The sequence below is a fragment of the Eulemur rufifrons genome, chromosome 8 (assembly GCF_041146395.1).
Source record: "Eulemur rufifrons isolate Redbay chromosome 8, OSU_ERuf_1, whole genome shotgun sequence".
NCBI classification, from domain to species: Eukaryota; Metazoa; Chordata; class Mammalia; order Primates; family Lemuridae; genus Eulemur; species Eulemur rufifrons.
Window position 1 is genome coordinate 7923968 of NC_090990.1, and position 72089 is coordinate 7996056.

The following is a 72089-nucleotide window of genomic DNA, read 5'->3' on the forward strand; positions in this document are numbered from 1 at the left end:
GTCTTGAGAGGCTCCAAGTAGGAGAGAAAATGCCAGTCATTTCTTCTCTGGCTTCAGGACACAGGTCGGATCCACCACTGACGTCAGAGAGGAATTTGCTCCCCTCCCTGACTCTGGTCTAGGATTTCACAGCTCGCCCATGTCAGGAAGGTTGTGCCACGTAACGGGACACGCAGAGCATGGCCGGCGTGGCGAGGGAGCTGCCTTGCCTGGGCCTGCATGCTGGTGTTGAGCACAGATTTTAAAAGAAAATAAAATGGCCCAGCTCTCTTGTCCATTAGAGGAAAAAGAAGCTGGGATAATAAAAAACAAACAAAACCCACGAACTAAGCAGCAAACTCAAACATCACCCGCCCTTCCTCCTCCTGTGTTACTGACGCTGGTGCTAACTGGTCTCCGGGTGGACGGTGGGCGTTTGTTCTGGGGGTGGCCATCAGCAGCCTGGGATAAAAACCTCCCGAGTGACCCACAGGCAGGTAACGCTGTGAATGCCACTGCGAGTGAGCAGGCCCTACTCGAGACGATGAAGTGGCTGTTGATTGCACTCAGAGAGGACTACTGTTCCATGGAAGGTTCTCTGGTCACTGTTTAGCTGAGGGCACAGGCCCCCACCCCGTCAGCCCTGCCCACCCCCTCCTCCCAAGTCCTGTCTCCTTCCTTCCACTCACCGGCACCAGGCGCCAACAGGGCGGCCAGCTCTGGGCTTAGAGTCGGGACACAGCCATAGGCAGGTGGACAAGAACAAGAGGAGCCAGACAGCAAACAAGGAGAGAACTAAAGGAGGAGGTCACGTCAGGCAGGGGTGGCGTTGTGAGGAGGATAAAATGATTTCGTGACTGAAGGAGACCGGTGTGGCTCCGTTGGACAGGTAGCCAGGGATGGCCTTTCTGAGGACGGTGACATTTGAGCCAAGAAGACCTGGCTGATTGAAGGGGCCAGACCCGAAAAGAATAGAGTGTTCCGGGTAAAAGTGGGACCCACTGCATGTTCACAGGACCCAGGACAAAATTAAAATGATTAAAATTAGGGTCCTCGTTCAAAAATCATTAAAAATTTCCAGATGGCTTAGCAGGGTGTGGCGTTGTGCATCAGTAGTCCCAGCTACTTGGGAGGCTGAGGCAGGAGGCTCGCTCGAGCCCAGGAGTTGAGGTTGCAGTCACCTATGACGACACCACTGCACTCCGGCCTGGGGGACAGAGTGAGACCCTGTCTCAAAAACAAAACAAAACAAAACAAAAAAGAATTTCCAAATGGCAACTGCACAGTATTGAAGTGAACACAGGTCTTTCTAAGCTCAGGGTCACATGCCCAGGAAGAGAGCCCTGATGGAAGAAATAGTAAGTGTAAGGGCTGTGGATGGGCTTGGAAAGTTCCAGAATTAGAAAGAAGGCCAGTGTGCCCGGAGGGCAGAGGGCAGGAAGGGTGTGTAGGAGAGACAGATGAGGCAGAGTGTGGTAGCCCTAAGAGGGTGAGGGTGGGATGGGAACCAGGAATGGGGGGAGGGGCATCGCACAAATGCTGGACTTGATCAGATTCACATTTTTATTGTTTTTTTTTAAAGACAGGGTCTTGCTATGTTGTCCAGGCTGGTCTTGAACTCCTGGCCTCAAGAGAACCACCTGCCTCAGCCCCCCAAAGTGCTGGGATTACAGGTGTGAGCCACTGTGCCCGGACTCTGATCTGATTAATATGTTTAAAGCTCCGACGAGCTGCGGGGTGAGGCTGCCCTATGGGGTCTGAGCAGAAGCAGGGAGCCGGGTTGGAAGGCCGAGGGGACGGTGGCTCTGGCACAGAGGTGGTGGCGAAGGTGCACAGGCGCCAACTGCCTGCGGCTCCTGACAGCTGCTCAGTGTCTCCACGCCCGCCTGCCCTCTGTCTGAAATTTCCACCTGCCTGGCGTCTTGGGGACCTTCACCTGCACCCTCAGACTCACCCTTCAACCCCACCTGGAAAGCCGACCCCAGGCGCCCCCCGCAGGCGCCCACGCCCAGCTGCCGCGGGGCGCTTCGCACTCCCGTGTCCCACACAGGGCCCCGCGCACGGTGGGATGTGCTCGGTGCGAGCGAGCGAATTTATTAATTCCTGTAAGAAGAAACAGGGCCCTGTTCCAACCAGGCAGATCCGCGCCTAGACCTTGACCTGAAAAAGGAGGATTCTATTTCCACCCAGCGCGTTTCCCTCTCAATAGACGTTAAAAAAAAAAAAAAAAAAAGTCAATAAAAGGAAAGAGAAGAAGCAGGCGTTCGAGGCTGTGGCACTCAAATTGCAGCCTCCGACTATTGTTTACGCTATATTTGTCCTGTCTCCAGGCATCCTTCTGCGCCACAGGAAGGAAAATGCCAACGGTCCTTCCCGGGCCCGGCGCCCCTGGCAGAACGTCACCCTGCTGCCTTCGTGTGGCCAGGATGGGCACTGCATGCGCCCAAAGCGGTCATTGCCAAAGACAAGGAAGAACAGGCTGGTTTTGAAGGTGAATCATTTAGCCAGGAGACGTCCACGCCGAGGACCTCTTGGGCCGGTGGCCTCCAGTAACCCGGGTTGTTATTCGTGCTGGGTCGGCTCATGGTCCCGGGATTGCCAAACTGCACAGTACCGGATGACAGCTCCCCAGACCGGGGACGTGCAGCCCTGGCCAAGGAGGACGGGAACACTGAGCCCTTACAAGTCTCTCCACCGGCCCCTCACAGGGCTGTTTTACTTACCTGGGTGCTGCAGAGATGAGGCCTAAGAAAAACCCAGACCCAGCGTATAATTTGGAGCTAAGTACATGATGGATGCCCAGAGATTTAAAATTAGCCGAGTAAACTCAATCCTGGGGCATTCTGCTTGCTTTCCAGCGCCTGAGTGTCTGTGAGGGAGGCATCACTTGGGAAGGACTCTCGATAAAATAATCAGGCTCTATCCTCCCTGGAAATTAAAAAAAAAAAAAAAAAAAAGGACTCCTACAAAGGGGGCTAGATGTCCTAAATGTCCCCCAACCAAATCAGCGAGGAGAGCTGGCTGGCTGTGTACATTCATGCCCATGTGTGGGATTATTTTGTGGTTTGCACAAATTAAAGTGAGATTCGGGATGATTTCCAAAAGGCAAATATGTATTTGCTCTTTTATAAGCAGATCCCACTTAGGTTTCAACACCGAGGTCCTCCACTCTCCTCCACCCAGTGGGAGGGTGATGGGTGTGTGGGGTGGGGCAATTGGGAGGCGTGTCCCCCAGCCCCTCTTGAGAGCTTACAACAGGAGATGGCATGAATTCTTGTTACCAGCTCACACGTGAGGGAACACTTACCCTTTCATTCTTTTACATGAATTATTTCATTTAATCTTTATGGCAATGTCACGAGTTAGATATTATTATCACCACTTACTAAATGAAAAGCTGGAGCTTAGCGTGGTTAAATGACTTGCCCATCACCACGCAGGAGGAAGTAATTGGCAGAGCCAGAACTCAAACTCAGGTTCACCTGGTGGCGAACACCCTGCACTATTCCCTCTCCAAGTAAAGTGGAGTCTACCAGGTTCACACCTCTGATCTCATCCTCTGTTGAAATTATAGGAACCGATCACTCCCTTTTAGTGTGCAGAAACAACTGAGCAATACACTGTCTTGTTATCTGTTGCTGAGTAACAAATTATCCCAAAGTTTAGGAGCTTCGAGCAATAAAGATCGTTGCCTCACAGTTCTGAGGGTCAGGAATCTGGGAGTGGATTGGCTGGGTGATTGTAGGGCAGGATCTCTTATGAGGTTGCGGGTAAGAGATCAGCCGGGGCTGCAGCCAGCTCAAAGCTCAGCCGAGGATGGAGGATTTGCTTCTAGACCCACTCACTTGGCTGCTGGTCGAAAGCCTCGTTCCTTGCCACGTGGGCTTCTCCCTAAAGCTGCTCATGTTATGGATGCTGGCTTCCCTAGAACAAGTGACCAGAGAGAGAGAGAGAGGGAGGGAAAGAGGGATAGAGAGAGAGAGAAAGAACCCAAAAGTGATGTACTGTTATTTTTGCCCTATGCTAATGATCACATACAATGTGGCGCTATATAAGAGCAAGAACACCAGGACACCAGGGCTACTGGGCAGCATCCTGGAGGCCGTCTACCAGAGAGACAGAGAAGTTGGAAAGATGGAGAAAAAATGATGGCTTTAAAACTGCAAAAGCAGCATCAAGGGATGTGGCATAAGATGGTGTGGCCACAGGGGCTTCTTAATACTTCATCCCTAAGATAGACACACTTAGCCACCTGGTCACAGGTGGGGCTGGGGCACCACAGCCTCCCCTGCAGGAGCACAGCCAACCACGTGGGTTCAGCGTAAGGAGCACAGGAGAATGCACACTGAGGACAAGACATTCTGCAAAGAGAAGAGGCTGAGCTGGGCTGGCTCAGCAATGTCTCCCAGCTGCCCACGCCAAGTTATTCCTCCTCTCCCAAGAGTCTGGGGATGCTCCTCTTGCAGACCTGCCCCATATGAACACACAGCCAGGGAATGGATTTCTCTCTACACCATCCCTGGTCCAATCTGCTCTCCATTCCACCGTTGCCTGCTACCTCCGATGGATGTTTTATGGACCCTGTGTGCAAGAGCTGTTTCTCATTGATGTTGGTGTCCCCAGAACCTGTCGTGGTGCGTGACATGTGCCATCGTCATCATCATGATCATCATCCTCCTCCATCATTGAGTGCCTAGCATGTGCCAAGCAGTGTACTAATTCCTTCACGGGAATGATCTCATTCAGTCACTGCAGCCCCCCGAGGCAGGTACTATTACTATCCCCATTTAATGGATTTAATGATGCCTTAGAGAAGTCCACGTGCCCATGGTCACACCGTTAGCAGGTGGCAGAGGTGGAATTTGAAGCCAGCTAGTCTGACTCCGTAGCCTTGCTCTTAAACTCCATGCCAGAGAGGCTGTTCAGTAAATATTTGTTGAAATAGACTATTTCAAAAATAACCATTGACTTAAAAAAGGAAAGAAAATATAAATAAGTAAAATTGCTGGACCATAGCAAGTTCTGGAGAGAACCTAATCCCCACAGTGCTTTTTCCAGGTCTCAGGAATAAACTAAAAGTTGAAAAACGGAACAACATCTTGCAAATAAGTAATTAGTTTCCCAAAGGCAGAAGCAGGGTCCTGGAGGCCACTTTGTTTTTGAGCTCAGAGCTGCTCCTCACCCCTGGTCACTTTTGTAGATGCCTCCCCATGATGAAAACAACGGCCGGGTTGTTCGTGAGACCTTAGCGAGCAGGAGCAGTAAGATCCTTGCTCCCCTAAATGCCCACTAGAGGCTCAGCGCAGTGCTCAGCCCTGACGACCTGTTGGCTCTGAGCACCAGGCAATGGGGATGGGTTTATACTGCCCTTTCCAGGAGACAGAATTCCAGAGCTTGTTTGTTTATGAGACAAACAGATGAAAGACCAGGAGGCAAGCTGCTTGGAGTATTAATGCCGCCACTCAAATTATTGGCTTGTCTGGAGGCAACATCCCATTTGCCGTTGTCCTCTGGTGCCTGGACAACCTCTCCTGACACTGCCCCCAACCCCGGCTGCGTCCGTCTGGTTGTGCCAATTCATTGTAATGTCCCCACACAATCTTTTGGACTATTTCTTTGCAGATAATTATGTTATCTAGGAATACTAACATTTTTGTTTTTTCTTCTCTAACCCTTAACCTCTTGTTTCTTTTTCTTATCTTAATGCCCTGGTTAGTATCTCCAGTACCATGTGAAACAGAAACAGGGATGGTGGACCTCCTCGTCTGGTTCTTGGTTTCAGAGGAAGAAATACTTCTAATGTTTCTTCATTTAAGATGATGCTTGTTGTAGGCAATTCTCTTCTCTTCCTAATCTGCTGAGAGTTTTTAATAATGAATAGGTATTAACTTTTTCAGATGATTTTCTGGTACCTATTAGGATGATCATATGATTCTCTCCTTTAATTTGTTAAGGTTGGACAAATTGTATTTATAAATTTTGATCTGTCTTACTCTTCCTGTAGATTGTTAGATTGAGTTTGGTAATGTTTGTTTACAATTTTTTCATCAACATTTCTGAGTGAAATTGGCTTATAACCTTCCTTTCTAGCATTATTCCTGTTTGGATTTAATATCAAAATTTTATTAGCCTCATAAGATAAACTGGGAGTGTGTCCTCTAATAATATGTTTTTCAAAAGTTTGTTAGGACTCACCTGTAAATGTCTTTGGGCTTGGTGTATTCTCTTTTAGTCAATTTTTAACTATTAATTCAAACTTCAGTTTCATGGAGACAGTGGCGAAAGAGGCTGTGGTTCTTAAGTATGGTGTGGCTGGTCTGGCTTTGTCCCTGGGCATCCTGCCTGCCTTTGGGCATCGGCCTCTGTTCTTGCTGAACTGACTGGCAATGTCATTGGTCCTGCCTGCCCCTAAGCCACGCGCTGACATCTGCTGTTGCTGCTGCTTCTCAGCTCTGCCATTTGCTCTGCTCACTAGGAAACCTGTCTTGAGGTCTCCCTGCCCCGAACCCAAGCTTCTGTCAGGACCACTTGTCCCCTTAGCAGCTGCTTCCCCCAGGGGGCATGAGGGACGTCTTGCTAGGGGGAGTCAGTTGTCCCATTTCAGGATCACTCATCTGGCCACCTCCCTCCACGGTGCCACACTACTCTCTCCTTGCATGTTGGATGTTTCTGGAAGAAGATCCCAGCCTATATATTCTTGGGATGTGCCCTCAACCTATAATATATCTCTGTTTTCTTTGCATGCTCCACCCTAAGGGACACACAGAGCATCTATTCTCCCTATTGCCTCCCTTCTGAACATCTTCTCAACTCTTCCTTCTCCAGAAACATTCACCACGTCCTCCCAGGGAGACAGCAGCTATACCCCACATGTCACATCCCGGGTCCTCTCCAACCACAGCGAAGAGGAAAGCTCTGTGACCCACGTTGGCCAGGCGTGGCTGTCGTCATTGTGAAGGGGGTGCTTCCAGCATGTAGATATTCACAATAAAGCTTGATTTTCAAGGTATTTTATTGCCAAGAGTTTCAGGAGCCTATTTTGAACAACAAAAGCTGGATACGAACTGCTTTCTCTGGGCAATCCACATCCTCCAAACCCATCCTCCCCAACGCAAATGCATGCTTTTGGCGTTAGTGGTTCTCAAGGTTGGGGTGGGGTGGTGGTATTTTGCCCTCCAGGGGACATTTGGCAAGTTTTAAATTTCTGTTTTGTTGTCACAAAGAGGGTAGGTGGGTATGTGCTTCTGGCATCTAGTGGATTGAGGCCAGGAGCGCTCTTAAACATTCTATAATGCACGGGGCAGGGCCGCATGAAAAGGAATTGCTCAGCCCAAAATATCAATAATGCCAAGGTTGGGAAACCCTCCTGTGGCTGACAAGGGGAAAGATCACATATTAAGTCAGGTACACATATGTCCCAGTGTGCTTGAGACAGTCCTGCTGCACGCCTGTAATCCCAGTACTCATGTTTGTGGCTGCCGCCCACTTGCTACGGCCCTGTCTGCATTTTCTCTGCTGATAAACCCTCTATTTCACCATCTTGCCCGCCTCAGGGCCTTTGCACTTGCTGTTCCTTCTGCCTAGAATGCTCTTCTTCCTCATCTTTGCATTCACCATTCAGCTGTTAGCTGCAAGTCACCCCCTCACCTCTTCAAAGAAGCACCCTATTTCAAAGAGTCCCCCTCCTCCAGTCACCCTTCACCCAGCTCACCCTGGGTCTGAGCCCAGGAGTTTGATTTTTTTGTTTGTTTTGAGACAGAGTCTCACTCTGTTGCCAGGGTTAGAGTGCCGTGGCGTCAGCCTAGCTCACAGCAACCTCAAACTCCTGAGCTCAAGGGATCCTCCTGCCTCAGCCTCCCAAGTAGCTAGGACCACAGGCATGTGCCAACACACCTGTATAATTTTTTGTTCTTATTTTTAGTTGCCCGGTTAATTTTTTTCTATTAATATTTCTAGTAGTGACGGGGGTCTTGCTCTTGCTCAGGCTGGTCTCGAACTCTTGACCTCAAGCGATCCTCCTGCCTCAGCCTCGCAGAGTGCTAGGATTATAGGCGTGGGCCACCCCGCCTGGCCGAGCCCAGGAGTTTGAGGTTGCAGTAAGCTATGATGACACCACTGCACTTTGGACCTTGTCTCAAAAAAAAACAAAACACCAAAAAAAATATTTAAAATTCCTCATCATAACTTTAGTTGCAAAAGATATAACTCCCAGTATAGTGTAAATGTTGACATTTAAAAATAAATGCTTGCATCACTTTTTAAAATGTATATAGTATCATCTGAAAATCAGCAATTTGTTGCTCACCCATTTAAAAAATTACATATTTTTGAGATGAAAAATCTTACGTTTATCATGCTATCATATGTGTCTGCAACAAAAATATATATAAAAATTGAAATGAACAGTTTTTAATTGTCTAAGTTAAATTTTTTCTGGATTGAACTATTATCATCATTATTATTACTACACAATTAATACACATTGATACAAATATTAACATTACTAATTTTAATAATTAAACTAATTATATGTTAATACTAATAATACTTAAATAATACTAAATAGTAATAGCAATGATACTAAAAATACTAATGATATTTACATTACTATTAATAATGAAGCAAAAATAATGAAAGTAAGATTTTACTAGAAATGTAACACTTAATGAGATGACTGTCTCTCCCAGTTAGCTCATATACCCATGAATGACTATGACCCATTGCTAGAATAAGATAGGAGTCAACATTAACTTATTCTAATCTGTAAATTTATACAGCTGTAATTGTGAGGAAATATGTTCATATAAATAAGCATATTGAACTAGGCATGGGAGCTCATGCCTGTAATCCCAGCTACTCAGAGGGCTGAGGTGGGAGGATTGCTTGAGCCCAGTAGTTTGAGCCCAGCCTGGCAACATGGTGAGACCCCACCTCAAAAAATATATATATATTTGTTTATATATATATATATATATATATATGAAGTTGGAATATTGGAATGGAAAGAATTATCTCACTTCCTTGAACTCCTGAATTTATCAAAGGTAAGTTATTTACCAAAGATAAATTATGTATCAAAAATAACATGGTGATAAATCACTAAATGATAATTTAATAATGAAAATTGGATTAGATATTCTTTCAATTTTATTGGGGAAAAAACTGGAAACCATTTAGTTTGCAAAAAGATATGTCACTTATTCACAGAAGAAATTAAATTGGAACAGAACCTAAAAAAAAATTTTTTTAAAAAGATATGTCACTGAGTGATCTGAGCCATTTTCAGTTTCTGGAAAGCACAGCAAAAGGTACAGTAGTCTTCTCTTATCCACGGGGGATATATTCTGAGACCCCCAGTGGATGCCTGAAACATGGAGCAGTACCAAACCCACACAGCCAGCCCTCCGTGTCTGTGGGCTCTGCATCCACAGATTCAACCAACTGCGAATCAAAAGTATTTTTTAAAATATATAAAAAGTAACAAGATAACAATAATGCAAATAAAAAACACAGTGTAACAATTATGTACATAAAATTTACATTGCATGAGGTATTATGAGTAAGCTAGAAATGATTTAAAGTATACAGGAAGATGTGCATAGATTAAATATAAATATTACACCACTTTATATCAGGAACTTGAGCATTCTCAGATTTCAGCATCTGTAGGGGTTCCTGGAACAAATTCCCCATGGGAACAGAGGGACAACTGTATGTACTATGTTTTTTCATACCCATGATAAAGATAACTTATAAATTAGGCACAGTAAGAGATGAACAACAATAACTAATAACGAAATAGCATAATTATAGCAATATACCAGCACCACTGTTCTGGCACCTTGGGGCCATAATGAAGTAAAATAAGGGAGACTTGAACACAAGCACTGCGATGCCAGGACAGTCAATCTGATCGCCAAGATGGCTACTAAGTGACTAATTAGCAGGGAGCGTGGACAGGGGATACGCTGGACACAGGGATGATCCACGTCCCTGTGGGACAGATCGGGACATTGGGAGATTTCATCTCGCTACTCAGAATTGCTCTCAGTTTAAAACTTATGAATTATTTCTGGAATTTTCCATTTAATATTTTTGTACTGTGGTTGACAGCAAGTAACTGAAACCACAGAAAGCAAAACTGTGGATCGGGGGGACTACTGTATTACCAACACTTACTAGATGACTAGTAACTTATCTGTAATTCTTTCACTTAGAAGTACTTCATTTAATTGGATGTACTCAAAAAATGGTTGGGAAAATAAAACCATTCTTCAGTTCAAGAGACCTTTGCCAATTCATTTAAATAGATTGATTTTATATTATCACATGCTTTACATTTATTTTCACAAAACCCTATAGAGTTGCAAATTTTGCTCATTGGATTAACGACAAATCTCTCCCATGACACTTAGCTGCCACAGCCAGTCCTCTTTATCAAATCAATCTTTCTCTCTGTCAATAGTCTAACTTGATTTTCAACTCAAAATAACATGTTTTTGTACACCTTCTTGAGAATTCTGATTCTGTTTCTGGATTCTAATTCCGATGTGGACAGACGGACAAGGCAGGGAGCTGTCTGAAACAAGGTGCTGCAGCCTCCACGGTTTGTTGTCACCCTGTCCTTGTGTTGGTCCTTCAGGGCTGTCCCTCAGCAGTATTGCATTTAAGTCAGGAGCCAGGGAATGGGAGAGGCCAAGTCCCAAAACTGAAATTGTCACCCCTCTCAGTATCTGAATTTAGAATAACCCGATCTGAGTCAAAACACCCCAGTTCTAAAGCTGCATTTCACGCTTAGCAGAAATACACTAACACGAGACAGAAAGCTCTGGTGTTGCCTTGTGGTACTTTGCTTACGGAAGGCTGCGCATAGCTAATATTTCAGATTGTCACTTATGTGCACGTGCCCTTAGAGGGTTTTCACATCCCTTAGGCCAGCGGTCCCCAACCTTTTCGGCACCAGAGACCGGTTTCACAGAAGACAATTTTTCTAAGGATCGGGGGCGGGTAGGGGTGGGAGGAGCATGGTTTCAGGATGATTCAAACACATTACATTTCTTACATTTGCAGCTGCTCCCCAGCGCTAGCATCACCACCTCGCTCCACCTCACATCATCCAGCATTAGGTTCTCATAAGGAGCCACGACCTAGATCCCTGCATGCACAGTTTACCGTAGGGCTCGCGCTCCTGTGAGAATCTAACACCGCTGCTGGTCTGACACACTAGGGAAAAAAACGTTTCCTGGGGCCACGGTGTTTTATTACAAAAATAAAATAAAAACTTCAAAAACAAAACGATCCTTTCTAATGTAATGAAAAATTCGTTATTTTTTATTGTTTTCTGTCATATGCAACACAGACAGTGCTGGAATCAATTTTTACACTGCACGCCAACTGAGCTGTAGGTGACTCACGACATACGTATTGAATTTGTTTTGGAGAATTGAGTCTTCACAGGCTTCACGAGGCCCCGGGCTGAAAACTAGCGAGACTTACATACAACTCACACGGCAGTTCATGTGCTAAACAGGCTGCTCCAACTCGAGGACTCCCACCGTCCCCAACATTCCCCCGTCTGAAGGCAGCTGCGAGGTGGGGGCTCTGCAGATTGGACTGCTCACATAAAAGCTGTTTTCTTCCAGCTTTATTAACTTTTAAGCCTTTTCCTGTTTTCCTGTCATGGCCAAACCCACCTCTTGGCAGACACTGAAGTCTGAATATTTGAATTAGATTCCTGAACAGTGATTAAAGCAGATTTGGGACCTCAAAAAAAAGATCCCAAAATACCAACCAGATCCAGACTGTTCCAAAGGGACCTCGCCCATTGGAGGGAGGCGGGGTGGGGGCTCCCTGAGGGGCCTGGTGGCCCTGTCTCTGGGGCGGGAGCTCCAGGCTGGGACCGCACTGGTTTTGTGGCGGTGGCGGCTTGCTGTCATTATCCTCAGCACATGAGCAGGAGCACGCTCAGGCCTGCAGCACGGCCAGGCCTCCTGGGGAGGTGTTCTCCGGGACAGCAGACACCGCACCCCCACCGTCTTCACAAGCCCAGTTTCCATGCAGGGAAACTGAGGGAGAGACAGGCCGGGACTGAAGTCCTCAAGGCCACCTCCCTTCCCAAGAGCAGCAAGGTAAACAGAAGTCTGCCTCCTGCCCTCCCAGACTGTCCCTGCTTGACTTCCCAGCCTCCCACACTGAAACACACTCGTTCAGATCATTTTGCAAGCAGAGTGCTGAGTCTTCATCACCAAGGGCTCGCTGAACACACCAGTGAAAGGGGCTTTCTGTGTGTATTGGTCTGAACTGTAAAAACACATCAACCTCCCCAATGCTTGTCTGTCTGTTAAAACTCAGTACTCATCAAAAGATAAAAATAAAAAAAATAAAAACCCAACCTGATTCTCTGCTCCATGTAAGTAACCAGTGACCCTTTTTACTCCAATCATCAAAGATACCTGAATTCCAATTGACGGATGGATTCAGCCAACTTTTCCTTTTCCTTTTGGTTGGGGTGGAAGAGTAGTATGTAAAAACACAACATATTTTTCTTGTTGTTTTTTTTTTTTTAACTACCAGTGGCCTGAGTTCTTTCCGAATTTCCTTGGTGCAGTGTGGACCCAGCATCAGATGTGGAGTATGTAAAGTGGGGCGTCTCACCTTCCCTGCGAAGCTCACGTTCACCCCCTTGGCCGGGTCAGCGCCCTTGGTTCCCCGGAGCCTGTGGCACTGGCTGTGTACACACGACCACATCCAGCAGCGAGGCCCCAGGGTTCCCTAGGACCACAAGGAGCACAGAAGCCTGTTGATTCAGAGCTGAATGTTTTCCTTATTGCTTCAAGCAAGCGCCTGATGCTTTTAATAGACCAGTGAGAAACTGAACATCACACCTTGTTCCTTGTCCTAAGACAGCCACAGGGCCCCACCTCGGCCACGGAAGATATAGGTGGCGAGGAAGACTCGTCCTTTCCCTACCAAGCGGGTGGGTACGGAGCTGTCCCCCAAGGGATTGACTACAGGTTGTGTCTGTCAGATAAGACGGAGGGAGGGTGACCAGCTCAAGCCAAACTCAGGAGATGTGGCAGCCAGCAGATCCTGCTGGAACAAACTAAAGTATGAAACGGGTAAAATCTGCTTTTGCAGCCCAGGGCTTTCGACTTTGCACTCACTCCTTCTTGGCAGTATCTAAGAAGAGTAGCTTTCATAGCTTATCTAAACTCTCCCCTGGGAAAGGGAGAGAAACCCGCCCACATCAAAGTCTGCACGACGGATTGTGCTCCATGTGCCGCCCTTCCCAGGTGTGCAGGTGTGTGTCCCAGGTGAGACTACAGGGCTCAGGTCTCAACTAAGGGATGCATCTCCATGGGACGTCAGCCATCAGCCTGTTTGCAGGCAGAGGGACGTGTACCGACATTTGGAGAGGTGCCAGCAGGGCTCTCACAGCATCCCAGAACCTCGGAAGTCACTTGTTTGCTTTGCCTTTGCCTGGTCAGGCTGGCAGGTTGCCTATCACGTGCCACTGACTTCACCTCCGAGTCTCAAGCCGGGCTGGGGTTCCTCCGCGCTGAGACCTCCCAGCGGGCCGGAGAAAATCACGAGCTTTTCTTTCACAAATATTTATGGAGCGGTGCCAGAGGCTGAGGCTTCGAATATATATTTGAACATGAATATGGACCTATACGAACGTATCAATAAGCTAAGCTCCTGGATTTGGGGAGTGAAGGAGCTCAGGAAATTTCACCCCAAAATATGACTCCTTGGTATAAGTATTTTGAATTAATGGCCCTTAGAGATCATCAGCATGCCCTTGGAAGGGGCTTTCGCTCTGTCTGCATAACCAGACAGACTACCAAAAGAACAGCTGACTTCCCTTCCCCTCCCTGTTATCTCAATATATTGCAGGAAAGAAGCTGGAGAACGCAACCTTCATTCTGCCCCAATTCATTTTAAACATAATACCTGTCTCTCAGGTTAATTTACAAGTTGATCTGTTTCCCCCATCCATTCATCCTCCCTAGTAACCGTTTATTGCCTCTAAACAGAATGACCTATATTCCTCATCTCCCCTCCGCTCTAAAAGGAGAGTATATAAATTTCTGGACCCCACTGGGATATTGCGTAATCACTCTGTGATTCTCCCCATGCACATGGCAAATAAACCCCTTTTTCTTATTAATTCCCCTTAATTGTGACTTGATCTTTCAACACACTTTCAGGGGAAAGGGGAAGTTTCCCCGTACCCCCACAGGAGCTCATGATATTGTCAACCTGAAATAATCAAAAGGGACAGAATACAGTTTTAAAGGGTCTACTCAAGGCCACCCATGGTGGCTCACACCTATAATCCTACCACTTTGGGAGGCTGAGGCAGGAGGATCCCTTGAGCCCAGGAGTTCGAGGCTGCAGTGAGCTATGATGACGTCACTGCACTCCGGCCTGAGCAACAGAAGCAGAGCAAGATTCTGTCTCTTAGAAAAAGAAAATAATAATAATTTATTCTAGTGAAAAGCTGGAAATGGCCATTCCAGGACTCGCACACTCCAGAGAAATAGGGTCAGTGCTCTGAAGTTAAAAGTCAAGTTCTTTGTTGTATAGGAAGAAAACAAAGAAATTTAACAGGATAACATTTTCTACACAAGGCTGGTTTAAGAGTTAGAACAAATTATTCCAGTTTGTGTTCTTTTCCTTATGGCTTTTCTTTATAGCTGGTTTTCATTTCCTTTCCAACTTAAAGAATATATTTAACATTCCATCTTAGACAACGTGACAGTCATGAGTCTGAGTGTGAGAAAGGTAAGAGGGAGGTTAATCTGTAACGAAGTTCAACAGTGGAGAGGGAAGGGGGCTTCCTTGGTGGGGTTCAGCCATTTACAACATTTTACAAAACAATGCAGGTGACAAAGAAGGCTGATCCAATAATCAGAGAAACAAAGGTCACAGCTGCCTAGGCCTGTCCCTGTGACTTGGGTCCTGTAATCAAATTCCTTTAAGGTTCAAAATAATTTAGAGTTCCAACAGAGTAGACTTTTAAATACTTATTTTCACAATACCATCAGAGGGCTCAGGGAGCCGCCAGAGCTGGGAACGCCCTGGGCGCCATCCTTTAACTACAGCAGTGGGGGTTAGGCAGCCCGACTGCTGGGAGGAGATGCAGCTGGGGGACAGGGCAGGGGTCTTCAAATAGCAGGTGCACACAGATTTCCCCAGGACAATGCCAGCCAGGATGGCTTCAAGGGAATCAATTTCCAAAGCCTTAAGGTTCCTAAGTTTTCTTCTGAAGCTGCAGGGAAAACACCACGCCTTCCTAATAACCCATTCCCCATTTACAAAAGAAAGGCAGATCTTTATCCATCCCAAACCTTATTATGCAGCATTTCCATAGTAACAAAACAACAACAAAACCCTCTTTAGTCCCGGGTTGCCAAGGTGAAACAGTGTCTTTCCCTGTTTGCATATATATTGTGAAGGGCGGAGCTTGGCTTTTGGGGTGGGGGGATTGTCTGAACTCAAACACCTTAACCACAGGATCAGAGATAATACTCACCAGCATTGGGAGCTGACATCACCTGCGTCCTCGGGTGGTGCATGGAGAAGGACACAGCATCACTTCTGCAGTCGTCCAGCCAAAAATGCAGGCCTGAATCTAATCGTGAGGAGACATCAAACCCCAACTGGAGAACATTCTACAAAATAACTCGCCTGCAGTCTTCAAAAAGCATTAAGCTCAAGAAAGACAGAGAAAGGTTGAAGCAGTGTTCTCACATCTTCTGGAGACACGACCACCAAATGCAATGTGTAGTTCTGGATTCGATCTTGAAAAAAGAATCTATAAAGGAAATTATTGGGACAACCGTCAAAATGTGAATATGGACTGTGGACTAGATAATAGTATTGTTTTAATATTAAATATTCTGACTTTAGTAATCTTGCAGGACAGGGATCGAGCAGGACTCTCAGGAATGAAGCCTAAGGTTTGGGCTAGCAGAGGACCATCTGATGCCAGGTTCCCATATACTACTGGTCCAGCTGGGTTTTCTAAGGTCAAAAGAAAACAATTCTGGTGGAACCATGTTGAGAACTTCTGCCCTAGAGGCTGGGGTTGGCTGAGCATTCTGGTGGGCACAGGTGGGCACAGGTAGGCACTGGGAGCCAAGATTCACCACCCCGCACAACCTGCCCCCAATGCATGTAGCCCTTTGTGAGATACACCACGACCTGCCCCCAAGGCACGTGGCTCCTCCTTCTAAACGCCATGGTCTCCCTTAGTCGGAGAGACAGATTTGAGGCAGCGTCTCCTGACAAGAAGTCTGTAGAATTAAAAATTCCTAGACCTAGACTGAAACCCCATTGCGTTTTCAACAACACAACACAATCATAGCAATCACAGTAGTGTCCCTAGGTACCCATGGGGGGATCCAGGACTCCCCTCAGAGACCAAAAGTTGAGGATGTTCAAGTTCCGGATATAAAAATGGTGTAATATTTGCATATAACCTACAAATATCCTCCCGTATAACTTAAATAATCTCTAGATTATTTTAAATACCTAATATAAATAGTTATTATGCTGTATTTTTATTTGTATTGTTTTTTATTGTTGTACTGTCACTTTTGTTGTTTTTTTCCTGAATATTTTTGATCCTCAGTTGGTTGAATCCACAGATATGGAATCCATGGATACGGAGGGCACACTGTACTCCTTCCTAGGCATAGAACCCTCCAAAGTAGGAATAACACTCCCATTTTACTTTTTTTATTTTAAAATTTTAACATAGAGACAGGGTCTCACTGTGTTGTCCAGGCTAGTGCAGTGGTGTCATCATAGCTCACTGCAGCCTCGAACTCCTGGGCTCAAGCGATCCTCCTGCCTCAGCCTGCCAAGCACTAAATATTAATAGCTAGGACTACAGGCGTGCACCAGTGTGCCAGGCTAAAGCATTTTAAAGAAGGAGGAACTGAGGCTGGTGTTGCCTGATGCCATCACGGAGCTGGATTTTGATTCTTTTTTTTTTTTTTTTTTTTTTTGAGACAGAGTCTCACTTTGTTGTCCAGGCTAGAGTGAGTGCCATGGCGTCAGCCTAGCTCACAGCAACCTCAAACTCCTGAGCTCAAGGGATCCTCCTGTCTCAGCCTCCCAAGTAGTTGGGACTACAGGCATGCACCACCATGCCCGGCTAATTTTTTTTTCTATATATATTTTTTAGCTGTCCATATAATTTCTCTCTATTTTTAGTAGAGATGGGGTCTCGCTCTTGCTCAGGCTGGTCTCGAACTCCTGAGCTCAAACTATCCGCCCACCTCGGCCTCCCAGAGTGCTAGGATTACAGGCGTGAGCCACCGCGCCCGGCCTGGATTTTGATTCTTAACACGGAGGCTCTTCCCAGCAAACCGAGTTGCTGTGAGTTCCTTCAGTTCCAGCAATGCCCCCCACCCAGAGCCTCATCTCGTTCTTGCCAAATATTTTGGTTCCAGCTCAAACCTCTGAATGCATGACTTATTCCTGGGTCACAGAGCTGCCTTTGCTTTCAGAGATTCGGTTGGGGTATCTCAGCTCTGGAACACTGTGTGGAGAAGCATCTTCCCAACGGTGTCTTTCCAGGCAGCCAGACAAGCTGAGCCGGCTGCTCTCTGGACCACGCAAAGGCCTCGGAGAACACAGGGAGCTCGTGCAGATCCTGACGTTCCACCCCATGTTCCATCTCCAGCATCCCTCAGGGCGAAGGGTCCCAACTGGCTGCTCTGGCTCTGCCCCTTGTCAGCCCCTTCCTCAGCCTGGTCCCCAACATTTGGGGGCCTCCTGCTCCCTAAAAGCAATTTACAGACGTCTCCTACCAAATCCTTAGGCAATGCACTAGAACAGGCTCAAGTCCTGCTCCGCAACAGAGACAGGTGAATTGTGTGGTAGCCTCTAAACCCCTGGTTCTCAATGTGGGGCTCAGGGACTATTAGCTTCAGCACCACCTGGGAACCTGTTAGAAATGCATGTTCTTGGGCCCCACTCCTTACCTATTGGATCAGAACTTTGGGTGTGGGGCCCAGCAATGGCATAACCAGCCCTCTAGGTGAATCTACTTTAACCCTATCTTGTTTCCTAGATCAAAGGTTGTGTCAAGGATTAAAAGAGACAGTCTACATTCCTGGCAGAAGGTAAAGGCAGTAGGTGGTGGCTACTGTGACTGTCATCTTACTGGTAATGCTTCATCATCATGCTCGGTCACGGCTGTGGAGCACAAGCTGTTTCACAAGAATGGAGGCACGTTATTCTCCTTCTTTCCTTTGTCCCCTCAGCTGGGCCAGGGCTCAGGCTTCCAAATCCCAGTGCTTCACTGCAGCCTCTTTAGCCAGCCCTGAGTCACTGGCCAAGACCAGCATTCCTTCTCCACCTGCTGGCTGGATCCGTTGTCCTGGGAGGACATCACCCCCCCCACCCAGGCCCAGCCCCTCTCCCCAGTTTTCCAGACCAACAGCACCCAGAACCTGTCCACAGACTTCTCCCCTCCCCACCCACTCCAGGGCCCCCAGCAGAATCCAACCCACTATCACCTCCCCCTCTTCCATCCTCTACCAGAAGGTCAGGCGACCAGCCTTCTAGACTCTACCAGACACATCCTTGGTGGGGGAAGGAGGGGGCGTTAGAGGTCGAATCTCCTGGAATCAAAACCCAGCCTAGGCATCTCTCTAAATTAGCTGCAGGTACTGTAAAGACGGCCTTGCTAAAATAACAGGAAAATATATAATCTTGCAATTTTCTAATAACCCAACCTCCCCTACCTAGGCTTCATTTTGTTTCAATTTCAAAATGAAAATGGTCCATTTTCATTTATTTATTTATTTATTTTGGTCACCTTGGAGTGGATTTGCCTCTATTCTCCACCTAACAGGCTGGAAAGACAATGTATGTGCAATTCAGTCTGCCAATAAACACTGACACTGGAGTAATGATAATACAATGTATCTTCAAGACGGGGAAGTCAGTTCAAGAAAGAATATTTTTTATCACCAGTTTTCTCTTTACATTTCCAACCCCTTCCTTGGCTCTCCCAGCCTCTGCCTCTTTTTAGTTTGAGCACTCAGCTCTCATCTTGTAGCCCCAGGACAATACCTGGGAGAGCTTTAGAAACGCAGAGTCTCCACCCACCCTAACGAAGCCGCACCTGCACAATCACCAGCCCCCAAGTGATTCACGCTGAGAAGCTACAGAGAAGGGCAAAGTTTTCTAAATGTCTCTGTAGACAAGTTCTCCTGGGATGCTGGTTTAAAATAGGAATCCCCGAAGGGTCTCATTTAATAAGTTCGGGGTGGAACCCAGGAATCTGAGCTTTTAAAACAATCTCCTCATTCTTACGAAAAGTAAATTTGTAATCAGGGTCGTTGATAAGTATCTGAAAACAATCCATTTTGACCCCAGTGTGGGGCTTTGGGGCAGCCTTAGTTTGAAGATCTGAAGGTTCTTTTGTTGAATGGAATTTGTGGCATCTGGGAGTGGAGCAGAGACCACCTCCCAAACTCCTGTTCTGAAAAAAAAAAAAAACTTTTTTACATTCCAACAATTCAGGGGAAAATAAAGTAAAAATTGTGAGTTCTGTTGTTGCTGATACCTGGTACCTGAGATCAAGGCAAGATTGCTTAAACTAGTAAAGTGGGGATTATGTGGCCAAATTCCAGGATTAAAGGGGATGAGCCTGAGCTGGAAGTGGACATAGGTTGGTGACCAGGTGGGTCACCACCTGTGCGGGGCCTAATCCCCCTGCGCACGTCGGTGGGCCCTAGCCTCGCAGCGCTGCATCCTAGGGGGTCCAGACAGGCAGAAGGAGCTGAACCTGTTTTTCCCCCCAAACTGCCAAAGCCACCGAGTCTGCCAAGCTCCCCACCAGCCAACTCTCGGGCAGCCCCCCAGAGCCCGCCCCCTCCGGTCCCCTGCACAAGGGCGCAATTGACCAGCGCGAGCCGCCTCCGGCCCACCCAGAGGACGGCCAACTTTTTTTTTTTTTTTTTTTTTTTAAGCCATCAAATTCAATATTTACAAGAACAATCCCATGCTTGGTTCTAAAACTCCTGGCCACACAGGGAACAGTTTACTTCTGACTTCAGCCCATGACAAGAAAAACGTAGGCTTGTGCCTTACTCTTTAACAAACAGAATAATAAATATATTAATAGCTTAAAAAGAAAAAAAAAAAGCCGCTTATTGCAGGTGGTCCCCTTCCCTCCCGTTGTCGAACGGAATAAAAGCCCATTTTGCCGGGGCCGGGCCCGCCGTCCCGGCGGCCCTGCAGCTGCGGCCCTGTAACTTTAAACCTGGCCTGAGATCATCGCTTTGGTGCCGGCCAAACAGAGCCCGAGGGCGGTCCTAGCGCGCCGGGACTGAGACCACCTTACTGCGACCCGCTCCCCGCCCTCGCCGGGAGAGATAAATGCTGACTCGGCCGGGAGTGCTCCGCTGCGAAGTTCGCCCCGCCGCTGCCCCGCGCCGAGCACGGCCGGGCACCCCCCGCGCCCCGCTCCGCCGCGCACCCCGGCCCCCGCCGCCGCGCTGCCCCCGGCCGGCCTGTGGCCGCGGAGCTGCTTCATCTGCCCCCAGCTCAGAAGCCAGCCGCTCGGCCCCCGAGAGAGCAAGTCGGCCGGAAAGATGTGGAAGGTGCCAGTTCTGCTCTTCGTTTTGGGAAGCGCATCGCTGTGGGTCCCGGCAGGAGGAGGTAAGACCCGGGGCAAGTGGCTTCCTGCAGTGGCGGGTGGGGACGAGCGAGCAGGGACTTGTGGAATGCCCGGGCCTGGCATCTGAGGTTGTGCAGGAGAGCGCGGGGAGCTGGGGCTGTGCGCGCGCGAGTGGCTCAGCGCCGGGAGGCGGAGAGGCAGCGGGTTAGCCGGTGCCGGGAGGACCCCGGAGTCCACCGGCGCCGAGGTGGGCAGCAGAGGGCCTCCCGCGGGGTCCGCTCACGAGCGATCCAATGCCCACGCCTCGGGAGAAACTGTCCCAGTAGAATCTGGAGGGACATTCTGGGCGGCAGGACCCGGGAGGAGGGTTCCCTCTGCCCCAGCGGCCCTGGTCTCTCCTGGGACTGCCCGGTCTTACGCTCTGTGCGCCAGCGTGTTGGTCACGCTCGGGACCCCATCGCTGGGCTGGAAGAGACCTCCCTTATCCTCTTTAGAGAGGATAGTGCGCGCGTGGAAAGAATCTAAGTGGGGCCTTCTGAGAAGTGTGACTGAGTAGTGTTCTGAGCATTGAGGTTGAAGTGGGTTTGGAGCCATGTGTTGAACTTGGGCAACAATGTCAGTAGCTGAATTAGTGTTGGTGACTCCTTGGACTTTAAATGTCCTGATCTGATGATGGAGGGGGGAGACACCGCCTGCCCCGTGTCCACATCTTCCCCTCCCTTTGTCCTTTAATTTCCCTTTCTCCTGCCTTGCCTCATTCTGCCCAGCTGCTGTGTTGGTGGCCTCCATGAACATCTCTCAACATTTTGTTTCTTTTCTTGGATCTTTATTTTTCTGTTTCCCCAATAGAATATAAACTCCATATGATTGAGCATGTGGATTGGGGAAAAAAGTAGAATACAAGCTCCAGAAGACACAGCTACGTCTAGCCTTGATCCCTGGGGCCAGAACTATGTCTGGCACGTAGTAGTTGCTCACTAAATGTTAGTGGAAGGAATTATAAACTAGTGATCTTTGGGGCTGGAGGTTGCAAAGCTGTGCTCTGAAAGGTAAACTCTTAAATTTTCCAAATTGAGGATCAAGGTAGGCGTAGGCCCAGGGGTATCCTTCTTGGAAAGGGAGTAGTTTGCAGGAGGGTTGGACCTAACCTGGGCTTCTACAATTCCATGCAGACAGAAATACCCAGCCTTAGGGAAATTATATGGAGTGTACTGCTTTGTGCTGGGCTGTCTGCTCTGAAGAGACTGAGCAACTCTCTTTACAGGAGCCATGGGCTATTCGTGGCAGTCCTATCTTTGGAACTTCTCTTTCCACCGGAATATATACAGTTCTGTATTTCGGTTACATTTCCTTTTTGGCGAGACAGTGTGCACATCGCACCATTCTGTGCTCACCAGTGCAAAGGGAGGGAGGGAGGTCCCTGACCTGAGCCTCGTCCCAGCCCTGCTGGGACAGCGGCTCCGGCTCTGCAACGTCCTCGTTTTTCACCCAGGGAAGTGTTAGCTGTAATTATCTTAAGCCAGCTCCTGAATGTCACAGGTACTCCTACAAGGTGGTAGTAAACTTCCTCTGAAAATACCGCCTTTGGCTAAAGAAAGAAGCCCTGCTCGGGCTGTGTGGGGGGCTGGCTGAGTGTGGACACTGAGTGCCCGGCTGCTGGCAAGGAGCAGAGGCCCAGCAGGGCCTTTGTCTGAGATTAACGCGTGAGGGGACTTGAATATGGATGAATAACTTCATTGAGCTGAGCTATTGTTGGCTCTGGTTGGGGAGCTGGGCTGGGGGGTAATTATGGTGATGAATGTTATTATCCTTCTCTTAGGATCCTATGCCCTACTGGGTTTCCCTCCTTTGGGGTTATAATCCGGTTCAGTTTTATAATCTGGTCCCATGTGTCATTTCCTTGGATGTTAGTGGATTCAAAGGAGGTCTGTTGTCCACACATCTGGCATTTTCCTCAATTGTCAGGCCGCACCCTCACTCTGAACTTTCATCTAAAATGAGGCCTCTCCAGCAGACAGTTTATTTTGTGAAATTCGGCAAGCCACTGCTTGCTGCTAACTCACATGTGCTTTTCCGGGACCTATCCACCCAGGATTAATCATGCGGCAAACAAATTTCCCTGTGATTTCCCCGAAACTCTTGCCAGCTTTGGAGGCCTTGAAATCTTAATGAATCGCTAGGAGTTTTTGTTGCATTTGAGGCATTTAATGAAATGGGGTCTGTTAGAGGCTTCGTGAGGGAGGCATCTCTGTGCATTACACTGGTGCGTAAGTTCCAAAATGCATTCAGTATAGCAAAGCACATTTTAAAAAATGTGCCCAGGCATGAGAAAACTTAAGTCTAGGTATGGCCAACAAGACTAAACAACTCCCCTCTCTGTTATTTTGTAAAATAGAATTACAAAGACCCCAAACCTTGGCATGACAGTGAGTAGTCCAGCCAAAAAGGAAGAACACCACCCCGCTCCGGTTCCCATCCCCAACCATGTGCTGGGAATGTCCCCAGCTATCTCTTTTAATTGTCACAACTCTTATAAATTATACACTATTATCTCAGAAGATGCCAGAACTGGGGTTTAAAACTGGGTCTAACGTCAAATCTCAAGCTCTTTTTACTACAATCCTCTGCTATATAAAAAAACAAAAAACCAAAAAACCAAAAAAAAAAAAAAAAAAACCCAGAGGTTTAACTGTAAATTAATGGTTAACCTCACTTTAAGTTCCTTAGAGGAGAAAACAAAAATTTTCTAAAGGTACAAAAATTCCTTTAACTACTCCCCATAATATTTCCATAAGAATGAAATTATCTCAGTACATTAAAATAGGATTCATTGGCTGGGTGGCTCATGCCTGTAATCCCAGCACTTTGGGAGGCCGAGGTGGGAGGATCATTTGAGGTCAGGAGGCTGGGACGAGCCTGAGCAACATGGTAAGACCTTGTCTCTTTAAAAAAATAAAAATAAAATAAATAAATAAAAGTTAGCTGGGCGTGGTGGTGTGCACCTGTAGTCCCAGCTCAGGAGGCTGAGGCAGGAAGATCGCTTGAGCCCAGGAGTTTGAGGTTGCTGTGAGCTAGGCTGATGCCACCGCACTCTAGCCTGGGCAACAAAGTGAGACTCTGTCTGTAAAGGATTCATTAATTCATTCTACAAATAGTTATTAAGCACCTCCTGAGTGCTCGGCCTGTTGCGGGATGCAGGGTTTGAACTACGTGCACTTCTGAGAGAGGCGCCACACATTTTAAAGCATCTCTGTGGGCCTCGCCAGCAAAGCCGTGAACCTGCACTTCAAATTCCATTGGCTTATCTGAATATTTGTCATAGTTCTGGCTTCTGAGAGCAGGCACGCCAGGTTATAGCTTGTGGAAATGTGGGGGAGGACAAGGAGGGAGAGAGAACTCAAATACCCGGCGTTATTACCCTTGTGAAACTCATTTGATGGATCTGATGAGGTCCTGTAGGCTGTCCAAGGAGGCCATGCCATTCCTGCCACCCGGAAACCTCTCAAGGAAATACCCCGTGCGAGTGTTCTGTTGGGAGACAATCAAATAACTGAGTGCTGGGGGGGCTTCTAAGCCAAGTCAGCTGTTACTGCGACTTGTCTTAGGATTCTCATGTGGCGGGCAAGCGATAAAGCTCCTTTCGATTGTGGTTTTGAGTCCTTTCTCTATTGGTTTCTTAAAAATTTGGGGGAAAGGAAAATGATCAGGCATTTTATCCAAGGGATAAGAGATAGAGCCAGGTTAGAGAACAACTGGAATTCTGCCAAATTCATCCAAGGCAGGAAAACAAGGTGGCTGTTTCCTTCCCACGTGTCTAAACCAGCCTGTTGGCGGCCGGCCAGGTGAGGGCAAGTTCCCTGGAGCCTCGGAGGTAGGTAGGCTCACGCTCCTTCCTGTCTGGCCCAGTGTCTTTGCTTTGAGAATTGCTCAGAGGGGATGGATTTGTCCTTTGAGGTGAACCAAGCTAAGTCCAGGGGGAGACCTGCAAACTTGGCTAAATCTTTCATGTCATTTTTTGAGAAGCTGAAAACTAACATTGTTAGGGCAACGCTAAATTTAATGCAGAAAAAAAAAAAAAAAAAAACTACCAAAGGGAGAGTCACTTTTCCAGAGGAAGATGTGCTCTTGACCTCTGCCCAGAGGGACAGAGCTGCAAAGTGCCCCAAGCCGCAGAGTGTGACCAACACTGAGCCACTGGGTAATAATCTCCATTAACGTTTGTAGCATGCCGGGGAGTGAGTGCCAGTTATGTAGAGTGTAAATGGGAAGCAGGGAAGGGTCATGATGGAAGATTTGTAAACATGTTATTGATGAGAACAGGATGTTTCCCACAATTCGTCAGAGTGTCTCCATCCAGGAGAATAAAACACAACTCATGTAAGAGAAGCCTAGAATCTAGAAAGGGAGAGGAAAGGCACGAGGATTTGTTGATGTTAAACCTGCCCTGCCCAAGGAATTCACGGATTTAACAAGTATCTATGGAGTAGCTGCTGTGAGAGTCAGGCAGTGGGGAATGAGGCAAATGTCATCCCTGCTAGTAGCAAAGAAGTCATATCTGGGGGCCACGGGTATTCTGATTTCAATGCAGGTGGTTCTGGGATGAATCAGAGATCTCTGTTCTGTCACAGTCTGGAAATGTATTCCACCCAACAGACCCGCCCTTTGCTTTTGTCCTAAATAGACCAAACAACATCTTGGGTATTTAGGTCCTGAGAAGAGTTTGTCTTGGATAGCAAATATGTGCACAGGTACTGATAAACTATTTTCTGTTCTAAACTGTTTGATTTCCTGTCCTCTTGTGAGCTTGGCTAATGTGAAACAGTTTTATCTGAGCCAAATTGCTCCATGAGATTAAATATGAATCTGTGAAGGCTAACGGATCTAGTGTTAATAGCAGTAACGAGGCCAGGCACGGTGGTGGCTCACACCTGTAATCTCAGCACTTTAGGAGGTTGAGGTGGGAGGATTGCTTGAGGCCAGGAGTTCAAGACCAACCTGGCAACATGGCAAGAGCCTGTCACTACAGAAAATAGAAAAATTAGCTGGGCATAGTGGTGTGTGCCTGTAGTCCCAGCCACTTGGGAGGCTGAGGCAGGAGGATCGCTTGAGTCCAGGGATTCAAGGCTGCAGTGCACTATGATGGCACCACTGCACTCCAGCCTGGGTGACAGAGTGAGACCCTGTCTCTAAAAATAATTTTTCTAAAAAGCAGTAATGATATAGTAACAGCTAACATACCCTGAGCGCTGAGCAACCACTTACCAGCCCTGTTTCATTCAATCCTCACAAGCAGCCTACAAGGTAGGAACTACTCATATGTTCTAGATGAATTAAGAGGCACAGTGAGGTTCAGTAACTTACACACAGACCGAGCTAGTAAGTGGCAATGGTGGGACTTGAACCCAGGCAGCTCAACCCCGGGGCCCAGGCCCCTAACCCCTCAGATGATTGTGTGTGTGCCGAATGCCGGGAGTACGGAATTGAAGGACGCTGACCCTGCTCCCTGAAGCATTTACAAAGCACACATGTTGTTAAGTTAGAGAGGATGCATAGGTGTGATCACAGCTCACAGAGACGGGTAAAACAGACAGGTGCGTGTTGCATTTGTAGAAAGAACATACGGGGCGGCATAAAATGGCGTGTCCGAGCAGCACGTGCCACTGTCTGTTGCTAGGAGCTTGGGGATGAGAGATTCTTGTGGCTGAGAGGAGCTGGGAAAAGCCTTGTGGGGAAGATGGGACTTGATCTTGGCTGTGAAAATGGTGGGGTTGGTTGGACAAGGTGGCAGGGAAGGGCAGTCCAGGCAGAAGAAACCACTTGCTTGAGCAAATGCACGGAATCAGACCAGGCGGGGTTTTACGTGGGAAGAGGTGTGGCCCCCAAGGGCTGGGAAGAGCAGTGAGGGCTGCTGGAGTTGGGGGGCTGGGGGAGTTGGGCAGTGGCAAGAAATTGGGGAGATGAGTGAGTCCGTGTTGAGTGGGAGAAGTGGGCCTTTGTCTATAGGTAGAAGGCAATCAGAATGGAAGTGGGAGTCATGAATAGTGGTTGTCAGAAAAAATGATGAGGGAGCCACGTGATTGTGGGACCAGTCTAGGGGTGGGGCGGAGTCAGGAGGTAAAGAGACCAAGTGTGGTGTCAACAGATGGGGGAATGAGACCCAGATTTTGGGGAATAAGAGCCAACAAGACTTGCAGCTCAGTATTTTCTGACTTCTTATTGTTCACCTCTTATAACACTCAGCACTATGTTAAATTTTTTATTGATATATAGTCACATATCATAAAATTAAACACCCCCACCTTTTTTTGAGACAGGGTCTTACTCTGTTGCCTGGGCTGGGCTCACCATAGCTCACTGTGACCTCAAACTCCTGGGCTCAGGCGATCCTCCCACTTCAGCCTCCCGATAGCTGGGACTAAAGGTGCTCGCCCCCACACCTGGCTAATTTTTCTGTTTTTAATGGAGACTGGGTCTCACTCTTGCTCAGGCTGGTCTTGAACTCGACCTCAAGCGATCCTTCTGCCTCGGCCTCCCGGAATTCTAGGATTATAGGCATGAGCCACCTAGTTAGGCCACTTTGGCCATTTTTAAGTTGGGTTGACTTTTTTATTGTCGATTGAAAGAACTCCTTTTATATTCTAGATATTAGACCCCTATCAAATATATGATTTGCAGACATTGCTCCCATTCTGTGGTTTGGGTTGTCTTTTTAATTTCCTGATAATGTCCATCGAAGCACAAACTTCAAAAATTTTGAAGTTCAGTTTATCTATTCTTTTTCTTTTGTTGCTCCTATATTTTTAACAATGACATTTAGGTCTTTGATTCATTTAGAGTTAATTTCCGTATGTGCTGTGACTTAGGGGTCCAATTCTGTTCTTTTGCATGTGGATCTCCAGTTGTCCCAGCACCTGTTGAAAAGATGATTCTTTCCCCACTGAATTATCTTGGCACCTTTGTCAAAAATCAATTGCCTGTAAATGTATAGATTTATTTCTAGATTCTCAGTTATATTCCAGTGATCTATGTCTGTCTTTATGCCAGCATAAGTCTTGATTACTGTAGGTTTGTAGTAAGTTTTGAATCAGAAAGTATGAGTCCTTCTACTTTATTCTTTGTCAAGATTGCTTTGGCTATTCTCACCACTGTATTTTAATTATTTGGTTTTTTCATTTATTTTGAGACAGAGTCTCGCTCTGTTTCCTGGGCTACAGTGCTGTGGTGTCAGCCTAGCTCACAGCAATCTCAAACTCCTGGGCCCAAGCGATCCTCCTGCCTCAGCCTCCCGAGTGGCTGGGATTACAGGCGTGTACCACTATGCCTGGCTAATTTTTCCTATTTTTGATAGAGGCTAATTTTTTCTATTTTTGGTAGAGACGGGGCGGGGGGGGAGTCTCACTCTTGCTGAGGCTGGTCTTGAACTCCTGACCTCACGTGATCCTCCCGCCTCGGCCTCCCAGAGTGCTAGGATTACAGGTATGAGCCACCTTGCCTGGCCTGTATTTTAATTATTTGTATCCATGTCTTGCCCCGTAGAGAAGAAAGCACTTAAAAGAGCACATGTTAGGTACATAGTAAACATTTGGCAGGAAAAGGAGCAGGGTAGACAGAGTGACCCGAGCCTTTTGGTGGAATGACAAGAAAGCAGGCGGTAGAAATATAAAAATCAGGTAGGAAGGATGAGAGGTTAGGAACCCACACCCTGGCAAGAAGCAGTAGGATTTATGCACCGTTTTAGATACAGTGAGTTTGCGGTAATAGGCAGACACCTAATTTACTGTATCTGATGCATACCTGGGGAGAGCCGACTAAAGTGGCATCAGAGGTAAGCCCCGCGGATGCAGCTTGCTGCCTAAATTTCCCACACATCAGAGCAAAGAGAACAATGTCAGGGAAGGTCAGAACAGATCCTCCTATCCTATAACAACTATTTAAAAAATCTACCAAGGCACACTAAGAGCTCCCTAACCCGCCGTAGGATCAAGGCCAAGGGAGGCTGGTGGGAACAGCCACGCTGCACATTCCTGCAGGCCTCGTCCTCCTGGGCGCACAGCTGGGCTGTCTGAGCCGCATCGGTGGACGCCGAGGGCACATCCAAAGAGGCCTCTCTCTTCGCTCTTGCAAAATCAGGGCCTGCTCAGCTGACGGCTCCGAGTGAATCAGAAGCTCAGGTTTCCGTTCAGTTTCCGAGCAGATGGCAAGTGCTTCCCAAACACTCACCACCGCGGTGGGAGGCTCTGCTCTGGGGCAGCGCTGCCAGAGCAGGTTGTCCTCGGCTTGGCGGCTCAAGCACTAAGGGGTCCTCCTTACGAGGCAAACTTGCGTATGCAACTCCAGCCCCGCTGAGTTCTGGCGAAGTTATTACAGAGGTGTGATTCCAGTCTACAAAACTGTGAACTCATTTCCTCTTTGACTGAAAACTTTCCGCTCTTAGTCAAGAGAGAAACGTCTCCAGGTTGGGTAATCTTGGTTGAGGCTGTAATCCACAGCCTCCGGTTTGAAGACTACGGAGTTCTGAGCCCTGCCTGTGCTTGGGGGCAAGTGGGCAAGTTGATTCACTCCCATGAGCCCTGAAAATGTGAATATCGCTCCTCCTTGCAGCAGCAGAACTGAGCGAGTGGCCGGGAAGCTACAGCGGGGTGGGATGTTGCCCTCCAGGGGCTTACAGAAGCCGGCAGGGAGAAAGCAGTAAATGCCAACGTGTTATCAAATCCTACTCTAGTTTAGAGATTGCTTCTCTTGGCACCTGGGGAGAGCTCTGAAGGAAGGGGTTTTACCTGGGCCGTGAAGGGTAGTGTTTAAATGGGCAGTGACGGAGTTGAAGGATGAACCCGCAGGTGTCCTGGGCTGCCAGCCTCCGTCTCCTGCAGAGGCCACCATCAGGCCGAGCAGCTCGACCAACTCCAGCCTTTTCTTTGGAGAGTAGGGAAGACCATGAGGGGAGGGGGGCAAGAGTGACCGGTACCCGTGAAGGCTGCGAGACACCATGAGTGGTTAGGAGCGTGGCTTGGGAGTCTGATAGATCCTGACGTCTAGTCCCTGTGTTGCAGTTTACTCGGCCTCTCAGCCTCCCTATCCTCAGCTAAAAAGCCTGCAAGGCTTTTGTAAAGATCAAGAGAGTGTGTGTGACACCACATTATGCACATTTTCCATAAATTCAATAAAGAGTAACATTATTAAAATACCTCTTGGGCAGTCAGGGAGATTAAATGCATGACTCTGTGAAAGGTACACAGGAGGTCTCAGTTCCTTTCCCCCTTTAAAGGGGAGAGAGGATGGATCTGGAGGGGTGACCGGGTGTTGTGTCTTAGGGGTCTTATGTCCTGCCCCTTCTTCCTGCCAAATGACTTAATGTGGCTCCTTGCTATTGAAATGAAAATCGAGTCCCTAACTGTCATTGGCCCCTCTTCTTTCTTTATTGCCCAGGTCAGTTGCAGAAACCTTAAATGCTGCCTTCAACTTTGGGAGGTGACCGAGGGTGGGGGGTGGGAAGGGGTGTCCTACCTAAAGCCCAAAGAAAACTTTGGGGCATTTTGCAAACTGCCTCCCCGCTTTGAAGTCAGGGGATCTACTCCAAGTCTTAATGTGTAGGATTTCTCCTGATCTCTTCAGAGGAGCCAATGACACGTGTCTGATCTCCTCAGCTTTGATACCTTTCTCCTACATTTTATGGAAGAGGCGCATGTCCCACAGGCCGACAGCGTGTGGTCAAGTCTCATCTCATCGCTGGCCTTGGCCTGCAGGGGTTGACAGGACCTGCCACAGTGCGCAGACACGCCGCCCTCAGGAACCATCAAATGGCGGGGCAGGCAGCCAAGTTCATCCCCGCAGGTGAAGTGTTCTGTCTTTAGCCATGCTGTCTCTTTCATTAGGGGAGGGTATGCAGTAACTCTGGGTTGAAGCCCAGTGGATGATGGCAGGAGTATTATAATCCAAGGGTAATTTAAAAGAAATCTCCTACCTGGCCATAAATGTACTTGCGCAGTCAACAAACATTCGCTGAACGTCTGTTACCATGGTGCCAGTGACTGGGAATAGGGGCAGTCCAGGTTTAGGTAGCACTATGCGTGCCTGGAGAAAGTTCAGTGAGTCTGCATTTCTGTGGGGTACCGAGTAATGGGCAGGCCAAAGCCTTCTAGGAGTTGCCTAGAGTCATTAAGCGTCGTCTAGATTTTCCAGGGCCGAACTTTTGATCCAGTAAGCAATTTACTAGGATCCCCGGAAGGGGTGTGGAGGGAACCCATTTGCCACATCAGTGATCGTGTTGACCACACCCAGTCACCCAGTGTCTGCGGGTGGCGGGTGGCGGGTGGTGGGGGGGGGGTGGCCACACAGCCCTGGGTTAGGGAATGGCTTTCTGTGTGCAGAGCAGCCTTGGAACTTCAAAGGTTCGTGGCTGCATCAATATTCCAAAGAAAGGGTTTGACACTAGGTCAGGAGATGGGCCAGCCCATAGGACTTGAGGGGTAACTCTAAAGATGTGGTCAGTAGAAGTTCTAACACCTTCCTCCTGGTCGCCAAACCCACTTCATGGTAGCCAAGGGAAGCACCAGACAGCTACGTTTGGGACACTTTTGAACTGAACTGAAGGACTGTGTAGGGATTGGAGAGCCTCAGTGACCACAGTGGGTGGTCGGCAGAGTGCTAGAAAATGCTGGAGGCTGGCACCTTCCTACGGTCTCGAGTGTGTTGATTTTCATGCTTCTGGGCACAGACTGGAGACATGATAGAAAAACACTGTGCAAAAGCCTGTGTCTGAGCAAAGGAGCAGAAGTCGGTGTTTTTGTTTTCCAAGTAGACATTCCTTGGAAGCATTACTTTATCTCAAATGTAACTGGGAGGGAGGGTGCTAGAATTAATTGTTTATTAGTTGTCCTACAGTTTGTCCTCTAGGGGAGACCGAGAAATCCCTAGTATGTCATTTTAAAAGAAGAAAAAGAACATTCTACCTCTCGACGATCCTGAGAGTCATTCCAAGGCCTTTTAGTCACCCATCTACAAAGGCATGTTTGTGCTTTTAGCCGCTGATGCTGACGCACAGTCCGAGATACTGGAAAACACCAGGCGGCGTGAAAGACCGCCTTCATCTGTTGACCAACACCGCAGGTTTTCTTTGAAAATCCTGAGGGTAACTCAGCTTGTGGCTTGTTTATTTTTGAAATCATTTTTACCGTTTCAAGATAAAATGCTGTTGAAACTGCTTCTCCAGCCCTCAGACTGGGAAGCTGCAGTTCAGCAGAAGCAGGAGTGGGAGGAACTTCTCTCTCACATCGAGGTGAAACCAGGCGGAAGCTCTTTGCCTAAACTTTACAGAGAGGACTCTTACAAATGTGCTAATAAAACAAGAGGAAATTGTCATCCGTAAAGGACTCAGCATCACTCGGGGGCATCCTGCGTTATTTGGTAGATCCATTTCTACCCTAAATGTTCGTCAACAGAGCTGTGAACGACGGTAAAGTGACTTCTCTGGGGTTTCACATTATTTCTGACGGTCAGTGGGTAATAATGACTTCAAATGCTTCCCAGCCGTTACTTGTTGCAGTTCTTGCCCTCCCCACCATCACTGCCCTGGTGCACGCACCACCCACTTTCACCTGGACGACAAGGAGTGGAAGCATCTGCTTGCTGATTCACTGCATTCACTCACCTGAGTCCAAAGTGACTCAAGAGTCCAAAGTGACTCACTTAGACTCAAGTGAGGTCACCCCCTACTCACCAGCATCTCTTGGCGTCCTTCCACAGTCCAGATGAAGTCACATTCTACGGGGCTGGTCCCCCGCACCTTCCCATTCTCATCTCTTACTGTGCTCACCCACTGCTCTCCAGCCACACTGTGTACCCTTCCGAGCCTGCAGTGCCCCATGGGCATTCTGGGCTTCAGCGTCAGTGAGCACCAGCTCTTCCCCTGCTGGAGTCCACCCATTCATTCAACAGCTACTTACCAGCAATGTGCCAGGTATTTTAGGCAATGGGGACATTGAGATAAAACAGCCTTATGGAGCTTATGTTCTAGTGGGACAGACTGTTAGTGAATAGATGCCCGGTGAGGAGTAAGTACTCAGGGGTGTGTGTGTGTGTGTGTGTGGAAGGCGGAGGGGTACTCATTTTAATGGCTGGTCCAAGAAAGTGCCCTTGGAGCAGAGGTGTGTAGGGGGCGAGGGGACACTGATCTGTGTCTTCCTTGTTTGCTTATTGTGAGTCCACCCCACCTCAACAGCACTCAAGTCCGTGAGAGTAGAGACCTTGCCCTGTTTACTCCTCTGTCTCCAGTGCCCAGAATGGGACCCAGCACACAGTAGGTGCTTAGTAAATGTTTATGGAAGGAATGTAAGTGCTAGGAGCTGGGGGATATAGAGGTAAATTCAAAAGGCTCCAGTCTTCACTGATGGAGCTGCCTTAACTCGCACAGCCGGGAGCAGAGATGTAAAAGAAGTACATCCTTTTAAAGCAAATCACACCCTTCTTCTAATCTGCCACTTTTTTTTTTTTTTTCAATTTGAGACAGGGTCTCGCTCTGTTGCCAGGGCTAGAGTGCAGTGGCATCATCACAGCTTGCTGCAACCTCAAACTCCTGGGCTCAAGTGATCCTCCTGCCTCAGCCTCCTGAGTAGCTGGGACTACAGGTGTGCACCACCACACCCAGCTAATTCTTAAATTTTCTGTAGAAATGGGGTCTCGCTATGTTGCTCAAGCTGGTCTTGTCTTGAACTCCTGGCCTCAAGTGATCCTCCTGCCTTGGCCTCCCAAAGTGCTGGGATTACAGGTGTGAGCCATCGCACCCAGCCCTTATCTGTCACTTCTGAAAGCTTAGATTCTCCCAGGTTTTTCCTAGTAGGGGACACATTTGAGGAAGTCAAGATTGTGTTCACTGAATAAAACTGGAAGATTCTAACAGGATGGGATTGCGTAAGAGGCAGTAAGATGCTGAGGAGGCATTTGCTTCTGACACCCAGGAATACAATTTACGGGAGGATGAGGATGGGGTAGGAGGTCAGACCCCAGGGCGGGAGGCAGCAGGCGTTTTAGCCCAGAGCTGCCAGGAAAGCATATCACGGAGGAGCGAAGCTGCTTTTTGTGTGGAGGAGCACAGAACGCACAGAACACCTGGCTGCGTATCCACTCGTGAATCAGGCGAACTTGGTGGATTGTTTAACTTCTGACTTTGTTAAACAGTTATTCTGACCCTTGTTTAAATGGTAAGGAAGATTTTATTCAAGACTACTCTAATGAGGGGTATCGAAGTAGGGAAGAGATCAGGTTCAACTCTGGCTACAGGACAAGTAGGGATTTATAGCCAACAGACAGAAGGAGGGGTGTCCTTGGATAGAAAATTAGTAGGAGGAGACATCAAGGGCAGGGGATTGTTGCTAGACTGGCCTGACAAGATTCTTGCCAAAGGTGGGCCGAGGGCCTAGACATCAAAGGTGGGGGCGAAGAACTTGCTCAGATCCCCAGGGTGGGGGCATCCTCTGTAAACTGGTGTAGCAGGGTCTTGCTGCAACTGGACAGTGTGGAGATGGGCACAGGAGTCTGAGGCTGGGAATTCGGAAGAGAGTTCAGAGAGCCTGATAAAAGTTTGGTCAAGGAGAGAGTCTTTGTCAACCTCAGTTTCCTTGTCAAGTGGGGACAACGGTGCCACACAATCCATCCACAGGGCTGTCGTGAAATAAAGACACCATGTAAACCCTGCATTGCTGAACAGACTGTGAGCCAGGGCATCACTGTGACGTTGTGCCTTCCGTGTTGGGTAGAACTTACGACACTACATGAGAGCCGGAACTCAGACAGACCCCACGTGCACCTATTTGAGTGGCCTGCTTTTTGCTTTTTTTTTCTTTTTTTTTGAGACAGAGTCTCACTCTGTCGCCTGGGCTAGAGTGCAGTGGTGTCAGCCTAGCTCACTGCAGCCTCAAACCCCTGAGCTCAATTGATCCTCCCGCCTCGCCCCCCAGAGTGCTGGGATTACAGGCCTGAGCCACCGTGCCCGTGCCCGGCAGAGTAGCCCACTGTTCCTCCCCGCTCTCTGCACCCAGTTTTATTCTAGCTCCATCCTTGGCACTGATGTAACTCAGCAGCAGTCGGCGGATATGAGGAGAAAGAGGGAGTTGATAGTGAAGAAAGCCGATTTGGAAAGAGGTGCCGGAGAGTCTGCAGACGGGGCCGTGTGTAGAGGGGCCATATGTCGGCCACGTCCAGGCCACTGAGGCTGGACCTTCTGTTGGAGAGTTTCTGTAACTCGGACACGGTACTTGCAAGAAGAGATTTGTCTCAGTGAGAGCAAGTTTTGAAGCAGTGGGGAAAAGAGGATTTATTGGGACAACTGGCTAATCTGTTGGGGGGAAATCAAATTATATTCCTATTTTGCATAGTAGTTTCAAATAAACATAAGGCAAACAAATATTAAATGTAAGAACAAAACCATACGGAAAAGATAGGTGAATATTTGTATGTGATCTTGAGGAAGGGTTTGGGAGTGTGAGGCTAAAAGGGAGAAAAGAAGCTTAATAAGTTTGATTACTGACAGCTTGCCATTTGCGAAAGACATGCAGAGGCCATCTAGTGCAAAGAATGTATCCTAAGGTATAAGGAATGCTTACAAGGTGGGATATCATAAGAGAAAAACAGTCACAAAAGAAGACATTCCAAATGGCCAACAAATAGATGGAACAAGTCACCACCACAAATCAAAGAAACGTAAATAAAACCAAAAGATTGAAAACACTTATTCAAAAGAATTTTATCAAGAATTTGGAACTCATTGAATCTTAAATTCAGCTTAGTTAAAAAAAAGTTTAGGAGTATTACAATACGATTACAGTAAAATCCCAATTTAATGTTGTGTCTAAATTCTAGAACTTTTTTTAATGCCATTCCATAATGTGAGCAATCTAGAATAATATTTTAGAGCTATATTAGACTTTAATGCAAAGATAAAAATTATTCATAATGAACAACTTTATATAAATAAGCATTACTTAAGTCCTTATTCTCAAAATTAAGAACCTTCAGGTAAAATTGGGTGGTATAAACTTTGGCCTAGGTTTTTAAAGAATAATAACGAATTCCAAAGTAAGTGGATGGGTTGCCACCACGTTTGGAAACTTCCATTGGTTCTGACTCGAATGCGGCCGAGGCCGGGTGTGGCAGGAAAGGTGTTCACGTGAGTGTGAGAGCCCGCGGCACCTGAACCCACCCTGTGTGCCAGGCCGTGGATATTGCTTTGTAATTGTGGATTCATTGTTCTGCACTCCTATAAACAGCCGGGTGTGTGCACATGTGTACCCTGCGTATGTGTGCGTGTGCGTTTGTGTGCCAGCGTGTCCACATGCCTCAGGAAAAAAGGATTGGAGAGTGAAGGCATCAGTACATTTGAATTTCAGGAGTGAAAGGGAAAGGACAGGAAAAGGATGTCAAATGCTGGCTGGAAACCCGGCAGCTGGCCTGGTAGGAACTCCTCGCCCAGGGAAGCCTTCAGCCGAGATCATAAGAGGGACAATTGAGGATCTCTTGTTAAAGATCAACTTTCCCATGGGGCCAAAAGAATGCCAGGGCAGTGAGACAAAAGACACACATCTTAATCCTGACTGTCATTCATAAAACACCCTTTGTCTATTTAGTACTTGGCTCTGTGGGCCAAGGGCAGGAAAGAACATTAAGGAATTTTTATCAAGTTACGCTTTCAATGAACCGAGCTTTCTATGAAAGAATTCGAACCAACTTCATTCAGTACTTGTTGTTTTTTGTCTGTTTTTTTAAGGAAGGGTTAAGTTTGAGATGCCATATGTAGTAAGTGATTCTGCTGAACAGCTCCAGAAACCATTTTTTAAAATTGATTTGTTAACTGCGTTCAAACAAGGGGAGGAAGAAAAGAAAATGGGTTGCTTGGTTTTCCCCTTGAGCTCAATAAACACATTAAACATGTGGGCGCACCACAGTGGGACCTTCTTGTGGGAGCCAATCACCGGCCCCCCCATCCCACCCCAGCAAAAGGCCACAAGGGGAGCCGTGCCATTTGCATGCACTAAGGTAGTCAGTTATTGCCAACCGGTAAAAGCCTTTCCCCCTCATATAAAAAAGTAAATTCATATGCTTCGGTATGGATTGGGACTCTACAACCAAAGAGAAGGCTCCTAGAACAAGCGAATTGACTTTGGAGGCTTCCTCCCTCTAGACCTCAGCAGAGACGTTAGGATCAAATATTTAGCAGCTGTGCCTCTGGCTGAGCTGTCCCAGGCGAGGGGAAATAAGGTAGCTGAAGGCAAGGAATGGATTGCTGGTGTGAGTGCTGCCTAGATACAAACATCTGCTCTTTCCTCACACAAAGGATTCTCCAAGCTCCCCCTCCCCCTTGCTCCCGGGACACTTTTGTGTGCCTGCTTATTTTGCAACTGTGTTTAGTCATGGAATTTCCAGAGCCACTCGAGTCTGAGGAGGAAGCCCGTGGCCAATGAGTCAGATTTTTAACTCGTGAAAAGGATTATTTGATGAGTTTAGGGATGACGCTTGGGCACAGTCACGGCTAGTTCCAGTCACTGCGACAGAGGTTGAAGAAGAGGACGCTGTTATGATCTGCTCTATTCCCCGTCATGGAATTCAACCTGCTATTTTCACCCCACCAATTCCCTGCTCCCCTGAAACCTTTCTCATTGGCGAGGCCAGGCATCCATCCAAATGTTCATGCGGAACAGCCAGGGCCAGGTGGGGTCTCATTAGTTTCAGCTCTCCATGTACTAATGAGTCCTGTTGGTGTCTCGGTATCTCTAAGAATATTACTGACCCTCCCCTGTACACCGTAACCTTAACTGGGGTAAGAGGTTACGTTCTGTGGAATCTGTGAGGTCTGTGGTCAGAGCCAATGGTTCTAATTCTAAGTGGGTGGCAGTCTCAAAATTAAATGGAGAGAGAGCTTGATTTTAAAAAGGTGGATAGGCTGGGCGTGGTGGCTCACGCCTGTAATCCTAGTGCTGTGGGAGGCCGAGGCGGGCAGATCGTTTGAGCTCAGGAGTTCAAGACCAGCCTGAGCAAGAGCGAGACCCCATCTCTACTAAAAAAAATAGAAAGAAATTATATGGACAGCTAAAAATATATATATAAAAATTAGCCGGGCATGGTGGCGCATGCCTGTAGTCCCAGCTACGTGGGAGGCTGAAGCAGGAGGATCGCTTGAGCCCAGGAGTTGGAGGTTGCTGTGAGCTAGGCTGACGCCACGGCACTCTAGCCCAGGCAACAGAGTGAGACTCTGTCTCAAAAAATAAATAAACAAATAAATAATAAAATAAAAAGGAGGAGACCCCAGTTTTTTGGCCATTGTGGCACTGCGAGTTTGCACGGAGCCTGGAAATGGGTGTGTTTAGAAATCTTTCCAGGTGACTATAATTGAGAATTTTTTCAGGTCTAAGTGATATCCTATTAACCTGAATACGATGATTTATTGCATGAAATGGCACCAGCAAGAATCTGGTTCCTTAGTGAAAAGGAAAGATGCACAAGCCCCTGTCCAGGCCCCTCAGCGGGAGCCCAGGGAGGGGCTGGCTGCCCTACCATTTTTGTTTCCATCTTCCTTTGCTTTGCAATGAAAACAACTCGGCCACCATGTGTGCCCAGAGGTGCTATAAGGAGGATGGTTTGGTTTCTGGCACTAGGGTAAGCCAAAAAATAAAATGACCACAAATAAATAAATAAATAAATAAATACAATCCTCATGAGAAACGGGAGAGAAAATAATCTGACTGTAGCTGGCCAGTTAGATCTGCTCACACGATTTCCACCTGAAGCCCTGACTCAATCTTTCTTCTTCAGCCAGCACGAGCCGGCCAGAAGATGACATTGAGACCCCAGGTGTAGAAGTTGGCCTTATGACGCCAGGTGCAGAAGATGTGGCACGCCCAGGTGTAGAAGATTTGACAACCCCAGGAGCCACTGAAGAGCCCTCTAAGCCTGCTGGCCCGACAACCCCGGTGAGTGTCCTGGGAAGGGAGGCATTCGCTCCGTAGAGGGCACATGCAGGGCATAGCATACATGATATACACGTGTTAGAAAGCACACAAACCGCATTTCCTCTGCTCACAACAATCTTCAACACAGAAGACTTCTGTGGCCAAATGTGAGAGGGTTCCTCTCCACCAACAAATAAGCAATAAATTCTGCAACAGACACCAGCTGGGTGTCCTCTAATTCAATTCCAACACTATGTACTGGGAGGTAGTGTCAGATCCCACAGGGTGAGGGCTCAGTCCCCAAAACTCCTCACCCTCACCCAATTCCCCGCCAGACGACACCAGATGCAAGTCCAGGCCTCTGGAACTTCTGACCAACTGGCTATAAATTGGGGTTCCCAGGACCTCCCTCTTGGGTTGGGTTAATTTGCTAGAGCGGCTCACAGAACTCAGGGCAACACTGACTTATGTTTCCTGGTCTATTACAAAGGCTGCAGATGAAGAGATGCACATGGCCAGGTCTGGGGGAAGGGGCGTGGAGCTTCTGCGCCCTCCCCAGGTGGACCACCCTCTGGGAACCTCTACGTGTGCAGCTCTCTGGAAGCTCTCCAAACCCAGTCCTTTTGGGTTTTTATGGAGGCTTCATGACATAGGCATGATTGACAACCACGTAGAAATGTGACTGGATAAAAAGGGTATGATCTCATACTAATAGACTGAGTGGGGAAACCCAGCAAGGCCTGTCTGTCCAGATTCTTCTTGGCCTCTCTGTGCAGTGTTCCTTCCTCCAGGGTATGGGGCAGGACCCTCTCTGGAATAAGGGTCTTTTGACCCACAATCAGATTAGAGTCCTGCCTTGCACAGGTGGAAGGAGGGCAGGAGAAGGTCAGAGAGAGAGATTCTGTCTCCTGAGGCCTAAATTGCCCTAACATTGTAACAAGGGCAATGGGAGTGATGAGCCAGGAACCGGATGAAAACCAATATATATCGTAATACCACAATACTAGATACACTTTCTATATATAATATGTTATATATATCTATAAAATCAGTGTGAGCCACCATACCAAGAAATAGTTATATGGCTCACAACAAAAACTACAGATAAGTCCTCATTTAACATCAATGATACGTTCTTGAAAACTGCAACTTTAAACAAAATGACATACAGCCGGTCCTTGAATAATGTCATTTTGTTATAGTGTTCATGAGAAAAAATTTGGTTTCATTTTAAGTCCTATTGCTTAAAGTCACAGTTCAGGAATCTACTAACAGTGTTAAGTGAGGACTTACTGTATTTCCCAGTTTCATCCAGTTAGCAGGTGGCTGGTGTGCTGGTCACAGATGATTTGAGAATAGAGACCAGGGCGTCTCGAACTGGTGAGGAACCAGGTTTTTAAATTTCCAATCTGAATTAAGAGCTGATTAAAAATAAATCTTCCTTATTCTTTAAATCAAAGATTCATTGTTAGAATTTAGGATTACTATTACTATACTTCTATATTATAATAAAACTGCATTTCTTCTAAATTAAAAAAAATTTCCAATCTGTTACAGTCCAATCTTCAATAAAAGTCGTGGATGCTGCAGCAGTATCATTGCCATAAGGGTTTCCAAATATGCGTTCTTAATTTCTCGCCTCACTATAGGATAAGCATGGACCACAACCGATCTGCAGACCACACTGGTGTAGACTACGTAGAATCTCAACTGACACGTCCCTAACCTAATGCATTTTAATGAACTCATACACGTCTACGGCACCTGGCATGGACAAGACAAGATGCCAGGCACTGGGGGGATTAAGGAGGTCCATGAGCCACACCCTCAAACCTTGAGAGGCCTATACTATAATCTCACTGGCAGCAGAACAGAGGCTCCTGCCTGCCTGTGTGATCTCGTGTACCTCACCCCCCTCACTGTCTCTGTTTCAGCCACGTTGGCCTTTCTGACCTTTGAACACACACCAAGATTGTTCCAACTTAGGCTTTTGTTTTCTCTGCCTGGAACGCTCCCCAGATCTTTCCATGGCTGACTTTTTCTCATGATTCTGAAGTTTGATGTCATCTCAAAGATGCCTAAAGGAACCTCACCCCTACCCCTGTGCACCAGTAGTTACCCTCTAGCCCTGAGGTCAGCAGTCTGCTCACCAGATTTGGCCCACTGACTGTTTTTATAAATAAAGTTTTATTAGAACACAGCAATGTGTATTCAGTTGAGAACTGTCTGGCTGCTTTCCTACAGTAAGAGCAGAGATGAGTAGTTATGACACAGCCCCTGTGTCCTGCAGTGCTGAAAATGTTCACCATTTGGCCCTTGGGAAAAAGTTTGCCAAATGCTATTCTAGTCTAGTCTATACTAGTCTGGCTTATATTTTCTTTAAACCACTTAAAGTCATCTAAAACTACCTTTTTTATTGGTTTACATGCCAAATGTTCATGTTCTGCCACCCTGCCCCAGGATGCTGCCTCAAGAGAGCAGGGAATTTTTATTACTCAAATTCCCAGGGCTTGGAGCCATGCTGGGCTCATGGTGGGTACTCATGAGCATATATTTTTTTATTATGGTAAACACATAACATAAAATTTACCATCTTAACAAAGTGTACAGTTTGGTAGTGTTAAGTATACTCACATTGTTAAACAAATCTCCAGAATTTATCTTGCAAAACTGATTCTCCCTCCCCCCAGCTCTTGGCAACCACCATTCTGCTTTCTGTCTCCATGAATCTGACTACTCTGGGGACCTCATGTATGTGGACTCATACAGTATTTGTCTTTTTGTGACTGGCTTATTTCACTTAACATTTAATGTCCTCAAGTTTCATTCATCTTGTAGCATGTGTCAGAATGTTCTTCCTTTTTAAAGCTGAGTAATGTTGCATTGTATGTAGGCATTGTATGTATGTATGTTTTGTCTATCCATCCATCCACCCACCGATGGACACTGGGTTGCTTCCACCTCTTGGCTGTTGTGAATGGTGCTGCTATGAAGCACTGTGGCTGTGGGTATGCAAATATCTCTTTCAGACCCTGCTTTCAGTTCTTTTGGGTATATATCCAGAAGAGGGATTGCTACATCATAAGGTAGTTCTGTTTCTAATTTCTTGAGTAACTGTCATACTGTTTTCCACATTGCCATCAATGGTGCACAGGGTTCTAACTTCTCCACATCCTTGCCAACACTATTCTATCTTCTGTTTTTTTGACAGTAGCCATCCTAATGGACATGAGGTAGTATCTCATTGTGCTTCTTTTGGCCATTTGTATATCATCTTTGAAGAAATGTCTATTCAAGTTCTTTGCCCATTTTTTTAATCGGGTTATTTGATTTTGCTGTTGTTATTGAGTTATAGGAGTTCTTTACATTCTTATCAAATATATGATTTGTAAATATTTTCTCCCATTCTGTAGGTTGTCTTTTCTCTTTGTTGATTATGTCTTTGGAGGCACCAAAGTTTGTGTTTGATGTAGCCCATTTGTCTATTTCTGCTGTTGTAGCCTGTGCTCATTAGCATATTTGTTGAATGCTACATTGGCATGAACTTTGGAGTCCATAGAATCACTTCCAAGTCCTGTTCCTTCGCTTATTGGCTGTGAGTTTGATTTAATCCTTGTTCGTAGAACAGGACTAATAATAAGGTCTACCTCGTAGGGTTGTGCATAGAGTAAATGAGAATGTATTCAAAGGGCCTGGTGCATAGTAAGCTCTCAATAAAGGCTCGCTATTACTCTAATGGGAGAGGAAGGGCATTGAAGGATGATACAGCCTAATACGTGCCAAGCAGATGTGACGGGGAAAAATTCAAGTTCAAGGGGAGAGAGAGAACTAAAGTCTAGTGATCCAGTGTTTTCAGAATAATGAAGACCCCAGGAAGTCGGCATGCTGAACATTTGGCATTCATTTCTGGAGGAGACTTGATTTTATTCCTGTCCTGTCACCCTTTCTGTTTGTTTTCTTGTTTCCACTTTCACTTTATGCCATCATGTAATTTATGTATTTATGCTACCTTAAATCTTTCTCTGTTAGAAAGCAGAGAATATGTTTTAAAACATTAGGCTTTATTTTCTACTTTTCCTCATTTACATCTCCAATAGGTGGCAAAGAGTACAACGACCCCTAACATCGAGGATCGGCCAACCCTGGGAAGCACAGTCCATGCCAAAGAAGAGAGCCAGAGCACCACAGTCCCAAATGTGGCGACCAGCCACTCCACAGGTAAGGAAACCAGTCACTCCAATAGGGGTTGATCTAATTTTGCGTATTCAGTGCATTCCAGGAGCCCATGAGCAAATATAATAATCAATTGGACACATATTGGAATGTAAGGGTGAATTCTGAACCAAGCTTGTATGAGGTAGGTTTACAATTTGATTTGTTGAGTTGCTAAATCAAATTTGACTTATTAGGTTGCTGAAGATCTCTTTCTACCTTGAATGATAGCTAGTGATAATGTCCCCACAGGTGAGTCAGGTAGCAACTGAGGTTGTGTTGCTGACCCTAAACTGATGTAACGTTACATTAAGAACTTTGTGTTGACACCTACAAGCACAAACTCAGCCAGCCTATGTAAAGCTTAATAGATTCTATACTAATAAAATAGTTAGCATCTTACATTGGATTCCTGTCTGTACACGTGGAGCAAGCATCTGTTCTAAACCTGCCCTGCCTACCAAGATTTGGGGTTGTGCTCGTGATTCACAGTTGGCACCTGCAGTGTGAATGGAATACCTCGGAGAGAAACTTCAGAGGCCTTTGGGGCTCTGCTGTTATTATTAATATATTTAGATCATCACTGATGACAATGAGGAAAGGTCATTGTCAATTTAGCCATGGAAAGAGAGCACTTCCTGTTTGCAGAGATTTCTTAAGAGAAGTTCAGTCATTTGGGATTTTTTAAAAAATATGCCTTATTTTATAGTGATAGTGGGAGAGAAAAGGAACTAATTCTCCAATAACTTCAATGAGTGCTTGCTAACTTGATAAATTTTACATACATCATTTTATCTAGATAGCTCTTATGTTTCCATCTCTAAAATGAAGGTAAATATACAGATCATGCCTAAAGCAGTCGTTGATCTGAACACCCAAAAAGTTATTCTGTATTGTTCACTATGCATTTCCAGGTCCAATCACTAATCTGGTTTTAAAAACTATAGCATTTTTGAGGATTTAAAAATACTTTATATTTATACCCGCATGTTCATAGCAGCATTATTCACGACAGCTAAAGTATGGAAGCGACTCAAGTGACCATGGATGGATGAACAGATAAGCAAAATATGGTCTCTACATACAATGGAATATTATTCAGCCTTAAAAAAGAAAGAAAATGCTGACACTTGATACACCATGGGTGACCCTTGAAGGCATGTTAAATGAAATGAGCCAGTCACAAAAAGACAAATACTGTATTATTACTCTTAGATGAGGAACCTAGCGTAGTCAAATTCATGGACAGAAAGTAGAATGGTGGTTGCCAGGGGCTGGGGGAGAGAAGAATGAAACGTTACTAATTAATGGGTACAGAGTTTCAGCTCTGCAAGATGAAAAGAGTTCTGGAGGTAGACAGTGGTGATAGTAGCACGTCAATATAAATGTAATTAATACCACTGAACTGTACACAAAAAAAAATGGTTAATTTGTAGATTTTATGCTATATGTATTTTAGCATAGTTTTTAAAAACTTAATAAAGTGCTTTGAAATAAAACCCAAAGCTTGCTGCAAGCTGTTAAGGAAATGACTAACATTTAAACACCAGAGAGAACCAAGTATGGCTAATCAGTATGTGATCGTCGGGAAGCATTTCAAAATTTTGGAGAAGAAATGCTCATTTGGGTTGATAGCTAATTAGCAGCAGAAAATGGAGACTTCCACATTGAATATTCTGTCATAGCAGGATACTTCTCTTCTACGCCTGAAAAAAACAAATTCTCCGTTGCCTGGGAAATAACTCATTGTCACTTTCCCTTCCTGTCCCCTGCCCCACCCTGTCCCAAAAATTGTGACGTGGGGCACATTTCCACTTCACATATCATTATCCCAAGATGTTTTCGCATGAACTAAAGCGTCATTATAAGTGCTTAGTTTTTTAAGAAGTAATTTTATTGGAGCAGCATGTCCAGATGTCCAGTTTTCCCATGAAACGCCCAGTGCAATGATGTTCACATGTATGACACAGTCAGAGTAATTGGGAGGGAGCTGGGGAATACAGGACTAATAAGCACTAATTTAGTAGCGAATCTTCCACAAACTTAGTTTACTTTTGGTAATATATTTTCTACCCAATGCTGTGCTGAGTGATATTGATGGTGTGTTATGAGCCTGGAATCGCCATGTTAGGACACAATAAGCAATTGATTGGCGTATCTCTGTGGAGAGTTGACTTCCAAGGATGACATTTTGGGAGTTGATTCGACAGCACCTTTGTTCTGAAGGCTCAAACCCAGCAATCCCAACCATCTTCTGTAGTGGGGGTAGCACAGCTGGGGTGAGCTCTGTACAAATGCTCCAGAGCCAGGGGCTCAGCTCGTGCAGCGAGGGCTGGTTTCTGGGACCCACACTCCGGGGCCATCTTGAAGAGCCACCGTGTTTTGAGGAGAGTCTTGGTACAAAGGGGGAGATACTTTATTTCAAACCCAACCATTAGAAAAAGTAGTAACTTTTTGATGATGCCTGACTGGTTTTACCTTTGATTAGGAAGATATTGGATATCTGGGGTATTTTGCAAGCTGTAAACTAAGAATCTAGGAAGGGCTGATTATTTAATTCTCTCCAATTTCTTATTAAATCAAGGCATCTTGACTTTTTCTCCATCTGCAATCTAGGTAAACAGCCACCACCCAGAGGAGTTCAAGACTCAGTATATGAAGAGGTCACTAGGAAAAACAAAACACCTCTATTTTAAAAATAAGTTATTGTGTAAAATTATCAAAATGAAACTCACCATGGAGAATATTCACATTGTAACTATTACACTAAGTTTGAATGCAGATAGAAATCCTAAAATAACACTGACATCAATACAAAGGGTAGATTCTCTCACTAAACTCAGCTGGGCATAATCTGATTTTACTACCAAAGAAGAAGCAGGAAATTGGTATCACAAGACAAATCACAGTCTTGGTCACATCTTCCCAAACCAGAGTATTACTCTCAAAGTGAGTCAGAGACCTCGTCACAGTCTATAAGTTTTCCACAATCCTGACATTGGACTAAGATCCATACCTCTGGATTCTTCTGCTACCTTGACCTCTGAAACTTTTTGACCATTTATTTAAGATTTCTGTGGTTTAGTTTTTTTGACTTTGCTTTCTAAATTGGATGAGAAAAGGTAGCGTTCACAAAAGTACTATGAACCCAAAGGTGTAAAAAAGGATTCATAAATATGATTATTATTAGTTAGTTATAAAGGCAGAATCATGTGAGAGCTTGCTTAAAAATCTCCTGATCCAGTTTATTTAAGAAATTATCCTCTTTGCTTATGTTTTGCTACTTTCTACTTAGGGTAAATTCACCTTTTGCCAATTGTTAAATTGTAGTTATTAAATTCTAATAATTCTATCTTATTACATCTCTTTGCAGACAAAGCGGGTGGAGAGACACGGATAACAATTGACAAAGGTAGGCTAGATTTGGGTCTCAAATTCCTATGGGAATTAAGAAAAAATTTCTTTGAACCTAACCTTTGGGATGATTTACAGTCTTTCCTGGATTGTAGTCAGCCAGAGCAGAATAAAAAACTGTCCAAGAACAGATTTCAAATTTTTTTTTTCCTTAAAGAAAGAAAAGGGAATTCCCTGTATTTGAAAATAAGCAAACCACAAATGAGTCTGTTCTCTTAGTGACAGCTATGGGGAATGATATCATATCACAATGTAAGAATGAAAATATAGGCCAGTTTAATAACTGTTCACAAATACTACCCAGCAATTAATAGTGAAGCCAGTGTGAGATTATGCTTGATGGATTCTGAGACCCAGAAATCACACCATTCATAAAATGGGCTTAGAATAGCCCAAAGTTTCTCTTCTTGTAAGTCAGCTTCCGCTGGATGGGGAAAGGTCCCTCTGACATTGCTCTATCACCCCTCCTCTGCACGCCCACCTGACACACCAGGTGCTAAATAAATCAAGGAATTTCTTAACTTCTTGCTAGAAAGAGAAACAGTAATTTTTGTGAATTAGACTGTAACTACTTTATAACTAACATGTCCTGCCTATCATCTGTCAGCTGCAAGGTACTCTGGGGAGTCACCACTTGAGACTTTATTCCTTAACAGATTTCACTGGCATAGCTCTGGGGTGGGCATCCACTTTTTTGAAAATGTGCTCAGCTAGAAAGGCCCAAGTCCATGCATCTGTGACAGAGTTATAGTTCTGTGGTTTAATGTCAGTAACCTTGTAGTTACTGTGTAATTAGTGCCATGTAATATATGTTACCAAACATAAATGTATCTACCCTAGACTAGATGTAGTATTTTTTGTGTAGTGGGATTTCCTAATACCGGTATTTGTCATCCCTGAAAAAAATGTATTGGTTTTTTTTAAAAAGAAAGTATATTTGGAAATAAATTCAGCTGGAAATTCATTTTAAAAAAATTAAGTGTCATTTGCTACGTATAGCAGGACAGTGGCATTGTTTGTACATACCATGTTTTATTGCAAGTGTATGTTCTATCTGGGATTCATGCTTTTTTCCCCTTCTCATTCAGATGGTTTGACGACAGTGACCCTGGTTGGAATCATAGTTGGGGTCTTACTAGCCATCGGCTTCCTTGGTGGAATCATCCTTGTGGTTATGAGAAAAATGTCGGGAAGGTACTCGTAAGTAAACAGCTTACCCTCAGGTGATAGGTAAACAAAGGCAGTCGTGTCCAGAGCTCAAACCTTTGAACTAAGAGAAATCTCTAATATAAAGGTCATGTTGAAAGCCCCTTACCTCCACAAGTCCTACATCTGGAGTTTCCCCAGAACTAAATAAACATCTACTTAGGCCATATACGTTCCCCCCAAAAAGAGAGCCAGAGATGGCTCTTAAGCTGACGCCTATTGAGATCTGACCAAATTTGATCTCTTGTCTTATTTTTCCAACTAATTGAACTTGAAAGAAAGCCTAGACCAAGTCTTAACGTGACCCCTACTCACCATGCCCCCTTTAGAAGCAGGTAGGTGATTTCTGGGAAAGCACTTGTCCCCAAGCCAGGGACGTTCTAATGAGGAATCCCACTGGTGATGGGGCCTTTTCATGTAGACCCCTCCTTTCCTTCCCTGCATACACCTGCTCGCGTGGTCATGCATGCCCAGCTTTGACCATTGATGGGGGAAGGAATTCTCTTTATTAAACTTCCTTAAGAATTCAGAATATTCAAACTCATGACCAGAAGAAAACTTATTCCTGTTGGGGAGATGATATATGATGGGGGAGGAGAAAGGACTGATGATATACAACTGGGGGGTTGAGGCACAAGATGATACAGCCGCAGATCTAGTGTGTTCAGGAACTGGTACTCTGACCCTGGCTATATAAGGACTAGGTGGCGTAAGGAGGAATGAGGAGGACAGGAGAAGATCATCAGGTGCCAAAACTAGAAGGCTTAGAGCAGCGGTCCCCAACCTTTTTGGCACCAGGGACAGTTTTCATGGAAGACAATTCTTCCACGGACTAGGGGTGTGGGCCGTGGGGGGATGGTTTCGGTATGATTCAAGCGCATTCCATTTATTGTGCATTTTATTTCTATTCTTATTACATTATAATATATAATGAAATAATTATACAACTCACCACAGGTTGGGGACCCCTGGCTTAGAGACTAGGACAATAGGAACAATGACTCACAGGTTGTTATTCACAATGCCAGTAAAAGAAGTGACAGTCACCTTTCTTTGTTTTCACAGACCCTAAGTGGTGAAGGATCGTGCCCTACTGCCAACAGGCATTAAAAAGAGAATTTCTGACTTCCCCCCACCCCCATTCCTGAGCTTGTGGGAGAAGATGACCCATGGAATGCTTGGCCACCCCACTCAAAATCCATGGCGATCCCTCCCCTTGCCACACGTAACCGAAGGAAAGACAGCTCACCACACTTGGCTCCTCTAAGCATTTGCCTTTTGACAATTTTCTTGAATATAAATTTTATAAAAGATGATTTAAAAGACAAACTGCCTAGAAAACAGAGCAGAACTACGTGAACTGACTTGCAACTAAGACATTATCACTGTTGATGTTAGAAACTGTAATCATGTGTCTTCCTTCTGACCATTCTGTTATTGTTAAAATCCAAAGGGATCTGGAAATATTTATATCAACGGAGTCCTTGGATCCAGTGCTACATCCGTAAATCGCACCAGCATTTTGCAATTGCTGATCTGTTGATATGTACATGTCCTACTGTAGTTTGGTCTGTTTTGGTTTTTTTTTCTTTTTTTAAATCTTGATCTGGTGTGAGTAATCAGGTAGAAAAATCTAAACTTGGGTAATAGGCGATGAGAACTGCCTTTTAGCTGGTCCAGATACATCATTTCAAAGACAACTATTAGATTGTAAACAGGAAGTGTATACTTTGGAGAAGACACTTTGTTTCTCATAAGGCCCCCAGGCAGCCTCTAGGCTTGCTTTACCTAAAGCCTTCTCAGTGATGACTCGATGACTCACAGCTTGCTCCCAGCTGCCCCCCCCCCCCCCAGCTCCACTCAGAAGACGGGTCACCAGAGTTAAGGGGGGCAGCCTCCTCTCTTCCCTATGACCCAGATTCTCTGGAGTGGCTGCTTTGCTCTGGAACATGGAGATCTCAGGGCCCTGGATGCCAAGGAAGCTGCTGGATGTCTAGTGGTGCTGGAGACTTAAGCCTTCCAGAAACCGAGAACCGTGTTGGCCCCCAAACAGAAAGAAACCCTACGTGGCCCTCCGGCATGGAGACGGCGAGTTTTCTAGCGCTTGCTCTGTGCCTCAGAGGAAAGATGTGGGGGGAAGAAAATCATCTTGTATAATATTAATATTTTAAAAGTAGCTGGATTTAAAGACTTGATATAAAAATAGATGTCCCCAGTCTTCGGGATGTAAGCACAAATCTCTGTGGGTCGCCCTGTTGAGATCAAAAGAAAGGAGCCGAAGAGGCAGTTCTGTCTCAGCCCTTCTCGTCCTGTAGATCCACTGACTTCTTTTTCCTAAACAAAAAGTTTTTAGACTGAGCAGATGCTCGGTCGTGATTGCAGTTGTGCAATTCTGATATCCTCTGCACTTGTGAGAGTTCATAAAACAGGAAAGAGTAAACCATCAGTCGGAAGCATGGCCCATTCCTCCCGTATTTCACAGTACTGTGCGGATGTCATTTTAAACAATGTGTCTGTGTGTTCCCCAAATCCAGCCGTGCGTTCCCCACCGGCCCGGGTTCCACGTTTGAACATCAGTTGATTGAGAGAAGGGAAGTTAGACGAGCTGTTTGAGGTTTGAATAACTCAGTTTCGTTGTTCAGATTCCTGAACAGGAGTTAGGAATAACGTCATTTCTTCTTTCCTATCCTCCTCTCCCCGCCCCCCTGTGAAAAATAGCAGTCGACCCCAAGTCATACACTGGACCCGGTGCCTGCTGGGACAGGACTGTGGGTTTCTTGTTCACACCTATGTTGGTGCTCAATGCAGTGTAGACATGTTTTCAAATAAAACATGACTGTGTACAAACAATGAGTCAGACCTTTGATTGCAAATCAAGTCAAGTCTGGGTCACGCTAAGGAACATCTCCAGATAAGATTACAGCTTACATAAACATCTGCCTGCGGACTTGATCGAGACTGGATTATAAATGGTCACGGGGAGTTCATCCACAGGAAAGAAATGCAACTGCACCTTGCAGCCAGGTAGAGAGGTGCAGCTCAGGCAGAGGAATGGGGTGGGAAGACCAGGGGGACCTTGGTTGGAGCTGCTTTTGCCCTCTCTGGTCCTGGAGGGTTAACAAGGTTTTGCCTGACTTAATTTCTCTGCACTGGAGAGTAGAGCCAAGAGAGCAAGCAGTTTCATCTCGCCCTTACCAGTCCTCCCCGGTTACCTGACCTCAGGTGTGCAGGGCTTGGCTACCAAAGAACAGGAAGTAGTAGCCCCTGGGCGGGGCCTCCAACTGAGGGCAGCATCTCACTCCAGAGTCCCTGTTGCGGGGACGCCTGCTGCCCCTTGCTCATCTGATGGTGTTTGGAGACCACCCTGGACCGGCTGCTCAGCAGGTGCGAGTGGGCCCCTACCCCTACCTATACTGCTCCTTGTGGATTCCAGCATCCTGCCGTGGGTCCCCTCCCCGCCAACCCTGTCCCCACTTGTAAAGGAGCTAGGAGCAGGCGAGCAGTTAGCATCGTGCCTTCTTCAAAATAGTTTTGTTAAATCGGGAGTGTTGAATGTGCCCGATGTCAGGAATCCCAGGTGCCTGTTTCACTAGCAGAAAAGAGCACAGTTCCAGTCCCATTCTGCTACCTTACAGCTGTAGCCTCTCAGGCAAGCCATTGAGCATCTTTGGGCTCCAGTTTCTTCGAAGAACTTCCATGAGATTGTACAGAAAGCATCCCATTTCTAGCAGAAAAGCAGCCTTGTTAGTCTCACAAACCGAATGAGGGCGGGGCCCTCCGATGTGTCAAGTGTAAATTTGCATCCATTACACACGCCCCCAGGAGACGACTGGAAACTGAGAGAGCTGCCAAGAGTCCTGGAAGTCTAAGGAAACAACTCTATCCTCTCCCATCGCAGACATCTGGGGAGAGGCAGTGCTGATGTTAACTCTTTGCACCATATTAAAGCCTTGTTTTTAACCTTTACTTTTTACTTTCAACCCGGGAAGACCAGCTGAAACCCGGGGCTTAGTTCCGCTTCATGTGCCACATTCCGGAATCAGCTTCAGTGAACTGGGAAAGAACAAGCAACTCAATCCCTTGCTGTCTCCATTTTTATTTTAATTCATATTTATTTAGTATTCAGGGCATGAAGCTGCTTGTGACATGCTTCCATGGGGAATGATGCGTATTCTGATGCTAAAACTTTTTTTTTTGCTAATTATAAGCCCATTGAAAGTGAGGGAAGAATTCCCCCAAAGTGTAGCTGGGTATTAACACACACAACAACACAGTCGCCCACTTGTGGTATGTGCTGGAGAGCTTGTCCCCTGAGACTGCAGTCCTCTGGGCTATTCCTGAAGCTTAGAGTCAGGTTGGGGTGTGCGTAGTAGATCCTCGGTTTTTCAATTCAGTAAACATAAATGATGTGACTGTGGCTATTGGTCGTCGATGTGGAATGAATTTGAAATCACAGCCGCAGTGTGAGGAGTGGGTTTTTGGCCTGTGGGCCCAGCTTACAGGTACATGCCCAGAGCGGGCAAAGCGCCAGCTTGGACCCATCACACCTTATTTCTGAGCACTTTTCCGCTATCTGGGATCCTTTTGTCAGACACTGACTCGCAGCACAGCACCGTGTGTCCTATTTCTGCATTCAAGGCCCCGGACCATGGTACGGACACTCCTGTGCTGGCTCTGAGACTGTCCCCCTCCCGTTTGTGTCTTTCCTCCGTCCTTCTCTGCTCTTGCCTCTACCTTCGTACTGACTGAGGCGAATCTCTGGGGAAAGACTCACATGCCAGTCACACGGGGATGACCAGCAGATGTTTCTGAAGTGGTGGCTACCCCCCCTCTCCCTGCCCCCGGATGTGGCTGAAGTAACAAAAGGGAAACTAAACTGAAAGCATGCACGTATGGCGCCTCGTGTGTAACCTCAGGAAGGGGCGAGAATGTTCTGACTCCAGGGAATGGTTGGACCCTTCCTTTCACTCCCCAGCCTGTAGGTGAGGCTGGAGCTAAGGATGGCCGGGGCGGGCGGCAAGTGGATGCGAGCTGTGAATGCTTGTCCAGCGAGATCCAGGAACAAAACACACTGCCTTGAGTGCACAGGTATTTGGACAGCTGAGGAGCTCTCATGGGACAAGAATAACCTGCTCATTCATTCATTCGACGAACATTTATTGTCAGGCCCATCCTTCGTGCTGGGGAGATACAATGAATGAAACCAACAAAAATCCCTGCACCAATGGAGCTTGTGTTCTAGTGCAGGAGACACTAGACACTGGGTGCAAAATAAATCAATCACAGAGTTTGTGGAAAATGAGAGAGGTAGAGGCAGTGCAGGAAACAGTGGGAGGACGCGCAGGGTTGGAGGAGCAGCAGTGTTGAGTCTGGAGGACGGAGAACGCCCCCTTGAGATTTGAGCCAAGGTGAAGAGGCGGGGGAGGGAGCCAGATGGTATCTGGGGAAAAGCATTCTTGGCAAAAGGCACAGCAAAGGCATGAGGCAGGAGCACCCTGGGCATGCTTGGGGGAGAACAGGGAAGCTCAGAAGGCTGGCGCTGAGTCAGCACGGGGGCCAGTAGTGGGGGATGAAGTCACAGAAGTGGGGGCCCATGGAAATGGGGAGCCATGGGAAGGTTTTGAGTAGAGGAGCGACATGATCTGACTTACGTTTCAAAAAAACCACTCTTGCTTCTAGTTGGAAACTGGGCAGTTAAAAGGACAGTGTGATAATCTAAGCAGGAGACGACTTCAACAGAGTTTAAAGGAAAAAAACAGAGAGAGAGAGAGAGAGAGAGAGAGAGATATGATGGAAGTTCAGACCAAGATGGTAACAGAGGACGTGGAATGAGGTGTTCTAGTTCTAGCAATATTTTTAACAAAGTCAACGATTGATCTGATTGGGTGTGGGATACAAGAAAGACAGAAGAGTCAAGATGATGCCAAGGATTTTGACCTGAGCAACTGGGATGATGGAATTGCCATCAGTTCATGGGGGAAGGCTGTGAATGTCACAGGTTTAAGAGGAAGGTGTGGGAGTTTTGTGCTGAACATGTAGAATTCGAGATACCCTTAGGTATCCAGGTGGAGTATGAGGCGGGCAGCTGGGCACATGATCCTAGAGCTTAAATGAAAGATCTGACTGGAGACAATTTGGGAGTTGTCAGTACCCAACAACCATGAAACTTATGAGCTAGCTCACCATGGACATGACTTTAAATAGAAAAATACAAGTCCAAGATCTGAGCCCTGGTGTATCTCAAGGTTAAGGGGTCAGAGGTATGCAGAGGGATCACCATGGACTGGGTGAAATACTTTTTAGGCTTAGCCATTTCGTTTTGTTCTCTTCTGTGCCACCTAACAACCTTCTGATTAATAATCCAGCTTCCCAAATAGCTTAATACTAAGGTGGAAGTGCCCTCAATAATGGATACAAATATTCCCACCACTGGAAAAGAATATCATTAGTTAAAAATTACTAACCTGGCATTTGGGGTTATAAATTAGTCTCTTATGAGTTTGGTTGGCATGAGTTAGGCCCTAGGACCTGCTCAGCTCTGGACACTCTTATGCAATGAGGGTTTTAGAGCTATAAATCTGCAGGCCAACTCTTCAGAGAATGACAACCATGTCAAGATGCTCCTGCTGTGTTGGGTGTTCAGCTCTCCTCCCCAGACAGCACTTCCATTAAGTCCCAACAGCAATGGTGCCTCATTACTGACCTCTCAGTTTAGCTTTCACCCACACTATTGAGTTGCTCTGACCAAATTTCCCAGTGACCTCCCATTTGCCAATTCCAGTGGCCTCTTGCTCTTGTCCACATTCATCACCTGCAGCAACCACCTGGCCTTGACTGCCTTCTTGAAGCCTCTTCTCTCACCCAGGTTGCACGACGTGCTACCTCACCGGCTGCCCTTCCTGGCTGCTGGCCGCTCCACTGGCTCCTGTCTGCGCTTCACCCTCTTTCCTCACAGGCACACTAAGGCTCACTTTTGCTGCCTGCAGCCTCTCCCTTGGGGAGCTCATCCACTCGCACAGCTTCCCTAGCATAAGCTCCAGGACAGCAAGCGTCTGTCTGGTTCACAGCCACACCCTGAGCCTCTGCAGCGGCGCCCGGCTCCCAGCACGTGGACAGTGCCCTCACCCTTCAAATACACACCGCCACCCTCTGGTTTAGATCCTCAAGCACAGTCTTACCATTATTGCAAAGTTAAATGCCCACATCCCTCCTCCGATCTGATCTGCATCTGCCAGTGGGATCTTCCTAAATAAAACATTCTTTTGCACGTTCCACCACCACACTCTAAAAATGCTCCAGGGTTTTCCTAAATGAACTCCTGGGCTCAAGGCATCCTCCCACCTCAGCCTCCCAAAGCTCTGGGATTACACTATGAGCCACCATGCTCTGCCCCTTGACACCTGTTCTGTGACTCTGTCCCTCTGCGTCTGAGTCTGTTCTCTACCCTTCGTCCTCTGACCCTGTGACCTGGAAGGATGACCCGAATGGACTGTGTCAACCAAGCTCTCTTGCTCTCCTGGTTCTCATTGGGTTTGGCCAGTGGAAGGCACTGAGAGGTGACCTGAAGCAACAGAAGAGGCAGACAGGGGTATGTATCCCCTGTGAGGTCACGTGCTCCCAGGGGTTGTGCTTCTCTGCCAAAAGCCCCAGCTCCTGTTGGGTGGCCCTTTCCTACAGCCAGGAGCTTCATCAGGTCCCGATGACCAACCCGCTTTAGGTCTAGGGGTGCTAAAGGCTCTCCATGGTTGCTAACCCCCTGGAGCTTCGCTGTCCCTTGTTAGTTTCCTTAACCTGGTGTGAGCTTTAGCTCTTGCTACCAGCAGACTGATTCACTCTGTATTCCCAAGGCTTCTGATGTCCAAGGAAATTGGGTCGGCCTGGCTAGTCACCAGGGTCTTTGGTGGTCAGAGTGTCCTCTGCCAGGCTACGGGTCCCTGACCACTATAGGTACCTACCTCACCCCCAAGTCATTGCCCATTCCTTGTTGTTACAGGGTGGTTGTCAAAGGAAGAGCACCTAAATAGTGTGGAAAACCACACCTATGTCACAGAGTCATTATCAGCTTTAATGTAGAAAATGGGTCTGGTGCGGTGGCTCACGCCTGTAATCCTAGCACTCTGGGAGGCCGAGGTGGGAGGATTGCTTGAGCTCAGGAGTTCAAGATCAGCCTGAGCAAGAGTGAGACCCCATCTCTACAAAAAATTAGAAAAAATTAGCCTGTAGTCCCAGCTACTCAGGAGGCTGAGGCAGGAGGATTGCTTGAGCCTGAGAGTTCGAGACTGCAGTGAGCTATGATGACGCCTCTGCACTTTATCCAGGGCAACAGAGCAAGACTCTGTCTCCAAAAAAAAAAGGGGGGAGTAATGAATGTTTAGTGCCTGTCTGAAAACACAGTAACTGTTCAATAATTAACAACAATTATTCCAACGACAATGTCTGTCTTCTATTATTATAGTCTCATTTATTCTCACACCATCCCTGTGAAGTAGGCAGGGTGGTAATTATCCTCAATTTACAGATGATGAATTTGAGGTTCCAACAGTTGCCTAAAACTACAGAGTCACGCAATGCCTGAAGCACAACCAGAATGCAGGTGTCTGGACCCACTCTCTGCTCTTCCTTTCTTTAGTCCACATGCCATCTTTAGCATCAGTTGTCTCCCCATCAGCTCAGCAGTGGTGCATTTTGAAGACACAGTTCCTTCAGCTAATGGAAAGTAGGGAAGACACACACACACACACACACACACACGTGCATATATATATACATTTTAGATGAAACAGGATCAGAAGGTAAATTTTAAATTATGAAATATTTTAAAATAGGAAAATATTTAATATAGGAAAATGCAGAGAATAATAACAAAGCCCCATATACCCACCATCCAGTGTATACAAATTCTAACATTTCCTTATATTTCCTATATAATTTGTTTGAGAAATAAAAACTTGCACATATTGTCCCTTGAGTAAAATCTTGACATCAATTCCTTCCTTCTCTCCTTCCCAGAGAGGTCGTTCTCCCAAATCATTTCATTTTGAAACGTGCACTTTCTACCATTCTCATTTCATGTGACATACCCATAACCAAGACATAGCATTGTTGTGCATGTTTTCAACTTCCATATGCGCGGGATCATTCTCTGCAACTTGCTTTCCCCATCCACATCGTGGTTGTGACACTTACCCTTGCACAGAGCTCTGATGCATGGATGTAGCTGGTATATTAATAGAATATTAGGTCATAATTATACCATCATTTTTGCTTATGATTTTTCTTATCAATGGATATTCATGATATTTCTAAGTTTTTAAATTCCACACGATGTTGTGACAATTGGAGTCACGATGAAAGAATTTCCATTTGTCTAGAGAGCAGGATTTTGTCCCCTAGGAAAAACAAAAGTAAAAATGAGTTTTTTTTTAATATTTAAATATCCAGACATGATTGGGAATTATTTTGCATTTTATAAAAATCATGCTTGTAGAAAGAGGGTCTAAATTAATTGGATTTAAGTGGCCAATAACTTCACAATGATCCTTTGTCTCTAGCCATCTATTTTGCTGCAGATGACCAACGGATCTTTTTTCTATATGAAAACATTTGAATAAAATGTTTATTATTTCTCTTCAAAATAATAGAAACATCTCATCCACATTCCATGAAAACATTTTTTGAGCTAGTTAATTATTTCTAACAAAAATGAAACTCAGTGAATTTCAAAGCAGGCATTTTTTTAAAAATACAAGGTTTTTTTTTTTTTAGTACAGTTTGGTTTTTTTTTAAGTACAAGGTGATTTATCAGAAATTGGAAGAGATCTTAATATGTAGCATAAAGAGAACTTAAAGATGTGAAATTGGCTCTCAAGAGAAATATTTCTGGTGGCCAGAGTCCAAAAGATATATGAGGAAGATGTCAAAAAAGAAAGATTTCATAACTAGGCACCCTCTCTGAAATGAAAAAGAATTGCTAAACAAAATTAAATTCAACATTTTTCCTCTTTTAAATAAAAAATAAGGAATATGCTTGATACTGATGGGGAATTTCTCCAGATTATCATTTTATCAGCATCACTTTCAGAAAGCAACTGGAGCCAACCCCACTTACAGTGGGTTGAACGGCGGTTTCCCCCCCAAAATATGTCCAAGTCCTTCCCTCTGGTCCCTGTGAAGGTGACCTTATTTGGAAAAAGGGTTTTTTGTGGATGCAATTAAGTTAAGGATCTCAAGATGAGATCATCCTGGCTTAACTGGGTGGGCCCTGAATCCAATCGCAAGTGTTCTTAGAAGAAGAGCAGCAGACACAAACAGAAGAGGAGACACACAGGGAGGAGGCCACGTGAAGACAGAGGCAGGGATTGGGGTGATGCTGCCACAAGCCAAGGAACACTGGAGCCATCAGAAGCTGCAAAAAATGACGAAGGATGCTCCCCTGGAGCCTTTGCAGGAAGTGCGGCCCTGCCAACACCTTGATTTTCAGCCTTGTGGCCGCCAAATACATGAGACAATAAATTCCTGTTGCTTTACACCATCCCATTGTTGGAGCTGCCCCAGGAAAGGCAGACACCTTCCGAGTCACCACCGCCCGTCCAGCCCCTCCTGGACGGAAAGCGGCACCGACCTCTTCAACCCTGACCCCGAGCCACTGCCTCGATCCTTCCAAACAATGGACTGGCAGCCAGCGTGCTTCCCTTGTGACAGACAGATGTTATTAGACCTTCCATACTGTCATTCCGATTTGTCACTCACGTCGGCGGAACCCGTGGTGAGAGATATGTGGCCCAGAACAATAGGCGGGCCGGCCCTGCGTGGCCAGCGCGGTACAAAGGCAGCCCTGTCGCGCCCATGCCCGCGCCCTCCGTGATGACTGACCCTGACGGGCCTTCCTCACCCCGGTTCACCTTGACTGGTGAGAAAATAAAATCCCAATGTTTATGTAGTGAGCGTTCAACAAATATGCACAGAGCGTCTCCTCTAACGTGGGCACTGTGCCATGGATGCTAACAGCGAGATGAAATTATTCTAATAATTCGTCAGGCATGCCAGTAAAAATACTGCTTTGGGTCTGCGGCTAAAGGAGACGCTATTTGTTTGGGGTCTGGAGGCCTTGCTCCTTCACAGAGCGCCGACGCTGCTAACTTCCACTAGCGACGCTGGGTACAAACCGCAATCGCGCAGCCAAACACACCGCAACGCGATGTCGGGGTGGCTGTGGGAAAATTCTGGGTTTCTTTGCCACCCTCCCACCTCTCCTTTTTTCACTGCTCTTTCCAGGTTCCTGCTCTGTGCCCCATTGCCAGGAACGCCCCTCAGCCAGCTGCACCTGATCCCCCTAAGGGAGAAAAACGTGGAGCAAAGAGAGGCAAGATTGAGAAGACCTGGTTTGCAGGCCACGTGCAGACCATTACCTGTCTGTTACTTTACCTGTAAAGTAGAAATAATAACACAGTCCAGCCCGGCTCAGAAGGCTGCATCTGGAGCACATAGTGAGTGCTCATGAAGCGTTTTATAAGTAGTAAAGCAATGCACAGTAACAATAAGAGCTCCTGTTTTGTTCAGCAGCCATCATGTCCAGGCACCGTGCAAGGTTCTCTACGTGCATCTACTCCTTACAGCAACCCTGAGATGTGAGTATCACTGTATTCCCTTCTTCAGGGGAGGAAACTCAGAGTCAGAATTGGAATGGTTGAATTATCCTGTACTGGGTAAAGAAGCTGGGTCCCAAATCCATGGCTCTTCAGCTATGCCAGTGTGTTGCAAATATTGAAGGTATTATATCTGTAGAGGATCACTCAGATAAATTACTATGTCTAGTCTAGAGAAACACATTTTTTAAAAAAATCCAAGCATCAAAGGAATATCACCAATGACGGAATTGCGGGCGCTAGGACAAGTGGTAGATCTTTTGAACAGAGACCCCACCAGAGTCCCTGAGATTATGGCATGGAAGTGGCCACCTGCTCCCTGCACGCACCGGGCTGTGTATAGCACAGACCCGGGATGTGGTTTAAAGCAGCCTTACTCTTTGCTGTAGTCCAATCCACTACTGCTGCTCTCCTGTTTAAGAAGGTCAAGTCCTTGCTGTGGTGAATGCGTATCCTGCCGCTATAAAGCCTCGGGTGGGGGCCACCCAGGACATATAGACGAATGTCTCTCCTCATCCCTCACACCCCAGCTCACAAGGGCTGCCCAGAGCATGTTTGTAAGGATGCCACACACACCTGGTCTCTTAAAGTCAGGTGGAGCTTTGGGTGCCTGTGAAATGTTCTCACTTTCCTTATTTGGTGGGTGTAGCATGGCTCCTGGGGGTGGGGGCTGACAAAGGGAGTGGAGAAGGGGCGTGGGGAAGAGAGGAGCGAAGTTCTGGGGAGCAGGGCTCACTTTGCCATGTTTGAGCCCAGGTTCCACTCCCATCTCACCAGCCCAGTGCCCCAAATCACGATAGCCCGTTTCCCAAGTCTCTAAGGGGCATGCGAGAAGCAAAACACAAGCTCCCTGAGCTTCTGCACGTGCCCTAGGCTATCCAAGGGAAGAGCGTCAAATTTGACTGTACTGATCAAAAACTTGTGATCATGTACCCCTAGCAGTAAAAACTCTGTGAGCACTCACGTTTAATGCAGTATTAGATTGAACCATACAAAAGTGACATTCTTGTAGGTCAAAAAACGGTCCGGTCATGACAATTTCATATTGTGCAACCCAATGTAGGTTTAGAAATTGTAAAAAACACAGACTTATGCTGATTTGCATATTCAATGTCAGAAAGGCTTAATTTCTTCTTTCTTGAGGATGCAAACCAAATATTAAGAAGAATTTTCAAATCTTTTTGCATCCCAAAGCACCACTGTGTGCGCCCTCCGCTCTGGAGACACTGCTGTAGATGAAGAAATGCCACGGGCACTCTTGACATGAAAGAAGGATGTTTGAGCCAAGCCTGCAGAATGGGTGGAGTTGCCTTTGTCCCCTGGAGGGGCTTCCTGAGGAGGAGAACAGCAGAACCTAACCCCAGAGGTGTGAGAGGCTGTGGGCTGAGGGGCGCTAGCAACTCCCTGTCAACACACCCAGAGCCAGCCACCCCCTCACTCGCAGAAACACGGCCAGGACCGAGCCTCCTCCTTGAGCTCAATAAGGCATTTAACTCTCTTGTGCAAAGCCGTATTTTGCAGGATAAACAGCAATTAGGTTTGTTTTCCCCACATCATGCTCTCTCACATTCTTGGACTCAGAGCACAGACATTGTGAAGAGAATCTGTGTCAAGGCAGAGTGTGTTCCATAGTGGCCCCCAAAAGATATATCCATGTCCAAGTCCCTGGAACCCATGAAGGTGGCTTTATTTGAGAAAAGGGTCTTTGTAAATATAATTAGGTTGGGGATACTGAGATGGAGAGATCATCCTGGATTACCCAGGTGGGCCGTAAATCCAAAGACAAGTGTCCTTAGAAGAGACAGAAGAAAGAAGACACAGGCGTACGAGGAAGAGGTGATGTGACCACAAAGGCAGGCACTGGAGTGATGCAGCCACAAGCCAAGGGATGCCCGCAGCCACCAGAAGCTGGAAGAGGCCAGGAACGGATGCTCTGCTAGAGCCTCTGAGACAGTGCAGCCCTGCCACACCTTAATTTCAGACTTAGGCCACCCCTAAGTTTGTGGTTCCTTGTTACAGCAGCCACAGGAAACTAGTACACAAAGCAAATGCACTTCAACCCCCTGTGCTGGGATCATCGGCCTTTGCTTCATTAAAACTGGGGGCAGGGGGGCAATATCTATCCATGTCCAGTCCCCATACCAGCCCGCAGAGGACCCTCCAGCTACAACTATCTTAGCGTGACGCCCAGATTTCCAGCTGTGCCTGCTGCCCTCTCCCTGGTGCTCTGCAGGCAGAGTGTGACTATTCACAGGGGAAGAGCTTTGCCACCAGGGTCAGGCCACTCTGGGTCAGGCCGTGCTCTGGACCCAAACTCTCGAATCAGCTCCTGCTCATCGCAGCCCACCGTGGGGATCAATCTGTGGGTTACGAAGGACTGCTAGGGTGGACAGCAACATGGGGAGGGGGACGGGGAGGAGGCAGGGGAGGGGGGTGGGAAAGGGGCACACAGCCTGGGCAGTTACCAAGAAGAGTCACTGGCAATGATCACAGCCTGGCGCCGCCCTCCAGCCGCGGCCTGGCCCACTCAGGACATGAACCCACGTCACACCTCTATGTGGCTCTTTGTCTACATCTGTGGACTTAGGCCTCGGACCAAACCCACAGACCCCTCCCAGTAACAAACAGTCGAGTGAAAGGACAAGGTCTCCATTCAACCTCCTTGCTTGCTGAATTCTCCATGCTGAGGAGAGCAACAGTTAAAGCCCTGCACAGATCACATTCGAGGGCATTTCTGCTTCAGACATTGGCTGGCGTAAGTTTCTAACGTCCAAGGGGATTCCAGCCTGGAGGACCTCAGTCACGGTGGTGGAGTGTCCCGGGCTCGGGGTAGGAATGTGCACGGGGAAGGGCGTCCGGTCCCCAGGAGAAGGAATCTGTTCATTCAGGACCGCTAGTCTCCCAGGCCAGCCTCGCTGGGAGGTCAGCACGGCTTCCGAACAGCGTCGCCCAGCAAGCTTTTCAGGGATCATATGGTTTGGAACGCGCTGGCACAGCTGAGCTGCCGTGTCCAGAGTTGATGTGCAGTTGGAATGGTCTGAACCCTGTGCCTGGTCAGGTATACAGGATTTCTTCAGAGACATGGGCTTGTGTCCCCCTCACTTCACCCTCCTAATAGCCCCCTCCTTCCCAAAGCACACACGGGTTCTCATCTCGTCCTCAATCCAACTCCCTTCAACAGAGCCCCCCAGGATAATTTTCTTCTTCACAGCTTGAACGAGTCTTGTTTGCTAGGAAGTTCGTTTGCTGTGAAGACTTGTCATGGAAACTACAAGCTCAGGGTAGGAGCTAGACTATGGTCCGAGAGGAGACGGCGCTCGGGTCTTTCTGAACACTCAGGAATAAGAAGTGAGAAGCACCTAGTGTCTGCGTGGAAAGGCAGCAGCAGGGAGAATGAATGAAGAGTCTGTTCGTCGCTTTGTGAACTTCAGGCAGGAGCCGCCACGCAAACAGCTCGTTTCACATTAACGATGACTTCTACAAGCGTAAACACCATCCAGTTTCAACTTATATAAGGAAGAAGTTCAATAAAAGTGAACAATTTCAGGATAAAGAGAGCAGTCTTTGATGGCTTCAGAAAGACTTAAAACTCTGTTTAAAACCTTACATCTATCCAGTGGAATTTCATTTTAAATAGCAACTTGAGAACATACAATTTTGCATCCAAATACTATAGTCCAGGAAGGGAATCTCGAAATCTCTTTTGATGGCACACAGTCTATTTTGGCACGACATTGAAACTTGGGCTTTGTATTCTCAGCTCCCAATTAACACTTTTATAGGACTGTTACCGTCTCATTATTTGAGAAGAAAAATAAATTTTTGAAATAAACATGGAAAGTCAGGGTATGCATTGCCAAGGACAGGAGACACAAGCTCAGGGTACTCATTTTATCTAAAATGAAGCCAGTGATGCTGGAATTTCAGAATTTATCTCCAGTCCTTCATCAGTTGTCATTTATCCTGAAAAGCTATAATTGTATTTAATTAGTTTTTAATGGCAGAAATGGAATCTGGATTTTATACACTTTGGGATCATAACTGACATAGCCGATGATTTAAAATATCATCCATTGTAAAGTGCTCCAACTGTGGATGACGAATCCACAGCACGAGACACAAGTGATCCTCTGCGTAAGTCCAACACCACCCAAGCTGGTCCACGGTGGAGACTTTCTACCTGCTTCAACAGATCAGTCACTGGTCATGAGTTTGCATGTTCCAGCAAAGTCAAGCTGCCATAAAAGTTTCTCAATATTTATTCCCAATTTCTGTACTTTCTAGTCATGAACCAGTAACAAATAGTTCTTAGAGCAGCACCAATCCACAGACTGATCTAGTCCAACCTTCTCTTTTTGCAGATTTATTCATTCCATCATTCACTTATTCAGCAAACAGCAGTTGGGTGTCTAGCACATACCAGGCACTATTCTAAACCCTGGAGTTAGATCAGGGAATACTTCAGAGACAATCTCTGTCCTCTCTGTTGTAGGGGAGACAAATTTAGAAAATAATAATATGCAATATAATTTCATGTTATGACAATTGCTATTCAGAAACATCAAGATGAGGGGAAAAAGTACAGAGTGAAGGGTGGAAATGAGTGTTAGTCCGACACACGGCGGGGAGGGAAGGCCTCTGTGAGGAGGTAGAAGAGGCGAACATCCTGGCAGAGCTGTGAACAGAGCAGGGGCAGAGAGAGCTGCGCAGGGGCCAGTTGAGGCAACAGGAAATGCAAAGCCCTCGGAGGGGAAGAGTATGGTGTGTTTGAGACAAAGAAGGAGGTCAGTGTGGCTGGAGCGGAGTGAGTGAGTGAGAGAGGAGTTAGGAGATGAGGATGGGAAGGGTTAGATCACATGGGGCATTGAGGCAAGACATTTGGTAAGGGTGTTAGGGTTTATGCTACGTGTTCTGGGAAGCCACTGCAGGGTTGTGAGCAAGGGAGTGCAAGTGTGAGGTGCAATAAGGAGGCCGGGTCCAGTTCAAGTTGAGTGAGTCTATGAGAATGATCCCAGTGATTCACCCTTGTGAAGACCCCTTCAAAATAGTTCCAACCTTTGCAACCAACAGAAGCTTGTGGGAATGAAGGAGTATGACGTTGGAGGCTAGTTCATAAAGGATGCTGGGATTTTCTTCTTGCTTTAACTCTTGGATCACTTGCCCCAGGGCAAATCAGCTGCCATGTCGTGAGGATGCTCAAGCAGTGCTGTGGAGAAGTCTGCGTGATGAAGAACTGAGTCTCCTAAAAATAACCAGCACGGACCAGCCAGTTGTGTGAGGAAGCCACCTGGGAGCAGATTCTCCAGGCCCAGTTAGGTCTTCAGCTGACACAGCCCAGGCTGACATCTTGGCTGCCACCCCATGAGAGACCCTGAGCCAGAACCACCCAGCTAGGCTGCCTTGGCATTCCTGATCCACAGAAATTATGAGATAGTAAGTGTTTATTGTTCTTTAAGATGCTAAGCTTTGGAGTAATTTGTTGTAAATATTGATAATACGAGGAACAGTTGTGACTCTCAGAGAGTAGTTTATTGATGTAGCTTAGAGGCTAAGAGGATCCGATCCTAAAAGGAAAGTTTTCTGGTACATGAAGGTGAAGATGAATGGTGTTTAGGAAAGGGTGCTGAGCTCAACCCTAGTCAGCGAGAGGCCTACAAAGCAGGATGAACTGTGCATTAGGGGAGGTGGAGGAGCGTGCACACCCTGGCTGTCACACCCTGGCTGTCACATGAGATACTTGGGACGGCTCAGTGAGGATCTATTTCCCATGATAAGCAGTCTCTGAAAAGAGAATAATGAACTCTTTCTGAAATAAGGCAGCAGACCTCATTCATCCATTCAAAGCATATTTATTGAAAGCTAACTACGTGCCAACTACTGTGATAAGTATTAGAAACACAGACCAGGCTGCTCTCTGTGTGGATATTTCAGTCCTGGGATAGGGAGACAGTGATCAAATAATCCCGCTATCCACCGGGTGGTGTAGATGGAAGCACATTGAAGGAGAAGGAGATAAAAACATACGCCAGCGTCTCAGTCTGCTTGTGCTGCTGTAACAAAATGCCCGAGACTGGGTAATTCATAAAGAATAGAAATTTATTTTCTCCCCATTCTGGAAGCTGGGAAGTCCAAGATCCAGGCCCCGGCAGATTCAGGGTCTGGTGAAGGCTTGCTCTCAGTTTCCCAGATGGCACCTTCTTGCTGTGTCCTCACGTGGCAGAAGGAGGGAGGGCAAAAGGGACGAATGCTGTGTCCTCATGCGGAGAAGAGACGAAAGGGCCAGGCAGCTCTCTGAAGCCTCTTTTATAAGGGGAGGAATCCCATTCATGGGGTGGAGCCCTCAGGACTTAATCACTTCCCCAAAGGCCCTACTTTTTAATACCATCACCTTGGGGTTTAAGCTCTAACACGTGAATTTTGGAGGGACATTCAAACTTTAGCAGACAAGGACATGAAAGCTAATTTGGGGGCTCACAGAGGTCTCCCTGAGGAAGCCACATTTGGATTGGGTCTGGGGGTCTAGTGGGAGTCGGGCTGCAAAGACAGGGCAGAGGAGCATGCTCAGTAGAGGGAACAGCATGTAGGATAGCTCTCAGGCAGGAGAGGTCTGAGGAAGGTTGACGGGGTTGCAGAGACCAAGGGGAGAAGCAGGAGAGGAGGCTGGACCAGTGAGCAGGACCAGGTCATGGCCAGCCTCGTGGGCATGTGAAAGATTTGGGTCTTAGTCCTGGGGTCGATGGGAAGCCTGATGGTCCTGGTTCTGCCATTGGACCCCTCGAGGATCAGTCTACCCCTCTCTATTGGTCCTCCAATTTGCTTCTGTGTGTTCTTCCCAGCAAGGTAACACATCCACGCGGAACATCATCCTAAAATGAGAGGATTGTTGGTTGTCGATGATAGGAACTGGTGTCCAAAGGACACCCATTGCCTTTGGTTACAGATCAGTGCATGCTCTGAGTCACCCACACCACAGTCGTCCAGAAATAACACCACGAGGAGTCAATTTGTGGTTTGGCAGCACTTCTCGGGGTTGGAGCTTTGGATGGAGTTCAGTCCATCCATCCCTATCCCAAAGAGGCCCCGTCAGAATAAAGGCAAAGTGTCTCTAGCCTTGCATTGAGCCCCAGGAACCCAAACAAATATTTGCATGTACTGACCTTCCTAAATTTGTCAGATGACTTTCCACATAACCTGTGATTGATCCTAACTCTTCTTCAAAGCAAACATAGTTTTCTTACCTCTAGACATGCATTTAGGACATGGAAACATGACCATTTCTTCCACTGAACTGTTGCTCTGGAAAATTACAGCATTTCATGCCATTGTGGGGACGGTCAACAGCTATAGATTCGCATGCCACGGCAACGTTATTAGGAAATCAATTAGAGTTGTATTAAAAGTACTTTGAGATCACCAGCAGCCATGAAAGCACCAAGGCTGGCTGTCAAAGGGGGCAGAGGGAAGCTGAGTCAGCCCCGTAGGGCCCTGAGGCTGCTGTATTGGCTCCCAGCTCGCCCGGCGACTGGCTCCAACCACTGAGAGCTGAAATCATGGGATGACTTTTGCCTCAGCCACTGCGAACTGTCTGATCCACGATGAGATGCTGCACTTGTCTCTGGCCATTGTCACTGTACAGACTTGTCATTTACAGAGAGAGTGGACAATCTGTGGTTGACTCTCCAACATCCATGATGCCCACGCAGTCAGGCTAAGGATCTCACTTACCTGGCCGGGGATTGATTTAGAACAGGCACGGGAACAAGCCCGACTGCTAAGAAGACAAGGGAAGTCTGCTGGGCTGGGGGGGCTTCTGGGAAATGTCTTCTCATTCTTTCCTTTTTTGAGACAGGGTCTCACTGTGTCTCTTGGGCTAGAGTGCCATGGTGTCAGCCTAGCTCACAGCAACCTCAAATTCCTGTGCTCAAGTGATCCTCCTGCCTCAGCCTCCCAAGTAGCTGGGACTATAGGCGTTATGCCACCATGTCCAGCTGATTTTTTTATTTTTTGTAGAGACAGGGTCTTGCTATGTTGCCCAGGCTGGTCTCAAACGCCTAGCATCAAGTGGTCTTCCCACCTCAGCCTCCCAAAGTGCTGGGATTACAGGCATGAGCCACTGCACCCAGCTGTTATTCTTTTTGATTGCTTAAATTGTTCCATTTTAGGCCAATGGGAATCCCACAAGTTGGATTTTTGATGTGACTCTATTAGTCTTTGGTGGCATCCTTGCTGTCTGGTACAGCCAGAAGGCCCAGGATCAGTTCAAACATTGCCTGCTCCGATTTGGACTTAGCCATCTCCCTAAGGAGCCCTGGTTTGTTTTCCTGGGAACAGTGTGCTCACTGCTATTGTTATTGCTTCTGTTGACTGACCTAGAAAATATATATTTTTCAAAAAGAAAAAGCCTTGAAAATTCATACTAATATTTCCACTTCAAATCTAACATCACTGGGTTTTGGCTTAAATTCTTTAATATTGTATTTGTGTCTTTTTCTGTTACATGAAAAATCTTGATTCCTAATGATAATTTTTATTGCTGTAATGACCTATTAACCGTCAATAATATACAATAATTTCAAAATTACAGTACCAGCATGGCTATTAACAAAAAAACTATTGAATGAAGTTTACATTTTCTTGGCAGTTCTTTTTTGACCTTGGACTTTATTTCACTAATGAGGTACAGTCCAAATACTGCATCCAACAGTAACTCGAACTACCTCTTTTTACAGTAAGTGATCAATTTGATATACCATTTAGTACTAATTTTGATTTATTTTTAAATTTTAGGGAATATTTTCTTTCCTTTTGATTTAATTTTATTTTTGAATATGTAAAACATTTAAATGATTCTGAAGTCAAAGCTTTATAGTAAGATACACTCAGGTCTCATTTCCATTACTGTTTCTACCTGTCATTCTTTCCTTTGTCCTCTCAATATTTCCCCCCTGGTTTATCCTTCTTGTATTTCTGATTGAAAGTAGGAGCCCATGTCTCTGTGTGTGTGTGTGTGTGTGTGTGTGTGTCTGTCTGTATTTTTCCCTCTTCTTTACTGAAAAGATGGTACACTATATACACTGTTTTGCAGGTGATATTGTCTTTTCTTTTACCAATATATCCTGAATATCACTCCATATCAGTATATATATAATATATATTACTTATTTCTTTTTTTTACAGTTGCATTCTGCCCCATTGTGTGGATTTTTCCTACTTTAGTCAACCATTTCCCTATTGATGGATGTTTAGGTGGTTTCCAATCCTTTGCCCTTACAAATAGTTTTGCAATGCAGAACTTATGAATAAGTAGTTTTCTATGTTTCTTGTGGTTTTTGTTTGTTTGCAAATGTATCACTGGGATACAGTCCTAAAAACAGAATTGCTGGATCAAAGGATAAATGCATATGGGATTTTGCTAGATGTTGCCAAATTCCCTTCCGCAGAGTTTATATTATTTTGTATTCCCATTAACAATTTATGAGAATTCCTGTTTCGTCCACAGCTTCACCTACAGTGTTTGATGTCAAAGTTTTAAATTTTTATAAGTTGCGTAGGTGAGAAATATTATCTCAGTGTAGATTTCTCATTTCTCCTATTAAAAGGTTGAGCATCTTTTCATATCTTCAAATAGCATTTGCTTTTCGTTTTCTGTGAACTGTAACTTTCATCCATGTAAAAAAAATCAGACTTTTCTCAACTTTTAGGAGCTCTTTCTATAAATTCTTTATCTGTGATACAAGTGGAAAATATTTTTCTGAGTTTACTATTTGCCTTTTGCCTTTATTTATAGTGTTTTCATCATTTAAAAGGTTTTTTTATTGTTGCCGTTTGGTGGTTGAATTTATAATCTTTTTTTTAACTGTTTCTAGATTTCAGATCATAAATAATAAGATTTTTCTCCACTCCTAGATTACCAAGGAATTCACCCATTGGATTTTTTCTTCTTTTGGTACTTATGTAATTTAATTGATAAAATTTAGATTTTGGGTCCATTTTGAAATTATCTTGTGTGATTTATAGATGGAATTTTTTTTTCTTTTTTCTAGGTATGTGATTGTGCTTTTGAATCAGTTAGTTGAAAGGATTGATATTCTGGTTTTAGTTTAAAGTAAACTAATATCTTTTTCAAATTTTCAGCACCTTGTGATTGATAGACTAACATTCAAGAATTTTCTAAAAGTTGCACGTCAGCATTATAGGAAATAATTGTTACCTTCTTTTGGCCACGTTGTAACTGTCCTGCTCACACGCCTCTCTTCATACAGTGTGGTGCACGTTACACAGGAAGCCAGGAAGAGTAAACTATTCTTGTCACCAAGGTGTGTTTCCTCTGCATTTCTGATGCAATGTCATATACCAGCTACAACTGGGGACAGGCAAATCTAACATTGGCTGTTGACAAGCATAATTGCTCTCACGCAGCACAAAACTTTGCCCATGAGAACACTCTCTGTCCTTGATCCCCACTAGGGGGAGTCATTCCAAGTTACGGTTAGAAATGGCATAGCTGACTCAGAGTATTGCAAGTAATGATGTTTCTGATCTATTTCGATTATTATTATTATTATTATTATTTTTTTGAGACAGAGTCTCGCTCTATTGCCAGGGCTAGAGTGCCAGGGAGTCAGTCTCGCTCACAGCGAGCTCAAACTCCTGGGCTCAAGCAATCCTCCTGCCTCAGCCTCCTGAGTGGCTGGGACTACAGGCATGCACCACCATGCCTGGCTAATTTTTTTTACATATTTCTAGTTGTCCAGCTAATTTCTTTCTATTTTTAGTAGAAACAGGGTCTCAGTTCAGACTGGTCTCGAACTCCTGAGCTCCAACAATCCACCCGCCTCGGCCTCCCAGAGTGCTAGGATTACAGGTGTGAGCCACCGCGCCCGGCCTATTTCAATGATTTTTAAAGGAGAATTTATGATGACAGTAGGAGAATAAAATGAAATTCAATTTGTGAACATTTCTTAAGTATTTTGAAGGGGGATATATACATCAAACTCAAACAGAAATGGAATTAGCATGTTTTTATAAATCAACAGATGGACCTTTTCTTCTGTGCTTTTTTGTCTTACAATCTGCTAGTCTTCACTTGTTGAAGATAACAGAAGTGACCAACAGGTAGTAGGACGTGAACTTCTGGTGTTTTTTTTCTTTCCCAGTAATGGTGAAAGATTTACATGCTCCAAATTTACAGGGGCATTTTCAGGGACCCCTGTAAGGTGGCTGACTGTAGCCATGGACTCAAAGGAAGTTCATCAGCCCAAGGAAGAATCAAAACTTCAACCTTAGCTTAATTAATGACATACTCTAGTCAACCAAACCAGCTATGGAATTACAGTCAAGCAGTTATTATTTATTACCAGTAAAATGATCCTTACTTTAAAATGGCAATCCAGTTATAAGTAGGCATTAGCAGTGGGGTAGACAGATGACCCCACAAAAAAATCACAAGGAAGGAAATAATAAAGAACAGAAATAATAAGAAACAAATGTACGACAGAATCAATAAGGCCTGAAGTTAGTTCTTTTAAAAGATTATAACATTGATAAACTTCTGGGGTTAAAAAAAAAAGGTAGATTCCTGAGCTGGTAAGATTAGAAACTATAAGAAAAAAAAAATCAAAGAAGTCAAAGTTTTTTATTTTTTTAAATAACAAAAAAAAAAAAAAAAGAAAAAAAGGCAGAAAGAGAGAGAATTCACAAGTAACTAATACTAGGAATGAAAAAACAGATATCACTATAGGTGTGCCATAGTCATTAAACAGAAAATAAGATATGATAAATAATTATATGGCAATGAATTTGAAAATTTGAATAAAATGGACAAATTCTTACAAAAAAATGACTTAGCAAAACTGATTTAAGAAGAAATAGAACACTTGAAAATTTCTACAACCACTGAGGAATCGATAATAAACTTTTTCATTAAGAATTCCAGACTCATGACTTTACTGCTGATTTTCACCAAACATTCATAGAAGACATTATTCTAATCTCACACACACTCTTTCACAGAGGAGAGATTACTCAGCTATGTTTTGGGAGGTTAACATAACCTCAATACTACACCCTAAGAAGATAACCAAGGAAGGAAAAATAACCAGCCAATCTCACTTGTGAACACAGAGGCAAAAATCCTAATAAAAAAAATTAACAACCAAATCCAGCATTATATAAAATGGATAAAATATGATCACCAAGTTGAGTTTATACGAGGAATGTCAGGTTGGTTTATCATATTAAAAATGGATTAATGTTATTCACAACGTTCAGAAATTAAAGGAAAAGCATCATATGCTTTCTTCAGTAGATGTAGATAACGGAATTGGATAAAAATTAACACACATTTATGATAAAGCTTAGCAAACTAAAAACCTACAGCAAATATATTAATGGTGAAAGCTCTTCCTTGGCCATTAGGAACATGACAAAGACATCTGCTATAATCATTACTATTCAACATTGTAAGGGAGTCCAGGAAAATACAGTAAGACAAGAAAAAGGGGCAAAAGTGAATAAGAAAAATATAGATATGGAACAGAGAAGAAGAGCCCTGTGTGTTGACAGTATAATAATAAAGTCATAAGAAAATATATACATTCTGCAATTACATCATTTATAAATGTTACAATGTAAAATAGTAAAATAAAAGAGATTTCTGGCCAGCTATCCAGTTCTGTTTCTCCCTTTACAGAGGACTTGAACAACACAAAGTTGGGGGTTAATATTTTTATTTAGATACCTGTTTTGAAAATCTCTAGCCAAAAAACCTGCACCATTTATAAGATTCAATAATAATAAAATTAAGTTTATGTGTTACAAGTAGAAGTGATAATAAAATCAGAAAATCTTCGTGTTGAAAGAGGCTTTAAAGATCATGTCATTCAAAAGGAAATACCTTTTATGTGTGCAAGTGCAGCCCTGGGGTGGCGAACACCCTGGGCAGGTATGCAAGAACTGCTTCCTCTATATTGATGAGCCAGACAGTGCAAATGACAATAAGGGCACACGTGAAACAAAAAGGAAGGACCCACTCAGGGTGACTATCGTGGC

General features: G+C 45.8%; 1 protein-coding gene across 1 annotated transcript; it reads left to right on the forward strand.

Moving 5' to 3' along the window:
* Window positions 1-20600: 20600 nt before the first annotated feature.
* On the forward strand, window positions 20601-48597 carry PDPN (podoplanin). Its single transcript, XM_069479146.1, has 6 exons — window positions 20601-20667; window positions 38426-38583; window positions 42660-42780; window positions 46148-46186; window positions 47277-47388; window positions 48460-48597. The coding sequence occupies exons 1-6, from the start codon at window positions 20601-20603 to the stop codon at window positions 48464-48466; spliced, it is 504 nt and encodes a 167-aa protein (XP_069335247.1). The 3' UTR covers window positions 48467-48597.
* Window positions 48598-72089: the final 23492 nt, after the last annotated feature.

What these genes read in the sequence shown, in the direction of transcription:
- PDPN (XM_069479146.1), top strand. Translation starts at nt 20,601, where the DNA reads ATGTGGAAGGTGCCAGTTCTGCTCTTCGTTTTGGGAAGCGCATCGCTG. An exon ending in CTGCTGGCCCGACAACCCCG is followed by an intron (nt 38,584 to 42,659) that starts GTGAGTGTCCTG and finishes CATCTCCAATAG; the next exon opens with GTGGCAAAGAGTACAACGAC. An exon ending in GGCGACCAGCCACTCCACAG is followed by an intron (nt 42,781 to 46,147) that starts GTAAGGAAACCA and finishes ATCTCTTTGCAG; the next exon opens with ACAAAGCGGGTGGAGAGACA.